We start from the raw sequence: 72,089 nt of genomic DNA, 5'->3' as shown, positions 1-72,089 counted from the left end.
GTTGTAGCATTAGTCAAACCAAATGGAACTACAACAAACTCATAATTCCCATACCTGGTCTAGAAAGTTGTCTTATATATGTCTACTTATTTAATGTGTACCCAATAATATCCATATATCAAATCAATCTTCGAGAACACTGATGCTCCCTTCAAATGATTGAACAAGCCATCAATCCTTGGCAACATATACCTGTTCTTAATGGTCACTTTGTTCAACTGCTTGTAATCAATGCATAGCTTGAGAGTGCCATCCTTCTTTGTCACAAACAATACTGGTGCACCCCAAGGTGATACACTTGGGTTAATGTATCTACTTTCAAGCATTTACTTCAATTGTAACTTCAACTCTACTAACTTTGGTGTGTTAATCATGTATGGTTCCTTTGATGTTGGTGTTTCCCCTAGTACCAACTCAATGGAAAATTGCACTTCCCTATGAGATGAAAACTCTGAATTCTCTACTAGAAACATATCTTGAAACTGCTGCAAGATTGGGCAACTGCTCAATACCTCTGCATCTTAAACCTCCTTACCTTTATAATTGGAAATGTGCACTACAAATAGCACACACCCTTTTTGCGACTACGCTTCACTTGCATAATTGTCACCATTCTAACTGATGTTGCCTTCTTCTTACCCTGCAAGATGCTATGTTCTCCATTGTCATCCAAGAACTTAATAGCCTTGTCATGAAAATCAAATTTGGTCCTTCGAAGATACAACCAATCCATACCCAAAATCATATTGTATGATCCCAACAGTAATACATTCAAATGTGTTGATGTAGGCATACCATTCAATTCAAAATCACAAGCTCTTACCCAATGATGAACTCTCTTCTTTGTACTCGTAGCCAACTGCACTAACCAAGATGTTTCATACACTTCTTTATTCAAAGCACACTTATCCACCAAGTTAGGGTTAACATAACTATAATTAGATCCAGGGTCAATCAAGATAGAAACAACTTGACCCCAAAGTTTATCTCCCATCTCAATGATAAATGCCTAGTGATCTGCATGCCTATTATCCAGTGTTGCATAGATACAAGGAATGCTCTTCCCAACATATCCAATAGTCTGTGCCTCCTATGCACTATAGATCTTAGACCTACCAACATGATTTTGGGACAGTCTCTCTTAAGATTTTCCTTACCACATGTCCAACAATCCAACCATCCTATACCATCACCTTTATTATGTTGTTGTGACCCATGTCGCTATCTAGCTATGTTAAACTTCTTGCATGGTGCAACATCCTCTTTCTCTTATACATTCTGAGGCCTTGTTCTCTTCGACTTCCATTTACATTTACCTTTATCTTTCCCTTTCCATCCTTGCTGAGATTCATTCTTACACTTTGACTGCTTGTAATAGTGTTTCAATTTCCCAATAACTTCCTTAAGTGACCGAGGCTCATCATACTCAATCCAATCTATAAAATCTAATGGCAATCCACTGACGAATCTATGAACTTTAGATTTTTCATCCTTAAGATATGGTACATACCTCAATCGCTCCAGCAACTAGGTCATATACTCCTCATCTTTCATTAATCCCATTTGAAGCTCATAGAATTCCTTGGATTTTCTATCATAGTACCTTTCTAACAAGTATTTCATCCTAAAATGTCTCTCGAATTCATGAAAACTCAAGTCTTTTGTTATGATCTCTCTGACCCATTTTACATCTTCCCACCAGATGTCTGATTTCCATTTGAGGCCAAAGATAGCTATTTTGGACTTCATATTCTCTGTGAATTGATGCAACTCAAATAATTTATTCATCCCATGTAGACATGCCTTTGCATCCTCCTACTTCTTTAAATACCAATCAAAGGTAGGTGACTTATATTTCTCAAACTCATATGGAAAATATCCCCTATCACTCCTCCTATAAGGGTGATAATAATGACGATCATAATTCCTATCAGAACAAGAACTAGAATAGTACATGCATCCATCACCTCTCCTATATAGAGTATCCAAGAGCTTTCCATCTCTAACTGTGTCATTCATATCTGACCTGTGACCACCATGAGACCTACTTCCACATGCCCCATTAGTCCTATCCTTGTCCCATGGCTGATCCGAAGTGGTCCCTGTCTCTGCAAATCTAACAAGCTCTGAAGGATTAATGTACTGAATTCTCCTTGTTTCTCATGTGCCTACATGATTATGTCATTGTCTACCTTGCAACTCCTTATTTCTGCCTTCAAAATTCTTAATGTGTCTACTAAGTCAGACGAATGCCCAACACCATGTTGCTCATCTGATCCATAGAGAGAGTCTCGTGAAATGTAGTCTACCATCTTTCTAGTCATCTTTGATCTCTTTCATGCAAGTATAACATGCCAGATAAGCTATAACATAATGTAATCAACATACCTCAGTATATTTTAGGGGGGGATATCTCATCTAAAAGATCAACTAGATTGGCATGATAAATGTATAATCATAATCATAACAATACATAAACATCATCTCATCCATTATCAATGCATGAACATATCGACCACATACCATGACCTCATGCATGACAAATACATCCATATCAATGTATGCATAACAATATGTAAGAACATTTAACCGCATAACCAATTCATCACCAATATATACTCATGACGACAACATCCAACAACAACACCATCCACTTTCACATGGTGACACAACTACCACCATGACCAAAACCATGCATACACAACAAGCATATGGACCACAAGCATAAAAGAAACATATGCACGACATGAATGCATGACCAACATACATCACCCATCTAGTATAAGAGGTGAACCATGATCTGGTACCACTCTATAACACCCTCCTCCCACATTTACCCAACTTAATCGGTATGCCAGGGTAAGCATGTGATGAGAGGCTACTATGATATGATTCAAGTCCCCATGTATAGTTAAGGAAGTGGAACCAACAAAACACAACCAATATGACCTTCTACACATGTTACAAAACATTCAGGAGCCAACCAATCCTCCTATATGACAAACCCTTGAGGTAAATTGACATTTTACAAACCTAGAGCCTCATTCACTCTCATGAAATGGGAATTCATGCAAATGGGACCCTCCAGTCGCTCCCACAATAAGGGAATGCCAGTGACTGGGGACATTTTCAGCTAGTTTGGAGCCAGCGACCCAAGATTCTGTGCCACTTTTTAAGGGCTAGGCCTCAAGCCACTTCTTAGAGCTTCATGAAACTCCTAGGAATGAAAAATAACAAAGAAACAATGGTAATAATGCAAAAATTCGATTAATGACTTGACTGGACCCCTACTAGCCATGACAAGAATTTCGTCAAACTTGTCACAAATATGCATTCTACAAGTCATAACAACATATCTGAGCATAGGCCTCTCATACTTATCTAGAATCACTAAGAAGCATTGATGCCTTATCACATTAGTTGCATTATCATCTCTTAGGTCATATATTCATTTTTCATTCATTTAGAAAACATGATGAGATCCATACATCATCACTGTCATAAAATATACTCATAACCAACATATAAACAACACAAATAACAAGGATACAACAACCATAAAATCCACACATAAATCAACACATTTACACATGAATTACCAAGGAATGGGACTTCCATGAACCACCCGACCATAGATTGGTTGAACCAATTCTTTCTTTCAGCCAATCATCCCCGTGTAATATTCCAAGCATGAATGTGGGACTCATAACCAAAAATCAACCAGGTCTTCCCGAGGCTAAACCACCTCACCCTCATCAATAGAACTAGGCTTTGCTATTATCCCCACTGGATCACTAGGCCCTAAACAAGCATGGATTCCACTGAATTTCTCCATCTACACCGTGAGGAATTTTCCTATCTCCTAATCTCTTTGATTTATCGTACATCTCGTCATACAATGGTCGATGATCCCTAGGCATAATCAAGACTCCACCCTCCAGGATTTACCATATATCCTGCCATTCACCATATAAGGATTCCTAGGCCTAATCGAGGGCACCCACCTCTAGGCTTTGCTGTGTATCCCTCCATTCACTAGTCAAGGATTCCTAGGCCCACCAAGGTAACACAAAATACGACTTCCGAGGTTACAAGGCCAAGGCTTTACCACAATCCACATTATGATTTGGCGATCACTAGGGCATGTGTTCTTTCTTTCAGAGACTACCTCACTTAGTTTCGAATCCTTCCGGAAATCCAACTCAATCAAAACATGAGAACCCCATCACACCATGGCTATATGGAAATGGAAAGGCAAAGCTAAAAACCAATGTCACACCTAGAAAAACCCATGCCAATGACAACAATATAACCAAGAACACACATGCATAACCATGCATGCCAAAATAGCAAGGAAATCATACATGGAAATCGATACCTACAAATAATCCAACTATAGCTGCTTGATCATACTCTTACTTGCTTGATCCTTGCTTCCTCTTGCCTTCTTTTTTTTCCTTGATCCAATGTTGAAGTGCTCCAAGAAAACTCTATTTCCAAGAGTGGGAGAGAGAGAATAGGGAGAGAGCTCCAAAAATGAAATGACAAAAGGTTACAAACTAATCCTCAAAATCCTTTTTATTAATGAGGCCTCTATTGCCTTCATTTTCCATTATTTTCCTTCATTTTCCTCCTCACATGAAACTTGTGACCTTTCACCTTCCTTTTTTCCTAATTTCCACTATTTTCATAAATAAAATGCCAATTAATGCCTCGTGTCTTTCCAAATCCTTTTCCATTGCCTTTGCCAATTTCCTTAGTCATAATAAACTAAATGAACACCCACACTAGGATGTTTTGCCCAACACTAAGCTTGGAATAATTGTCCCATAACCATGTTTATTATTTTTCCTTTATTAAATATATTACATGGAATTCTGACTAGGGTTGTTACTTATATTATATCAATAATATACTTATTTCACTTTAAATTCCAAATAAATAGTAGTTATAACTCTTAAAATTAGAAGTCGATTACAAGTTTAGGCTTTGAATCTATTGCAAGTTTAACAAGGTCCATTCATCCCAAGCACAAGCCTATTGTTCAGTGATAACCAAGGTTATAATTCTTAAGGCTTCAATGGATTGTGAATCCATTCTTTGTGACAATAAGTGCTCAACACCATTATTACAACATGCATGAATCCCTCATTCCCATGCTAACATTATGGGCATTAAACATGGCTCTAGAAATTGAAATAAAAGTGTCAACATGGATGCCAAAAGGTATGGAAATTAAAATATAACTAATACTTAACTATGGATTTAGATACACAACCTTCCATTAATCACATAATGGGTGAAATCTGGCACTATTACATCACCTGATGCAACATGCCACACACAACATTAACAATAGAATTTCACCAATCGATGAAAAACATATATCCATTATATTCTTAACATATCAAACAATTGAAATCACACACAATGACAGTAAATTGAGCTCAACCAATAACCAAACATACTAAGTAAATAATCTCACACTCAAGAAAGTATCAATAGTCACAAGGATTTGCAAATCCCTCTCAAACCATGAAAACATTCACATATGCATCTCATTAAAGTTAGACAAGAATAGCTCCCTTCCTCCATAAGAAATACCAATACATTTATTATTTTAACTTATAACAACATCATTCAACCTTCACAATGCAATAGAAATACAAGTAGATACACTTATTTGTATAGCTAATAACTAGAAATTGAGGGAGGGAGTTCAAATCACCGCACAACCGTAGGCCAACCACACTTCAATCCATCTTGTAGCTAACAACCCTCAAGTTATATTGAGAGTCTGAGGGGGTAATTTCTCAGAGGAGTATTCTCACCAATAACTAGTCAACAAATGGTAAGAAGAAGAGTCCACTTTCCACATGATTTATCAACTTCCCCCAATAGTAACACCATAGTGACTCTTTTTTCAATAGGAAATCAACCACATGGGTTCATTCAAGGCTCAATGAGTTACAACTCAGTTCTAGGAGAATGAACACACTATTTGGGTGATTTATAAATTGGCTTCTCTAAGCTAACACTGCAAGAGCCATGAGCCCACTATCCAGGTGGTTTATCCACTTACTGAGCAAGTACATAAGTGGTTTATTAGCCCCAAGTCTAGCACTTAGTATTTTATCAATTCTTTAAACTAGTACCTAAGTGTCTCAACTTGTCAAGTGGTTTATCAACCTCAGCTAACACCCTAGTGGTTTATTAGCCCCAAGGATAACATTGAGTGTTTCAACTCCACTAAACTCTCCCTTACCAACCGAATCATAGGTGCACACACTAGCCTTAACAAAACACAAAAAATGTTATCCCAAACATAAAACATAGGATGGAGAAAGGCTAATTCTCCCCGAAAAATCCAGGAACACTACTAGTTTCAAGTTTGATGTTCTCCTTTTTTGTGCATTCATTGTTCTTTATTTTTCTCAGTGAACTTAGTCAAGAATTGTTCTTGGAAAATATCCCAAATAGTGATAGATCTGGATGGTAATGAGAAATACCATAATCTTGCTGCTCCTTGCAAAGTGTAAGGAAAAAACCAGACAACAGCGTCTTCATGAGTAACCCCATTGAGATTTATAGATAACATAAAGTTGTTTATGTGTTATTCTACTCGCATGCTTGCTTCAGGATTAAACATAGGTAGCCATTTTTCAGGATGGGCCGGTATTTGACTCAAGGGTGCAGGAATTAAGACTGCCCCTGGGTTATTCCATGGAGTTTGGGCCATCGTTGAACTACTAACACAGGAAAACACAGAAGATGATCCCTGCGGTTGGGAAGATGAGGATATTACAGTTCCAGATGATTGAGAAGGAGATGTTGAAGTTCCAGTGGTCTGGTGGACAATAATTTGAAGTGGAGGGGTGGATGGTTGAATCATTCTTGATTAAGTTCACTACTATTACAGTTCCAAGAACAATTCTGAAATTAAACCAGCAAATATTGTAAAAAGTCAAGGCTTTTGCAAAATGCTGGCTGGATCATTTCTTATTTCCGAAATACCATATGTAGAAATACAAACGTATGAGGTAATCCTAAATGATATTGAATCATTATACATTGATATCATATTTTACCTAAAGAACGGATATGCTCCTTCAAACCTTGATTATACAAAGAAAAGAGCCCTAAGGTTGAAGGCTACGCAATATCAACTCATAAACGATGTACTTTTTAGGATGAATTATGATTCTTTCCTCCTTAGATGTCTTGAGAAATCTGAAGCTGAAAATGTGTTGCAGGAACTCCACGATGGACCAGCAGGTGGACATTATGCTGGAGATACTACCGTACATAAAATCTTGTGTGTTGGGCACTATTGGCCTACACTATTCAAAGACACGCATTTCTATGTAAGGAAATCTCAAGTTTGTCAAACTACTGCTGGGAGACAAAAGAAACCATCATTGCCTTTGCAACCAGTCAATATCGATCAACCTTTTGATCAATGGGGATTGGATATAATGGGTGAGATCGTTCCTCACTCTTCTAAAAAGCATAGGTATATCCTTATAGCTACATACTATTTTACTAAATGGGTAGAAGCAGTTCCTCTCAAGACAGCTAACGTTGAACACATCATTGATTTCATAGATAAGTTCATAATCACCAGGTTTGGTTTACCCTCTGCTTTAATGTTTTATAATTCATCGTATTTCTCTGGCAATACTATGAATGGATTTGCACTCAAAAGAGGTTTTAAGCTTAAATACTCTGCCAATTATTACCCACAAGGGTACGGGTTAGCAGAATCAACAAATAAAAACTTAATCAGAATCATCAAGCGAACCATTGATCAAACTCATAAGAATTAGCACAAATCCTTAATGTATGCTCTATGGGCAGACTGAATAACATAGAAAGCCTCCATTGGCACTTCTCCATTTAATTTAGTTTATGGGAAAGAAGTGGTCCTCCCAACTCATCTAGCAATTCCTTCTTTGGCCTTAGTTCAATTTATTGATGAAACACCAACTTCTTCCTTACAACTAAGGCAGCTGCAAATCCTTAAGCTAGAAGAGCAATGAGAACAGGCTAAAATAACTCATGCGCATCACCAAGCATTAGTAAAATATTCTTTTGATTCAAACATGATATCCAGAAAGGACTTTCAGATTGGAGATATAGTTTTAAAATGGGCTAAGGCTCATGAAGAAAAGGGCAAACATACGAAATTTCAACGAATGTGGCTTGGCCCTTTCCAAATTGCAGAAATCATAGGTCCATCTACTTTTATGTTACATGATTTAACAAGAAAAATATAATCTTTACCTGTTAATGAGCAGATCTTCAAAAAATACTTTCCATAGGAGATCATTCTTCTATTTTTGTAAATTAGCTTTTCCTTTATTTTGATAATAAAACCAGTTGTAAATGGTTACATTTGGAATTCACGAAAAAAACAAGTATTTCTTTTAGATTTTGTTTTTCACTTGTATAAATAGAACTGATTTAGAAAATTGGTTATTATTAATGAAAGATACAATCAAAGGCTATAAGCCTGAAAATGATACTAGTTTCGACCTTGTAAATTTTGATAAAAAGCGACCTTTAGTGGGAATTTGTTTTATATCAGTCAAATGAAAAGTATCAATAACAAAACAAAGATTCTCTGTAGAAAATCTCTTTCCAAAAACTCTACAATTTTTGTCCAAAGCTATTCTTAAGGAAACAATGACTTCCTCCCCACCTAGGGAATTACGAGCTTTAAGGAATAATCGAGCGATACACTTTAACTTAAAGAATAAGAGGTCCCATCATGAGCCGACTTATCATGATCATAGATATTATAACTTGCTGACTTTTCCAAAACTACATACCACAATAGGGTAATGACTCGAGATTGTTGCAATCAAAAGACAAGGGGTCTCATCAAGAGCCAGCTTGTTCAGCAAAGTTATAAATCAAGTGAGTGGCACTGTCATAATTTGGCTACCAAACCAAGGCATTATTCTTTAAGGATTAAAATAAAATAAAAAGCAATAAGTGTGGATATGGATTTCCCTTTGAAGATCGTATATTTCTCCAAGTAGGATACAGGATCATTGTTGGGTAACAGGTAACCCTGTTGAGGCTATAAACTCCTGCTGGCAGTAGAGGCTCTACCTATGACAAATGAGCATATTTAAAACTGATTTATAGAGAAGGCTTTGTTTTTATCTTTATAAACCAAGTAGTGACTAATGTAAATACAACGACTAGCTCTAGGAAGTAAATAACCAAAGTTAACATAGAAGAAACAAACTATCATTAACAGCTGAAAGCATGGTGTACTTTATCTTTCTATAATAAAGTTTGATTTTCTGGAAAAGCTTTCTGTTTTGGAAGTTTAGAAAATCAAAAGAAAAATAGAGATAACTGGTTCTTCCAAGTGAATCGCCAATTGTTGTGGCCAGCAACAACCCCCCTTCTTATTTAGTTTTATCACTAATACTAAATAAGTGGGGACCCCTATCCAAAAATTTAAAAAAATAAATTAGTGCTTGTATTCCCTTTTTAAATAAATCTTACTATCATAAACTTAGGAGAATACCCGAAAAATTAAAAAGGACTTAAGGTTTGTGATAAGTTTGAACAAAACCATTCTCTCAATAAAAAGCATCACATCGCAAAAAGGTAATAGATGCTTTCCTATAAACAGAATCCTAAGATTGTGAAATCACGATGCGAGATCACATACTGAAGAAATTCATTGCATTGCAGTTTTCATGTGCCTCAAGTATCACTTAAGGTGAAATACCTCAAACCATCGATATGCGATGGCGCGTCTCGCAAATCGCACTTCGCAGAAAACATATGGTAATAGATGATTGTCACACGCAAAGGATCAATGATATTGCGATCTGCGATATTGCAAAGCAAATCACAAAATTTCCTTATCGTAGATCTGCAGGGCTCGTCGTTCAAAAAATCTTTTCCACAAACCAATGCCCAATTATGTGCGTTAATGTTAATTTAATGAGTTAGTTGGTAATCATTAATGAAATATGGTTTTGATCTGATCGAAAGGCCATTTCACGTAGGGTGATATATTTTATATGATTTCGGCATTTAAAGCTTTCCTGTCACATTTTTCTTATCATTACTCTTTCCTCATTTGCAAATTGCAGGAGCGAAAAGTAGAGAAGTATACATAGCAGTGTTCAGAATATTATGGGAAAAAAGGGAAAAGCTCCGAGTTCTGAAGACAAGGAAATGACGCCCTTATACACAGACACCACCTCTAACAGAAATGCCAGTGTTACTACTTGGGAAGGCATGCACAGCCTACTCGAGGAAGAAAATCCCAGAGTAATGGAAGTTACAGCTACTACAGACTCACGTGGATCATCTGAGGTGTCGATTACTGAACTAGCATGCTCATTCTTGCACCAGATAGTGGCAAGGCCCAAGATTCTTTCATACACGGACATGGTCAAGTAGGTACTAGATAATGCTGAGATAACATACCGACAGTTTAAGATTCAAAGCCAAGAACTCACAGAGTCGTTCTTTCCACAAAATTTAAGGTTTATATCCTCTAACAAAAAGCGCACAAGAGGCCAAAAATAGCACTAGGGAAGCTCGGATCGAGAAATGGAGGCAGCTTCCTAGCGCTAATCGTGCATCACCAGGAAAAACCCCTTGAGAAGGAAAGCCTCTAATCACTCAGTCACCTGTAAGCCCAGAAAATTATAGGAAAAAAGTGCTAAATGCGAAAGGCAAAACCCGAGCTCTAAAAACCAGTGGTATTTATTAGGGATATCGTCAAGAGGTATGTAAATTTCTACCAAATGTAGAGCATCTACAGACAAGCTGGAGACAAAAGGCTCAAGAAAGACCAGAGTCCATCAAAAGGTTAACCAAGTTGAATTGGCATTCTTACTAGACGTACTTGGTAAAACCACACAGCCAATGCATGACTCTCAAATGTATCACTAACTCTGCCGAGAAGATGGCACCAGCACTTTCCGATTCCATTTTCGCAGGACAGCTAAAGTCGGAGGTCGGCTAACCAACTCTCCTCAAGCCAATGTTGGATGCTTGAAACTACAAGGAATAGATACATAGATAGTTAATTGCCAATTTTAGTTTTAGATTGAGTTTTAGTTTTAGTTTTGCTTTATTTTTGCCTGAAATGAGGATGGTCATTTAAATCGCTTCCTACATTTTTGTAACAAACTATTTTTAGATTTAGCTAGTAGTATTTGAACCCTTCTCATGCACTTAGAGAGAGGCCCTGAAATTTGTCAAAAACTTGTCCTCGGAACATGCACTTTTGCACCCTTTGAGGAGGTTTTGATGAGTGAATGGAACAAGATTTATTGATATCTGCATCTAATATCTACTACTAAAATTGCACTTTTGTACTCTTAGTAGATGTTGGATTAATAAGAGATAAATCATTATTGCTGAAGCTCATGAGTAGAACTAGTTATAAATGGTACTTTTATCTCTTAACGATTTCTGCTTATGTGTTAAGGTGATATTCATGTTCAGTTATTTACATATGGATGCTTGAATGCTTGAGTTATCATTTGGCACTTTTGTATGGTGATAGCTATTTATTTATGCTTAATATATGAGTGACTTATTATGCGATATGTTTTTCACAATTGTTTTGTCTAACTTTTTGTACGAAACAGTTTATCTTTATTGAATTCTTTTCTCATAGCAATTGAATGATCTTTATTACCAATTTCCATTAGAAATTATTTTAGATCGCATAACTGAAAGATTAAATCCCAAGTTAGTTTTAGAATTAGATATTTCTGTTCATTAGAATACGATTGTATGTTGTTAAATTAGATTTAGAATAAAAGCATTTTACTTATAAATTATTAAGAAGGAAATATCAATTCTCAACACACACACACATATAGATTGAGAAACTGGTCCCATATCCCTAGTCGGACCCACTATACCAAATGGAAAAGGAGCTGCTAACCAAGGTCTGGACTAGGTGGGTATCCCCCTTGTTGTAGACCCGATTTTCGGGTCTTCAACACCATGGTGAATCAATAATTTTTTGGAGTAATTTGGGCAATGTTTAGGATCAAGTGTATATCCAACAACGCACAAGCCAAACATACTAGAAACTATGATAGCTCAGCCAAGGATTAAGACCTACGAATACCATCGAAGATGCCTATCATTCCAGTCTTACTATGACGAGTCATAGTGTCCCCTTGTGGAATTTGAAACTGGGTGGTAGGGATAACATCCCAATGAGACCATTGCTCAATCATCCCACAAGGAGACTTAAATTAAAAGATTGTTAAGTAGAGTTGAGTAACAAACATAAAGTACAAAGACAAGTTGAAAGTCCACATATATCTTGCTCTCTACAATGATAACAAAGTTGTTTGAAGAGTGAATTGGGGCAAGGGAAATTATTTGAAGTTTTCATTAGATTTCATTATGGAGGTTACGCTATCAAACATGTAATAACTCAAGAACAAAGACACAGAATTTGGATAAAAATTCTCTTTATTATTCTCTTCTTTAATTACAGACTCGACTCCTCCCTGCGCACTTAGCTGCAGGGGTCCGTGCACTCAGTTGCAGACAACTAAACCTCTGTGCACTCAGTTGCAGAGCCTTCTCCTACTCTACGACCCAAGATACACTTCGACTCTTTATCTATGCTTCTACTTCTCTGTCTCATACTTCCCTCTCACTAAGTGACTTCTACACTTAGAGCCTCACTCTATTTATACAATCCCATGGTCCGTGGACCATGGGTAGGCCGACATTACATTACAAACTAGGGCAGACAACCCTATGACTCTAACATACTTTTGTGCCCATAATTCACGGGGCTTTACAACATCATTCGGTCAAAACATGGGATTTGAGCCCCAAAACATGCCTCAAACGGATTCCATACCCAATAGGCCCCCAACACAAACATCATGACTCGCCCTCGAGTCACTCTGTTGGTGCAACGATCTTGGCATGGACTTCCTCCAACTATCCTTGAACTGTGCTGAGTTTGGCAACACACTGAGCCGTTGCTTGCTGGAACTACGGTCCCTGGGTCCGTGTTCCATGGGTCTACGCTCCCTTCTACTATTTTTGCTTCCTCTGCCTCCAGCCCTTGTGAGGACATTTCTTGGTCCTCATCCATCTTCACTGTTTCTTCTTCTACTGCCTGTGTTGTTGCGACTGCTTCTGTAGCCTTTTTCTGCTCTGCGGCTTTCTATGTCACTTCTCACACTACCCTTTCCTTAGCTATTATTGTTTCCTACTACCTTTTCTCAGGCAATTGTGTGACGCGCAGCGTCGCATCGTCCTCCTTCTTCTACGTTGTTGCCTTCTCAAGTTCTACCAGGTCTGGGGCGTTCCATTTCAAATGCCATGTCTCCAAGGCAATGAAGATGGCATTGTCAGTGGCGATAAATAGGAGCTTCGTCCACTGCTTCGTTGTATCCTTGCACTCCCTGATGTATACGTTATGCATATCGGCTTTGAATTTTGCAAAACTATCTAGACTGTTGTACACCGTAGGCGATAGGCGTGGCCTCTAATTGATACACATCCAAATTCTCATCTTCATGAGCATCTAGAATATTTTGGTGTCGTGTATCCTCTTCACATCCTTTGTGGCCTAGAGTGAATCGTACTTCGTGGCCTTTCATAATTCTCTGTAAATGATGGGAATTGGCTATCCTCCAGTAGTTCCCCCACTACGAGCATTATGGATAACAAAATCCACGCATAGTGGAAGGTTTTTCCCTACTCCTGGGCTTCGCGATAGTTCTTCAAAAATTCCTCACAAAGGAATTCAGACTAGTTGAACTAGACCCCCTTAGGGTACTGCTTGGCCAGTGCGACCACTAGCGTCGGTATCTCATCGGCGTAACACTTCCTCATAACTTTGTCTGCCAGGATTTGGGTTGCTACGCGAACCCCTTTGTCCTTGATGTTGGAGATGGCGTAGCCCCTCTTCTTTTTCTCCATCTTGTATTTTGTCTTCATGGCTTCTGCAAGGGCCAAATCGCTGCCCTTTCCTTTAGCTATGGTTGCAGGGTCCTTTCCTTTGCAGGGGAGCTGAGAAATGTGGTGAATTAGATTTTCTATGATGGGGATAGGCTCCTCCATCTAGAGATACCCATCATACACCAGGAAGAGCAGCTGCTTGATGACGAAAATGGTGATGGGCGCTCGGTGGAAATGTGGTACCCATAGTAAGTACAACAACCCGGCCTTTTCCACACTGAGCAACAACTTCCACGGCTCTAACATTGTCACCACCCCCTCAGTGTTCTGCTTCAATAGGTTCCCAGCCTCTAGGTGGGGGAACTTCTTGTGGTTAGCAAGGTCCCAATATTCAAACTTCATGGTTAGAACGCGGCCCACATGCGTGCCTTCAAACACTATGCTATCTGGGAGGAGTGGGGTCTGGAGTGAGCTCTTAGTTTCCTCCAAGTCCTTCGGCACTTTTCTTCCCTTTCCGCGGAGGGACATATTCAGGCAATTTTGTTGCAGGGAGTATAGGTTGAATTTCCTCCTCCATATCTTCGTCTTCTTCTATTGTGATGGTCAAGGCCTATAGATCTTCCTTTACCTCATCTGTGTCGATCATGACAACTTTCCCTTTTATTCCATTGATAGCTTGCTGCGTAGTGGGTTCCTTGGGGACACACGTACGGGAGCCATTACTTGTTTATCTTTCTCAGGCCTCAGTTTTCGCGATGATTTGCGGATTTCTGTCACAACCCCGACGCCTTCTGGAACATCCTCCATCATTGGGGTTTGCGTGGCCTCACTGGTGGTTACCTCTTCAATTCCCAAACCATCCTTAGTTGTTGTCATCGTGTCTAGGCTGTATTCTGTCACTCACGAACTTAGGGGCTTAATTATCATTTGGCTCTCAATGCTCAATGCTATGCTCAAGTGCTCAATTCTCAAATGACCAAGTGTTGTTCACTGACTAGCCCTTTGTGTTTTATAGCGCCTTTTGAATTCTAATTCGACTATTCCCCCCAATTTCAGGCCATTAATGCTTTCTTGGCAGTAGATTTTCCTAAATATTACCCATAAATCATGTCTTAAATGCCCATCACTCGCTCCATTTGGCCTCAAGTAGAGAAACCCATCATGAATAGTGACTTCAATGGTCACTTTCCGGCCAACCCACGCAGTAACGCAACCCTCCGTGTGCGGTCACGGACCCTGTGACGCTTTTCTTCTGTGCACATCCCCAATATCGTGCAGCTCTTGGGCAGAATAGTTTATAGTCCCATGCTCCCTTTCAACTGCCTGGAGCGTTAAGACTGTTCTCCTGTGGCTAGTCAGGTGGTTGCACCAACCATGTCAGGTTCCATCCCATCCTCCACCATGGTTCATAGGGAATCCCCTCCTTCCATTGTTGTGGTCGGCATCATGCACTCTACTATTTGCAATGCGCTACCTTGGTCACTACGATTGGCGATATGCAGTCTAAGCCAAGGCAGTAGACTAACTAGTTCATGGTGATAGTTCTCCCACTTGTCAATATGATCGTACACACCTTGCCTTACCATCCTCAGTTTTTCGATGATAAATGCTTCCTTTATTTCATCTTCTAGCTTCTTAACCTCTGCATCCATCAAAGCGCTTTTCTCCCTTAGCCTTACCTAGTCTTTTTCAAGTTCACGAAGTCTAAGGTTTCCTTGTTAGATTTCTTCCTCAAGTATTATGTGTTTTGTTTCTCGCGGTTGTGTGATTCCTTCGTTCTAGGCTTCGCAAACTGTCGTATCTATGGGTGTTTCTATGCGCAGACTAGGCATCGCATGCTCCATAGGGATTACAACCCCTACTTCATACTTCAGCTTCGGAAGTGCTCGTGTGGTTAGGGTTTTGCACATGGTCCTATAAGCCCATAGAACTGTTGATACGCGTAGGTCCTAACCAATGCATCTCACATGATGGACCATGTTCAGCACTTCGCATGCCTTGTCATAGGCTTCTCTGTATATAATTTTTGGTGCGCTTGGTCTTATCCTACTCCATCATTCGCACCCACGACGTGCCCGCTCCTGCTTATTGGTCCTTTTTCTGATCATGAGGATAGTATGCATTTGTGCAGGCTGCGGACCATACACTTGTACCCATCTAGAGAGGTGGGCACGCAGGCTGTTTTTTCCATCATACCTGGCTTCCATCCGTAGCTGAGGCTTTCCAAACCGTATAAGAATCATTCTTTTGCAGTCGCGCCATTTCTCAAAACTTCTTTGATGCGTACCCCACCATCTTGCAGGCGTAACGTCCAATGCCAAGTTCAGAGCGTCAAAACGCTGTTGTTCTGGCACCTGTTTTTCAAGTTTGTTCAGGAAGTCATCCACCATTGTTAACCCGTCATACATGGGCAGATCCCTTACCTCTGTAGTCACGCAGCGCAGTGATCTTACCATCATGTTGCGATTGAGCGTGGTTACCTCGTGTAACCGGTTCTGCTATCATTTTATTTCTTCATCGAAATCTGATGTGAAAGAGCTTTCGCACTCCCATGAAATCCTGCCATCCACTGTAGGATTCACCCAATCCTATTCCTAAGTGGTTATCTTGTAGATACAATCTAGATCATCATCGTGTACTGGCTTCATGTAGTGCAATCCTTCCGCAAGGTCTAAAGGTACCACTACACGTAGTGACTTTTTCTCAAAAATCATGTTGCGCTTATTCAGATTTATCACTCCATTCATATCAGTGGCCCAATCCATTCCCAATAACGTAAGATTGGGATTGTTTTCATCAACAATCTTTATCACTTCGAAATTTGCAAGTGTGCTCACACCTTTGATATCTACCGTTATTCCCTGTAATCTTCCCATCGGTAGGATCTTCTACTAGTTCACCATTCACATTTGAATAAGGGACCATTGCAACACGGGCCTGCCCATGTGCTCCCAAGTATGCTTTGGCAGTACGTTCACGTTCGATCCTAAATCTAGTATCACTTGATCCATTTCATATTCCCTGATTTGTGTAGTCAATCTCATCTCCCTTCTTGTTCGTGTTGTGTGATTCCTGAGCTTCTGGACTACGCGCAGTTCTCCTTACCCAGCGCACCTAGTGATGAGTTCCCGTAGTCCCTTCACAGCCTTGCTGTAGCATAAAAACTTCATGCATGTCTCCAGAAAGGTAGTAAACATTGATGGGTCCATCTCCGATTCTAGTTTGTCTTTACTACCTAAAGTGGAGGCCTCTGTGAAGCTCTTCTTAGCTTCCATGAATGCCTCCTTCGTGTGCTCCAAATCGAACTCTGGTTCCTTTGTTGGAGCCTTGCGAACCCAGGCACTTTCTTCTGGCTACTTACCCTTGTCATCTGCTATTGTGATACTGCTTCAGAGCATGATGTTTACATTCGGGTTCTCCTCGCGCAGCTCAGACCTCATCATTTGCAGATTCTGAGTCAGGGGAGGCTAGAGTATTCATTTATCGCACAACATTCCTATCAATGTAAGGCAATCCTCTATCTCATGATCAAACTGGGCACAATATAAACATGATGCTCTCGTAGGATTTGTACAATCGCAGGCATAATTCTGTGGCCCTCCACAATTGTAACAAATCAGCTTTACATGACCCCTTTCTGGTCCCATTCCACCTCGACCTCGTTCCCACGCCTAAAATCTAATGTGCGCCATCCATGCATTTTGATCAAGGGCTCGCGTGTCAGTCTGAACTCTATAGGCAACAGTCCAATCCATCATCAGTTCATAACTTCTATAGGTGTGTTCATCATGGCCTATTGACCTGCAGAAATTACAGAACAACTGCTAGGACTTCTGCGTATATTCTGTAATAGGTGACAGTTATTTGTAGCGTGCTTCCCTCCAATCTGACAAATCGTGCACCATAATACAGGCACCACGCTTGGTCCAGCTTGTGCCTCTGGTCTCAATGGCATCGGCCCTCCTCCCACTAGGCAATGGCAATGGTGTTGCCTTCTTTATATTGTCATCCATGACTCCTTGTGCTTCCCATAGAGCCTTTACCACGAACCAAAATTGGTCTGGATCTTCCTTCCCTACTCCTTTGAACACCGGAAATTTTATCGCGCTCGCCATATTGAACTATGATGGTGGTGGAGGTGGTGTGGGTGGAGATGGGGGTGAAGATGGTGAGACTGGTGGTGGTGTAGGTGGAGGTGGTATGCAGGGAATTCGTTGCCTTATCAAACTAATCACACTTCTGGGTGAAAATTTCGTGAGCTCTTCCTCGCTTTCTCGCCGAGGTGAAATCAAGGGGCTATTCTCTATTTCTGCGCTACCTTCGTTTCTATAGATCCTCCCACTTCACGTAGCCCCAAACATCAATTTATTTGCATAACCCACTTTTCACACAGTAATATTTTAATCCAAGTGTTCAAAGATTTAATGTACTTACCTTGTGGTCCTTTGAGGAAGTGTCATTCCACCTCGTTGTAGCTAGTTGAAGTATCTACCACAAACTCGATGATAAACCCTTCTATAATTTGATTGAGCCAATGGTACACAACACGTGTGATCTTATATTTCAATGCTTCTAATTTGCGCACCAATTTTGGAGTCCACACAATAGGTTTGTCGAGCCTACACGTTCACTGACTGGCTGTTAGCCTAGCGATCCACTAATACAACTCAAAGGGGAAGGATGCAAAGAAAATCTTGTGGATTTCCATATATAAGTAGCACTCTAACCACTATTCCTTCGATACGCACAGATTCCTATTTTCCTGTGCTGCAAACTCGTGAATTTTTCTGTCCAACCACCCTTCAGTTTCTTTCTTTATCGGATTCCAATGACACGACATCAAACATCTCTTATGCAGATCCTGGTCCTGGCAACAAAACCATTTGTTGGCGTGTTGGGGCCTAACCCAGGTTCAGAGGTGATTTAGCCAAACAAATCCCGGTACTACTGGCCCTTTCAGCAACAGTCCACGGAGTGCAGACTGAGGTCTCACTTGAATTAGTATGGGAGGGTGCTAGAACCAGGTTTCCACACCCTAGATATGTCTAATGAGTTCAAGTGGTTTGCGGTTCGACCTTTCGTGCACATCACTACGCGCACTTACCTGTACCTCTCAGCCTGAGATGCTACCTTCGCGCAGCCCTACTCAAGGGTCGAACACTATTATTACTCAATCCTTACTAGTATTCCACAATTAGTTGATTGACTTAGCCTATTTGCATGTGTAAAGTACACTTAGCAATATAAATCATTCATACAAGTGCACGCAGTAAATAAACAACATATTTACAATTGATATCAAACATGTCATATCTCAGGAACAGAGACATAGAATTTGGATAAAACTTCTCTTTATTATTCTCTTCTTCGGTTACAAATTGGACTCCGCCCTACGCACTCAACTGCAAGGGGCCGAACACTCAACTGCGGACAACTAGGCCTTTGCGCACTCAGCTGTAGAGCCTTCTCCTACTCTAGGACCCAAGATACATTTCGACTCTTGCTTTATGCCTCTACTTCTCTATCTCATACTTCCCTCTCACTAACTGACTTCAACACTTAGAGCCTCGCTCTATTTATACAATCCCATGGTCCACGGACCATGGGTAGGCCGACATTACATTACAAACTAGGGCGGAAAACCCTATGACTCTAACATACTTCCATGCCCGCAATTCGCGGGGCTTTAAAACATCATTTTGTCAAAACATGGGCTTTGAGCCCCAAAACATGCCTCAGGGGGATTCCATGCCCAACACTTATTAACACATAATGGTTTAAGAGAAGAACCACAAAATAAAGGTATCTAATGAATCAACAACAACCAATTTAAAATCCATATTCAAAATGATAAGCATAACCTTTTCTGAAATGAAAGTAATGGAGATGAAATTACTTAGGCTGATTTAAGTTGAGGAAGCAATGTCAAAGCATTGAATTAACCCTGAAAAAGAATGGCTCTAGATGAAAATTCAATGTATATGCTTGAAAATCATTTTTCCAATCAAACTAACATGTTGTCGAGCTATGTAAATAAAACTAAAGAATAGAACAAATTAGTGACAACTATCAAAGTATACCATGTCATCTTACTTTTAAATGTAATAAAGACTTTTAACATTTTTTTTAACTATATGGAGATAGATATGATCTTTATATAAGATTTTTTATATTTAGTGATTTTTTTTCAAGATGATCTTCCCAAATCTTCTAGTTCTTTAGTGTATCATTGCACCTTTAGGGGCAATTGCTAGTTTAATAAAGGTGAAGGACAACCAGTCTCTTAGTGAATCATTGTGTAGACATCATTAAATTCCAAAGAATTTAGGAACTTCATCAAGTCACGATGAAATGAAGGCATAAAAGCTTTTTCCCAATATTTTAACTAAAAATTTCAAGTAGTTTTACATATCACTGAAATGAGGTCCCAAAAAACATCTTTTCTCCATTGACAAGACGTATATAGATATACACACTTCTACACATACGAAACTCAATTTAGAACATTCAGTACAATTTTTCAATATGGTTGGGAATGGAACATGAGTGTCTCCACACCTATGAATTTATTCGCTCTGTGGACAAATCTCTAAATTCATGGGTATAACCTTCAAAAATTCACGGAAATCAATGCAAAGGCGTATCTCTCTGTTCTTCTCGCGCACGGGTGCTACTATCATGGGGGCGGGCAATATGAATCATTCCTCTTCCTTTTGGGAAGATGGAGAGAATCACCAAATTGAGTCCTATCTTACAATCTCAATCGACCTAACTAACAACACTTTCCCATCTGTTCTTGCCAAATAATGGATTGTACTATTGATTTTCTTATTTTCAATATCAATTTTTGGTTATGTAAGGTTTTCATTTTTTGGTTGTCTAATATCAAACAATGTCATTTTAGTTGGGATATATACGAGAAACCTTTCCATTCATGTTCTAGACTCAGCCTATGTTTCACATACAATAATACAATTCATTTACGCTTCAAACATTGTAGAGATTTTATTCATATACATTACAATAAGGGCAAAAGATTGAAGGACAATTGATCCAAATGGGATCTAAAAAGGACAAAACTTAAAAGTCTTCATATTCAAGAAAAATAAGTTCCACTGCATAGAGCTCGAAAAAACAAATCCAACACAACTTGAATGGGCGAAAACCAAATTTGTATGCAGAAGTTATTCAAAGTCAAAGTTATGGTCAAAGCGGGTCAAAAGTCAAAGTTAGAGTGCTCAAATCATGGTTCCAACAAGCAGGGTTCGAACAATAAAGTTTCCAACTCGTAGTTCCAAGAATGGATCCATTAAGAGGCCACCACGCAACTCTATCAATGGGTGACACATGACTTATTTTTATTCGTCAAAATTATTGGTATGGATATGACTGTCCTTGGAGGGATTCGAGTCGAATACCTCTCAACACCAAATCCATCATTCATAGTCAAACCATTGTTTTATTCTTATTTTAACTCTTGGAACCTGATTTACTTATTCTGTAATGGTTGTTATATATTATAAAAAGGTGGGGGTGTGGTACAACCCACCATATCTGGAAGCTCCGCCAATGCTTTCTGCGCCCCACACTAAGTTTGGAGGCCCCCATATCATGACCGACGTAGGGATAAGTCTTTGGCAATGGACTATAAGCCATATATTATATATATTGTAATGTGGATGGGTGTGTAATCAGTGAGCGATGGGGAAGGTTGGACCTATAGACATTATTTTTAATTTTCTTGATTATATATTATTCATATCACAACAACCCGATGGGGAGTTTGGGATTTGACCCCCCGATCTCTCACATTTTATTATAAAATTTTGACCAACGCGCCAAGGAGGCAGAAGTTAGATTTTTATGTAGTAGAAAGAGTTTTTATGCAGAGACAGTGCCAGACCAACGAGATAACAAAAGTTTGGAGGCTCATTCCAAGAGATCTTGAAGGCCTTTTAATCTTCAAACTAGTTAGGAAATTGGCATAAGGGAAATTATCTTGTGACTTTTTAAATGTATAGGCAACACTGATACATGTGATAGGGATCAAATTATTTTTTAAATGTAAAATGAGAAATATAGTTGTAATTATAATAAAAGATGATTTTAGATTTTTTATAATATATTTGCTATATATAATACTAGTTTTCTTAGTATATAATGTCAATTAAATTTAGGAGGTGATTATGGAATGAAGTGTTCTACTTTATATTTAGTTTATATATTTTTTAATTTTTTATTATATTATATAGTGTAATAATATATTAAAATGAAATAATTTAGTAGAGTTATATAAATTAATATGGATTGAATTTAATTTTCGATCTACTTGAGAAGGATTAAATCTCTTGAGATACAAACCTAGATTTATTAAGGGCCTAGAGGGATCTAATATATTGAGATACAAAAATCTTTTAAAGTGAGTAGATTCGGAGTTAAGATGAATCTAGGATGATTTAATTATTAATTATAATTATACTATTAATTTTATATTTTGTTGTAATTTATTTTATTTCTTTATTTTATTTTTATATAATTTGACCTATTAAAATGCTTACAAGACATTATATTGTATTACAACATATCTACCATAGTGGCAGTGCCTCTAGATGCAATTAAATAGTTCATAATTGTTAATAGGCATTAATATATAAGAAATATCAAAATACTCACTTTTCATATAACACTTTTTTTTTCGGTTGATAAAAGGCTTGGTTGTACAACAAATGCTTTTGTCATATATATAGATAAATTTGACCAATTCTTGTTGCCGCTACATTATCACTAAAATATTTCTCGAACCCCATCCTCTATTATAATATCATGTACACATGTACAATATTTCCTTACAATTTATAGAGATCTGAAACACTCAAGAAAAATGTAGCTAGCAATTCTTCATGTTACAAACTACCATCTTCACCATGGCAAAATGCTAGGGAAGGGATAAAAAATGAATTGTAGAATACAAACAGAAAACAATGAACACATTGTACATAGGTGAAGTGACAACTCACTTAAATCCCTGAAACTGAAAAATTTTTATGTTCTTCTTGGGCAAGGCAATGGACCATCATTGTTGGCATTGTTATGCTAGCCACGAGCCTTGGGCCTACATCAGAATTCTACCAAAAGTGCAATATGATCATATGACCACTCACGAGAAGGAAGACCTGTGTCTTTACGCAAGCTCTCCTCATCCAAAAGCTCTAGCAGAGACTCCACCATAAGTGAATCCGTTGTATAGAAAATATAGTCAAGAGTTTCAAAAAAATATCTGGTACAGTTGGTGAATAAAGGTTCATTTGTTGCAAGGTCCATTCTTCTTTGTTGATGGTCTAAACCTTGTGCTACTCCCACCATTCTTGCGAAGGAAGAATAAGCACTAACCAGAGGTAGCTGGTGACAAAGCTTGCTTGCAGGACGTAATATACCAAGGGGATCTGTTGTTAAGTCCGGATGTGAGGGTTCAACTTTTCCCATTGCAAGAAGAGCATGAGGGGCACTTGCAGGAATTGAGTTGAAATCGCCACAAACTAACATAGGTATGTCTGCACTGGCAACTATTTTTTCTAGTCCTTTAAGAAGAGTATGAACCTGCCAGAGTTTGACATCCTTGAGATCTGGATTGGCATTTATGTGTGTATTAGCCACACAAAGAAGTTGACGTTTTCCCGGTGCAAGGGCATCGATCCCATGGTTAGTGTCCTTTGCCTCCAAAACTACAATCAATGCAACATTGTCCTTGAGCAACTGACTAAGAGCAGCCTTTTTCTGAGCTAATGGAACCACAACTTTTGTCAAAGACTGGGCAACTTTATTGAATTCAACCTCATATTTCTTAACAAGTGCAAAACGATCACGACGGAAAAATGTTGCACAACCATCAATTGCATAGGTTGTGCAAGTATAAACCTCTGTTTTTTTTTTCTTGTAAACAACTATGTACCCATGATTTTCTGAATTATTTATTCATAACATAGCCCATCCCTTAAAAAAAAAAATTCCCCAAAGGAGAGGTAACGAGGGATATTGTTGTCGGAACTTCTCTGCTTCCCACAAGGAATCTTCTTCTAGAATTTTTTCCACTTGATCAAGTATTCTCCAATATTTTTTGTTGAGAAATCTATAGGGCAATGATTATAGTGATTTCTCTTTACTTGATAACTGCTTGTGATGTCTTTTTACTTATTAGATTTGTTATTTATTATTATGTGTGTGTATCATCAAACAACTACCAAAAACAATAAGAACAAGAACACAAAATATAGGTTGCAAGCCATGACCAAAACCTCTCCACTTGAGAGGAAAACCCGCACATCCCTTCTCTTCCTTACAGATTCTTCAATTGACGAATTCCAAGAGCTTAATACTAAAACCATTAGCCTTCAAGACCAAGACCAACCTCTCTAGATAATGTGCTAACCTTGATCCAGTCAAACCCAATCAAATCTCTTCTAGTAGCACTTCTTCCACCTCTAGCAAGATAAATTCGGCCTTCACTACAAATCTAAAGTTTTTCCCCACAAGCAGTTGTTGTTGCCATATATGTGAGCCTTCCTTCACCTTCACTTTCCTTTCTCTGACTTTTGGATCTTTAGGATGACCCTTGGTGACCTTCACTTGACCTTCTTGCTTTCTTTTCTCCAAGATCGAATTTATAGATAAAAACCCTAGATCTGTGGTAGAAACCCTAGTCCTCCTTAGTATGTGTGAGAAAGAAATAGCCCAAACAAAAGTCTTCTTCGTGGCCTTCTTCTTCTTCATTCTCTTCCTTCTTTGCTAAAATGAGTGATGAATGAATGTCTCTCAAGGAGGACAAGTTTCCTCCTATATATAGGATCTTTAAGGTGGACATGGCTCTTCCTTTTAGGCCGACTTTCAAACTACCAAGCCGACTTGGTCTTGGAGGGTATTTAGACACTTTTAAAGACAAAAATATTTTTCTTTACAAGTTACAATGTTCCCAATGGGGTCTTTAATTTATGACAATGACTCTTTTGACTTCTTGGTTAGGAAAAACCCTAGAAGCACTTAACAAGTGCTTCACCTATAAAATAAAAGACCTTTAGCATGAAACCCATGCTCCAAATAATAATAATAATAATTTTCTTTCATTTTAAAATTTACAAGAATAAACAGTACATTACATATTTATGAAGACCTAGTTACACAGTTTTCAACAATCCCTCTTCATTAGGGAGGTATTCATAAATGGTACATGGACATTCTCAATATAAAGAGATCTCATAAGAAGACTCAGATTGGTAACCCATTTTTTTAGCATCATATCAAGCAACATTGTAACATAACAAGGCCTTGACTAACAACGCTATCTCTCCACAAGATTTATAGACACCAATGATTTATAGACACCATCATCATTGTCTTTCAAGGTACATACTCCACCCAATTGTTCACAAAGTATGACCTTATTTGGACTATTATTATCTTGGATAAATAGTCCTCAAAGAATATCAGTCCACGAATACTCTCATCTTGGATTCCCTACCTCATCCTCAAAGAGTATCAGATGCCATATGCTTACCCAATCCTCCATTCTGTCTTCCAAGTGAAGACAAGAATGATGTTCCTATCTCTCCCTCTCAATTAGGGAGGATACATCAACCAAACCAAGCTTGTCTCTCCAATATACAAACTTTTTATTAGGAAGATATTTTGTCAATATATCAGCTAATTGTTCATCGGTGGAGATATATTGTAGCTGCAACACAGCATATTGTACTGGCATCTAAATGTAATGATATTTGTTGTTGATATGATTTATCTTTCCATCAAACATTGGGTCTTCAGATAATCGTATACAACTGGTGTTATCATAATGTATCACTGTAGGGTCCTTCAAATAGGTCAATTAGCAGCTTCCTCAACTAGAACACTTCTCTGCTTACTTCACAGGCTACAATATACTCTACCTCAGCACTACTCAAAGAAATTGTATCTTTCTCTCGTCTTGTTGTATTTTTTTCAATCTCATGTCACACAAGTGCTTTAGAAGATATAGAAGCCTCCTAAAGACAACCTCTAGGTTGATAGGAGACCAGTGCCTAGGGCATCCTAGAGGAGTGCTTTTGAAGATTATCTAAAGGCTTTATTTTGCACTCCATATTTCACATAATTTGGAAAGGGATAATTCAGAGCTTGCTTCAATAGCCCTTCACCAAGGTAAACTCAAGCAAACAAACTAGTATATAATGGCTAATTTTAGAGAGAAATGTGTTGGTTCTGGTGGTCGACACACAACAATACACATATTAACATTGTTATTGTAGTATAGATGAACATGAGGAAGGAAAGGAGGGAAACTGATGCAAAGGGCTGGAAATAACACAGAATCCTAAGTAACAATATCTAGAAGAAATATGGAAAAGTGAGGAGGTGAAAATGAAAAAAAAGTGGAGCGTGAATTAAGGTCTTAATCTCTATGACTCATGAATACATTTGTCACCAATTAGCATGAGTAAATCTATGCTTAAATACAGGTATTGTACGCTATCAAATAACACTAGTAAATATGTGTTTACATAGTTACTTCTCACTACTTAGCAACATATATACAACCATGAGAGAGTGAAACCGATAGATTCATAACACAATTTCAAAAGAGGAATGGCATACATGAAATGTTATACAAAGGGGAAAACATACTGCACATTGCTCAGATTGGAATCAACAAAATTGCCTCATTAATCTTTAAAGATCGAGTCCAAATCTTCTGCCCATTACATTTAACAATTATGCCTGAGCACCTTATGAAAAAGAAAATTGAACCAAAGTGGAACCTCTCTCTCTGCAAACAGAGCTCGGAACTTGCAAATGTAGAATTTGGGCCTCTAGAAATGCAGAATTTGGGAACCTCTCTTAAGTGTTTCTTCCCTCTATTTATAAGGAGAGGGGGAGATTTTAACAATAGTTACAAAATATATCAACTGAGCTCCAGTTTTCTAATCGACTAACTATCTTGGCATGTGAAGGTTCCACTACACAAAATTATTACAAACATATTTGATTCCATTCTTGAAAATGCAAAAATTATAGAATAATAGACATAAAGAAAACTAAATGATGGTTGAGGAAAATATCTCCCTGTCATTCTTGTGATGGCCTCCGATCAGGCCAAATCTTTGCCATGATTTTCCTCTATAGTTGTTCAGCGGATTCACCTATCACTTTCACCTTAACTTCTTGAATTCCCCACTCTCTGGAGCTAGGATCAATCAACTATCGGTTGCTTGTCATAGTGCAGAAACAGAGATCGACCTGGAAGTCTTTCATTACCTAACTGTGTGGAGCTCCATGCTGAGAAATTTATTCTTTGGTAACCTGCACACTGCTTCTTGAGTCCCTTACATCCATTTACTCACTGAAGACATGCGTTGGATCACAAAGATGACTTGTATCACCGCAAGGCGAACCGAACACTCTTTCCTATGGATCGTGGTCCTTGCTTCCTTGACCCAACAATCTTTGACAGTCACCATTACTCCTGAGACCAACTCCTTTGTTCCCGCATTCAACCTTTCATCTACCAACCCATATGCCTTTAACTCTCACTTTTGCCTTATCTTCTTGAATTCCCCACTCACTTGAGATGGGAGAGATCAACTATCGGTTGCTTGTCATAGTGTAGAAACAAAGATTGACCTGGCAGTCTTTCATTGCCTGATTGCGTGGAGCTCCATGCTGAGAAATTAATTCTCAGGTGACCTGCACACTACTTCATGAATCCCATACCTTCATCTACTCATTGAAGACGTGCTTCGAAGCACATATATGGCTTGTATCACCTCAAGGGAGACCCAACACTCTTTCATATGGATCGTGGTCCTTGCTACCTTGACCCAACAATCTTTGCTAGTCGCCATTACTCCTGAGACCAACTCCTCTGTTCTCGCATTCAATCTTGCAGTTGTTGAACCATATGCCTTTAACTCTCTGTATTACACTATTGGAGCCCAATATGTCCTGTATTTGCAATAGTGTTATATCAGATATTTTACTCATCGGGACTTTTATTATTAAATACATTACGCAAACAAATTGTTGATGTCCTTAGCCCCTTTTGTTTAGCCTCTTTATATTTTCTTCCATGGGACTAGGTGCGGTGATCGGAGGCTTAGCCTTAAGGCGCTAGGGAATTTTTTTCCTACCCGAGAGTCATTTTTCCTTTGTTAAGAGCTTAGGACCTTTGGTTCTACACATTCTTCTTAACCATGTGCCAACCCTAATATCAGAGCCCCCTTGTCAGAAGTTGTTCAACTATCAAGTGTTACAAAGTTCTGACATCCTCAACCTCTAATACGTCGACCTCTGATATGACTTCATCACTCCACATGGAACCTCGTGAGTGGTGACAAGTGTCACCTAGATTTCCCCCTTAGGCCCCTCAAAATGCCAAAACTGCCTGCCACATGTCTTGTCATACCGCCATGTCATGCTGAAGACAAATGCCACTATAGCTTATTGGGACCAATCATATGCCATCACATGTTAACCTAGAGAAGAGAGAAAAGGGCCCATACGCCTTTGGTTTTGTGATGAAATCCTTTGTTAATATTTATTGGAGCTCCTCGGCTGTTTTTAACTTTATCGGCACATTATCCATATTGCAACTTTTTAAAGGTTTTCACCTTAAGAAGTTGCAATTCTCTGGTTCGCCGACCCATTAGGGGAATTTTGAGGTCTAAAATGGGCCTCCTAAGGAAATTACAAAATAATAGTGGAAATAAAAAAATAAGATTAGATTACATCATCAAATTTTGGAGGGGAAAAAGAAAAAAAGTACTTTTTTCAACTTATCTCCCTATGGGTTTACTCAAATTTTAAGCAGTAACACTCATTGGTTGAAGGATTTGATTCCTCATCCAAGGAGTACCCACTTTGCATAACTTCCATGGACCTTGCTATGAGAAAAATGAGAAATACATGAAAAATGTGACTGCAATCACACTTTTTCATGTATTTCTCATTTTCGTGTAGCAGGGTGCAGTAAAGGTATGCAACATGGGTACTCTTTGGATGAGGAATTAAATTCTGCATCCAACGAGTACTCCCACTTGAAATTTGAGTAAAAAAATTAGGGAGATAATTTGAAAATATGAGTTGGAAAAGTAGTATTGTTATTTTATCATTTTTTAATCATTTTACTTTTTTACTCCAAAAATGGTGAATCGTCCCCCATGATGGACATCATCATCTTGAATCCTATTGCTTCTTATAAATTTTATTTTGGGTGTAAATTTTTCTTAGGAGGCCCATTTTAGACCTCGAAATTCCCTTAATGTTCCAATGTGTCGATGATCTGATATCTCAGTACCTCCAATATGCGATCATTGATACCTCTAGACCTATGGTATGTGATCACCGATTTTCCTTACCTTCGATATGAAATCGCCAATATGCTTGATGCTCTAAATGTTTGATGTTGCGATTGCCGATATTTGATGTCTCTGGACCTCCGATATGCAATGTGTTGATACACTTGATGCTCTAATGTTGTGATGCACTAGTATGCTTAACCTCTGATATGCGATCACTGATATCTCTGGACCTCCACTATTGTGATCTCCAATATTCTGGACCTTCCTAAGGCTTCAATCCTCCAACTTTAGCAAACCATATCTTTTGATCAAGGAGTCCATTTTTGGACTTCCACATATTGTTGGAAATCTTGTTCAGAATATTTTCCAATGGAGAGGGTCCGATTTAGGATTTGAGTCATTTATGCTGCTTGGAAAAAGACTGCAAGCTTCTCTTCTCATTTACACTTTGGACAGCTGGAAACACATTTTGCAGTAAGTGACAACACGTCTCATTCATGAGATCATGGAGGATCCCAGACTGAAACATCCTCAAGTAGTGCTCCTTCCATCCTTTTCATTGCATCCCCAGTCGGAATCTGTATATCCCATCAAATGGACATCATTCCTCCTATCATATTTCAGGAAATAGAGGATGGTTCCTTGTAGATATCTCAGTATATGTTTTTTTTCTATCCCATGATCATGCTTCGGCTCCACTTGGAATTGACAAAAATATGCCTTTATGTCTTTATGTCTTTAAATTCAAATCCCAAGGGTTGTTCTATATAGACTTCCTCATCAATTGTGCCATTCAGAATTGCAGTCTTAACATCCATTTGATGGATGTTCCATCCCATCGATGCAACCAAAGAGACCAACGAATGTATAGTTGTATACCTTGTTGTCGAAGCAAATGTCTCTTCATAGTCAATGCCTTCTAGTTGAGAGAAACCCCTAGCCACAAATCTTGCCTTATACTTGTCAATACTTCCATCTATTGCATGTTTAATCTTATAGATCCATTTGGAAGTTACCACGGATTTGTCTTCGGGCTTAGGAATGATCTCCCAAACTCCATTCTCCATTATAGATTGATATTATTCATTCATGGCATCCTTCCATTCTTGATGATTGATAACTTCTTCAAAAGTGGATGGCTCTGCTTCTATTAGTTTTTTCATGTTGGATGCATACCTAAACTATCGTTTGGGCTTCTTTATTTCCTTGAATGTGCCTTGAGCTTCTTCTTGACCCTCTGCATCAAGTAGTGTAGACTTTAACCAGTTAGGTCTCTTTGTTGATTCAGGAATGACCACAGGTTGAATAGGTTCACTAGGACCTTCATATTCATGGTGAGATTCTTCTTCTTCCCTGTCAACTTCTTCTTCAAATACTAGAAGTTCTTAATCATCAGAGTCCATGGGAATTTCCTTAGATAATGCGATACTTTCGTCAAATATAACATCTCGACTTACTTATATATGATGTCCTTCTTTTATGTAGATCCTATAGGCCTTGGAAGAGTTATTGTAGCCAAAACATGTTCCTCTCATGCCTGAAGGGTCTAACTTCTTTCTTTGTCCTTCGGTATATGAATATATATAGGAAAACCAATGGTTCAGAGATGATCCACAGTTGGTTTCTTCCCAGAAAATACTTCTTCAGGAGTTATGTTATCTATTGACCTGTAGGGACTTTGATTTTTAATATATACAATTGTCTTTGTAGCTTCTCCCCACATAAATTCCGATATATATTGATCATGCAACATTTCTTTTACACTTTCTTCAATGGTCGGTTAGTTCATTATGTAACTCCATTTTATTCAGGATTATATGAAACTATTAACTCCTTGTTAATCCTAGACTCCTTACAGAAATCTATGATCTCCTTGGATCTATATTCTCCTCCATTATCGGACCTCAGTATCTTGATTCTCCTTTTTGTAAGGTTCTCTACTTTAGCTTTGAATTCTTGAAATTTGCTAAATACTTCATCCTTGGATTTCATTAAGTAAACCCAAGTTTTTCTTGAATGATCATCTATGAATGTTACATAATATAGATGACCTCCAAGTGATTTAGGAGTCATAGGGCTACAAACATCAGAATGAATAAGATCTAATATTTCTTTTGACCATAAAGCACTACTTCCAAATGGTCTCTTGGTGTTCTTACCCAATGCACATCCCTTACATACTCCTTCGTGATGTTATTTCAATTCGGGGATTCCATCTACTATAGAACTTAGAGTTGGAAGGATTTTGAAATGAAGATGACCAGATCTTCTATGCAAAAGTTCACGTGGGTTGATTTCAATGTGAACCAAACCTTGTGCAAGAGGAGATATCAACCTGCAAAGTTTTCCTTCATGAATACCAATTACTCTATCATTCTCTATGTTTGATTTCTTACTCCATACTACAAATTTTCCATCAATGAAGACTACTCTATCACCCTTATCTTCTAGAATTGAAATGGAAGTAAGTTCTTATGCAAACCTGGAACAAATACGATGTTGTTGAGATGAATGTTACTTCCAATTTTCAACTCTATATAGGTTTATCCAATTCCTCCTATAGGATAACTCTTACTATCTCTAAGTTTCATGAGTAAGGATATTTACCCTTTGATATTGTCTTTAGTTGTTTGTGATGACCAGTCATGTGGCTAGATGCACCACTATCGATTACCCAAATGCTATCATCTTGGAATGTGCTAGTGAGTGATGAGAAGAGACCTTCATCCTTTGTCTTGATTACTTTCTTCTTTGTAGTAAATATAAGATTCCATTCTTCATTGATGCCTTTATTGAAATGAATTGCTACCTTTGAACACTTATTGAGGAACTTCTTCAATGTAGTGGAGATCTTCATAATGCCCTTAGCCAACCTTAGCTCTGATACCATGTTGAAAAATCTACAGGGAAATGATTAGGGTGATTTCTCTTTACTTGATAACTACGTGTGATGTATTTTTATTTATTAGATTTGTTACTTATTATTATGTGTGTGTATCATCAAACAAGTACCAAAAACAAGAAGAATAGGAACATAGAATATAGGTTGCAAGCTAGGGCCAAAACCTCTCCACTTGAGAGGAAAACCCGCAAATCTCTTCTCTTCCTTATCGATTCTTCAATTAACGAATTCCAAGACCTTAAGACTAAAACAAATACCCTCCAAGACCAATACCAACCTCTCTAGATGATGTGATAACATTGATCCAGTTAAACCCATTCAAATCTCTTCCAATAGCACTTCTTCATCCTCGAACTACAAAATTTCAATCTCCGTTGCAAACCTGAATTTTTTTGCCCCCCAGCAGTTGTTGATGCCACACGTGCAAGTCTCGGTTTTCCTTCTAAGCCTTCCTTTATCCTTCGCTTTCTTTTCTCTGACTTCTGGAGCTTGAGGGTGACCCTTGGTGACCTTTTCTTGATCGTCTTTCCTTCTTTTCTCCATTATCGAACTTGTGGATAGAAACCCTAGTCCTCCTTAGTACGTGTGATAGAGAAATAACCCAAACAAAATTCTTCTTCCTCCTCTTCCTTCTTTGCTAGAATGAGTGATGAATGAATGTCTCTCAAGGAGGAAGAGTTTCCTCTTATATATAGGCTCTTTAAGGTGGATGTGGCTCTTCCTTTTAGGTCAACTTCCCAGTTGCCATGCCAACTTAGTCTTGGAGGGTATTTAGACACTTTTAAAGACATTTTTTTTTATTTACAAGTTACAATGTGCCCAATGGGGTCTTCAATTTATGACAATGACTCTCTTGACTTACCGACCTAGGACAAACCCTACAAGCACTCAATGGGTGATTTACCTATAAAATAAAAGACCTTAAGCATGAAAACCATGCTCCAAATAATAATAATAATAATAATAATAATAATAATAATAATTTTCTTTCATTGATGTACCTTCGTAGCAATGGCTTTTCCGTGCAGGGATTCAATTGTAGAGTTGAGGCTTCTGTGATCCATAACAAGTTTATGATAGATTTTTCGGCGAAAATCACATGAGTCTAAGGCTCTGAATTCTTCTCGTCTCTTGCCTAAGCTCTGGAAAAGGTATGTAGATGATACTAATGTCATTTGGTCTCATGGCCAAAAAGAATTAGATCTTTTCTTTGAGCATCTCAATAATCAATCCTCTGCCATCAAGTTCACTAAGGAGCAGGAGGTTGATGGGTGCCTCCCATTCCTTGATATTCTTATTTCAAGGAATGGTGATGGTTCCATCACCCACCAGGTTTTTCGGAAGAAAACTCATACTGAACAGTATCTCCATGCCAGTTCTCACCATTTCCCAGCTCAAAAGATGGGTGTTCTCAATACCCTTGCTACTCGGGCCCTAAGGATCTCGGATAATAAGAGTTTTGAGAAAGAAAAATCCCATCTCCTTGATGTCTTTGTTGAGAATGGCTATAGTAGATACTTGGGTCAGAAAGCTTTCCGAAAAGCCACCATGAATTCTCTGACAAAAAGGGAACCGAAGGAACGGATTCCAGGTGTTCATCTTCCTTACGTTCAAGGGACCACTGATAAGGTTGCAAGGATTCTCAGGATGCACAGTGTCCCTGTGACCTTTAGGCCCCTTAACACCATTCGTTCGTCCCTCAGATCAGCTAAGGATCCGATTGACCCCAAAGATATGAAAGGGGTTTATATGATCCCCTGCTCCTGTGGGACCCCTTATATTGGTGAAACCGGTCGCTCCATTAATCAGAGGATTTGTGAGCACGCTGCTGACCTTAAGCATAGGAGAGCTAAATCTTCCGCTTTGGCTGAGCATGTAGAAAAAACCAATCATCATGTTTGCATTGAGGAAGCTAGTGTTATCGCTAAAGTTTCGCATTTCCATCATCGGAAATTTAGGGAAGCTATTGAGATTGAAAAGAGACCCAACAACCTCAATAGAGATGATGGCTGGAAAATCAGCAGGTGCTGGGTCCCAGCGCTTTCTTCTTAGTCGTTTTTTCTGTCTCTTTTATTTTTATCAGTACTTTTATTTACTATTATTACTATTAAATAGACAAATAGGATACTACTAATCAATTACTGTGGTTATTATACTTACAATAAACTAGTAATCGTTTATTTTATTATTTATTTTAATAACTTTGTTCTATTATTATTAAGGATAACTTACTATTATTTATTATATTTTATTTATTTATTTATAAATTATTACTACTATTATTATGTATTCTATTTTTATGGTTATTATTTTATTATCTTATTATTATGTTTATTATTTTAACAACAGGAGGAAATTATAATTAGTTTAGTATAAGATAAAAGTCCATTATTGCTTTAACTAATTTTACGTATTTTATTTCCCCTTTTTGGTTTTTATTTTATTTCCTCTTCTTATTTATTTATCGGATTATTTAATTCTAACTAATTAACCCAGTGCGTAAACTTCTTTAATTTTACCTTACTATATTTTTTCATTTATAAAAATTAAATAAATAATATTTATTAATTTATTTTTTCATTTTTCATTTATTGATTTATTTATTCCTTTATTTAACAAATAAATAGATAATTTATTATTATTTTTAATCCTTCATTTATATTTAAATAATTTATTATTAGTTCTTCACTTGTTTACACCTAATGTAACTAAAATTTACATGTATTTACTAATGATAACTTTTATTTTTCATTTACATAAATTTAAATAAATAATTTATTTTTATTAATTTATATTTTTTCATTTATTTATTTATTTAATAAAGAAATAAATAGTTTATTATTATTCTTCCTTTATATATTTATTAATAAATAAATAATTTATTATTATTCTTCTTTTATATATATTTATGTATTTATCTTACACTTAATATAACTAAATTTATATTTTTTATATATATAAATTTATATATTTTTTATTTATTATATTCATTTATATATTTATTTATTTATTTTTACCTAATATAACTAAATTTTGACCTTACTCCTTATATAAATAAATAACTTATTTTTATTAATTTATATTTTTTCTTTTATTTATTTATTTAATAAAGAAATAATTAGTTTATTATTATTCTTCATCTATATTTTATTAATAAATAAATAATATTATTATTTTACAATTCTTCTTTTATATTTTATATATCTATGTATTTATCTTACACCTAATATAACTGAATTTATATTTTTATATATATATTTTTATTTATTTATTTTTTACCTAATATAACTAAATTTGACCTTACTCCTTAGTCAACCTTTTGCCCAGGTAACCGTTGGTGTCTCTGCTCTAGCTATTTAAACAGGCTTAGCTGGATCTGTTCTTCAACTTGTCCTGACGATGAACCACAGTGGTTGGTTCGAAACGCGTCGACAAATGGTTTCTCATGTGATTTTCGCCGAAAAATCTATCATAAATTTTCTTTCATTTTACAATTTACAAGAATCAAAAGTGCATTGCATATTTATGAAGACCGAACCTAGTTACACATTTTCAACAGTTTTGGAGCATAATACCTCCTCTCAGGTAGCAAGAATTCCTTTGGGTTCCAAAACGATCCCTACTTCTTCATCAACTTCAAGTATCTTGGTCTGAGCTAATTGGTTTTGTCCTAACATTTTTTTGAGACATGGAATACATTGTGGATTCGATAATTATCTAGTAGTTTCAATCCATAAGAAACAACATTGATCTTCCCCGATTATTTGGAAAGGGATATAAAATTTCAAAGCCAAGTTGTTATATCCTTGTTGTTTCAAAGCTAACAGCTTGTAGGGTTGTAGTCTTCCAAATACCCAATCTCCTTCCTCAAATTTTCTTTTTTTTTGGTGCTTGTCAGTTTGTTGTTTCATTCGATTGCTATCATTTGTTAAGTTTTCCTTTAATATTCTAATAATCTTTTGATTTTCTTCCAAATGATTCTTCAATGCTTGAACCTTGGAGTCATTTAATGCAAAATCCTTCCATTTTGGAGGTTCATAACCATATAGAGCCTGGAATGGTGTCATTTTGGCTAAGGTGTGATAGGTGGTATTGTACCACCATTCTGCTAGGTGCAACCATTGAGACCATTTGTTTTTTTAATCAGTTACAAAGCATCGAAGATATGTTTCCAAACACTTATTTACTATTTCTATTTGGCCATCTGTTTGCAAATGGTAGGATGAACTCATGTTAAGGGTTATCCTAGCCTAATTGCAAAAATCTTTCCAGAATTTTCCCTTAAATCTTACGTCTCTATCACTAATGATGACCTTTGGTAGACCATGTATTTTGTAGATGTTTTCACAAAATACTTCTGCAATTTGCTTGGTTGAGTTTTTTTATTGACTACCATGAAATGTGCATATTTAGTGAGCCTATTCACTACAACAAATATCTTATCCTTACCGTTAGACATAGGTAAATCGTCGATGAAATCCAATGAGATTTCCTCCCATTTCTGATTTGGGATATGTAAGGGGTGTAGATAACCAAGAGTTGGGACATTTTCGCTTTTTTCTTTGATAAATATCGCATTCGACAATGTATTTATGAATTTCCTTACACTTTCCCTTCCAATAGAACGATTTACATGTGTTGTAGTATGTCTTGAAGAACTTGGCATGCCTAGATGTAGGGGAATTGTGTAATTCTTTTAGAGCCTTTCTTTTAAATTTGGATGATGAACTTAAATAAATTCTAACTTTATACTCTAGTATGCCATTTTTTCATTCAAATTTGGGGTGTTGATTGATGTTTTCGATTATTGAACAAGAATTTGGATCATTGGAATATCCAATCCAAATATCATCCCGAACCAATCTAGAACTACTACCAATGCAGAGCATGTTGTAGTGTCTTCATATTTTTGTGAGAGACCATAGACAACTACGTTATTTTCCCCTTTTTGTGTAAAATTTCCATGTCAAATGCAGAGAGTTTCTATATCCACGTTTTTTTTTCTATTGATAAGGTCATTCATTGTAACAAGAATTGTAGACTGTTGTGATTTGTGTGAATCAAGAACTTGCTTCCTAATAAGTATTGATGCCACTTGCTTAATGCATGAATGAAGGAAAACATCTCCTTGTGGTGGGTATACTTCAATATTTCCCTTTTAATGAGCTTTTGAATTTCGTCAGTTATGGGGTGATTGTCTTGCATTAGTACTTCTCCAATTCCAAATCCTGAAGTGTCACATTATACCACAAAGGGTTTGGAGAAATTTGAGGTTGATAGCACTGGGGTAGATGAAATTATCTCTTTTAATTCTTCAAAGCATTCATCTACCTTAATGTCGCACTATAAGGATTTTTCATTAATAGATTTGTTAGCAGATCAGTCACATGTGCGTATTTTTTTATGAACCTTTCATAATATCCTATTAATCCAATAAATCCCCGTATCTTTGAAATGTTTTTTGCCCTTGGCCGTTCCCTGATTTCCTTAATATCACTAGGGTCTACTCTAACTCCCTCCTTGGATATGATGTGTCTGAGGTAATCAACTTCCTTTTTACCAAAGGTACACTTTGATAGCTTGGCATAAAATTAATTTTATTATAGTAAGGAAAGTACCTCTTCTAGATGCTTGAGGTACTTGGAGGGAGCACTGGAGATCCAAGTACCTCTTCCAAGTCACATGAATAAGAAACACATTAAGAAATGACAATATGGATAAATGCACCAGGACTTGATAATGAAGTTCACCCACAATTTGTGAGCTATGTCTCTAGGCTTTACTCAACTGCATAGCCACTTCATTAACTATTATTTAATACAACTCTTCTTTGTCAATACAAAAGGAATAAACTCTCACTCATGTGGAAATGTCTCTCCTTTAAAGAGATGTTCTCTTTAGACAATAAAAAATGAATGGATTATCAAAAACAAGTGGCATAAACTGTTCTCCCTTTCTTAAAGTTGAAGGGGCTAAACTCTCACAAAAAGTGGAAAAGGTCCTCTTTGAATCTGCTGGTCAGACCCAAGCATATTTGCAAATGCATGTTCTCCCTTATACAAATCTTCAAAGGGGGAAATTAACAATAAATGATATTTTCATTAATTTATGTGCCAAAACACTGAATTGGATGCTCAAAACTTAGCAAACACAACACTAGTAAGTTCGTCTTGTCATTTTGCAACTTTTGACTATAAACATGACCACTTTCTAAAAAGTACATCTTTGTCTAGAACTTTGTGCCAAGCATTAATGAAACATTTGGGATTATGCCATGAGCCCTCATATTCACTGCTCAAAACATAGAAAACACAACACCAACATGTCCATCTCGTCATTTTGCAACTTTTGACTTTGAACACGATGAACTTATGAAAAGTGCATCTCTGTCTCGAAATTCATGTCAATCCATAATGAATTAAGAAAAGTCTTTCAGTATAAATCACATAAGATATTTTTTGGCCAAAAATTCTCTTATGTGATTTCTACAAAAAGACTTTTTGTAATTCATGTCAATCAATAATGGCACATGTGGACTTTAAACCATGATCCCTTAGATCTGTTGATCGCATACAAATTTTTCCTGCATCGTTGGTATCATCTCATAAAATAATGAAGAATGACTATAAACATCATCAAGTTTTGTCACCATCACCTCTAGCCTCCTTTAGGCTCCACTACCTCGAAAATTATGTCATGTAAACTAAATATTCCCTACATTAATTGCAAATATTGTCTTCAAATTCATGCCCTAGTATGGGCGCACTGGTTCTATCTCCTCTCACGATTCGCCCTTAGTCGAATGAGCATGGGTTTATATAACCTTAAAATTAGGTGGGTATTTCCATAAGTTTGTTGGAATTACCCCAAATGGCATATTAATAATGGTGCATAGTTTTAAAACCTATGGTTATAACAATCATATGTTGTTAGGGTCCAACCCTAACCCCTTTATTTATGCAATAAACCCAATAGGGTCGAGTCATAGTCATAGTTAGTTAAAGATTCAATAAATCATGTATTAATAATTGTAAGTGTTTGACCCGCATTTTAGAAAGGGACACAGTTAGCTGCAAAGGGGCCATAATTAATAAATAAAGTGGTTAACCCATGTTATGCAAAGGACCACTAGTCGTTAGGTTGTTGAAGGCCATTTAGTTATAAATAGTCGTAGTTAGAAGGGAAAGATCATCGAGTCTTATTTTGTAATCGAGCTTTGCTCTGCTGGAGGTTGCCCCCTCAAAGAGGCAAGTGAACATTTCTTTTATCTCTGAATAATAAAATACTTGTTGTTTTTCTCATTTTATTTTGTGTTCTGGGTTGTATTTCTTTGCATATTGGGTATTCTAAAATTTCTCACAAGTCAAGAGTATAACAAGTGGTATCAGAGCACTTTCCAAGGTTGGTGGTACCTTCATTTTTGGCAAAAAAAAAAAAAATAGGCAAGAGACGTGTTCCAATGTCTTTAAACCACGGGATCTGTGATTAAGTGCATAAACCTGCGGATTTGGGGAGGCATGCATGCAAGAAATACAAGAGGTGGTCACGCTTGTTGGACACCCTTATAACTCATGTGCGTACCCCTTCAAGTAGTAGTGCATTAGATAGAACCGTGCACGGACCGCACTTCCACGTACCCTCGAGTATATCGGAAGCCCCCTAGGCTCACCTAAAACCTCGCCTTAGATAAGCTGTCGGTCTTCTTGCTTCGACAATATAGTGAGAACAACACTCAGGGAGATTACTCATGCATATGATAGGGTAGTCAGGTAGTACGACTAAGGGTACGATTGATCCTCCTTAGTTAGTGCCCTGAAAGACTGGGCCGAATACTGTTATTGGACCCTTATGTATATTTTGATCTATAGCACTGACACTCCTTTGTGACCATAGTTCCCTCGGCCCTCTGAAGATTTCCCATTTTCTTATTTTCCATATCAGCTCCACCAGTTGGGGTTCTCCCACTGCAATATGATTCAGATCTGGCAGTTGGAGTTTTGTCACTGCACACCAATCATATCCACCAGTTGGTGTTCTACCACTGTAGTAAAATTCCGACCTAGCAGTTGGGGTCTTGTCGTCACCGCACCAATTAGATCCACTAGTAGGGTTCTACCGCCGCAGTACAACTCACATTCACGAGTTGGGGTTTCACAGGCAGATCTGACCCTCTGCACAGTGAGCTTGCTGCTGCTATAGTCCCGGGATTAATACAAGAGACTTAGCCCATAAGATTCTGGATGACGAGCTGATCGTAGTCATACCATTCACTTGTCAACTTCAATTTTCTAGTGGTCCCAAATTTTTTCAAAGTGATGTCAAGTGACCAAGATCTGTGTACGGTAGAAACCAGAGCTCAAGTCATGGCCAATGATAATATCGAGTGTCTTGAAAAAAGGTTGGATACTTTCTAGGAAGAACTGCAGAAATTTCACAATTCATTGAACACATCACTAATAGCATGACAGGGTTACATCAAGAGGCACATAGTATTGATGAACACCTTGAAGGAGAATCTAGCTATCATATTCACCTCCATGGAAATCACCAACATTCCCACCCTCAGCCACCCAAGCTAGACATGTATAAATTTGATGGCTCTAATCTGGCAGTATGGGTAGCACAAATGGAACAATATTTCATTCTAAATGATATCCACGATGGTCCAACTAAACTATGTATGGGAGCCCTTTACTTGGACCAAGAGAGATGACAATGGTGGCAATGGCATGTGAAATTTTATCCCAGAAACATAACTTGACAGGTGTTCTCAAAATCCCTTTGTGACTGCTTTGACAGAGAATCTAATTTTTTGGGTCGTCTTACTAAGCTTCGACAGATAGGCACAGTAAAAGACTACATTGTAGCCTATGAGACATTAACCATCTAAGAAAAAGGTCTAGGAGATGAATTCTACTTGGAGTATTTCATCAGTGGTCTCAAAGAAGCCATCCAAGCACATGTCTGGATGCACCACCCACCTACATGGATAGACGCTTGCACAAAGGTTATCGAAGTGGAATTTTCTTTAGTTGCCCAGTCTACTCATCCAAATTTCCTAGCCAAGGGGCGTTCCACCCAGGCTCATGGCCCTACCCAAACACTTAAGGTTCAAAAGATGTCTCGAGCAGAAATGGATGAAAGAAGAAAACAACGATTGTGCTACTACTATGATGACAAATACTCCCTGGGACATAAATGCAAGGAATCAAAATTCTTTCAAATTGATGTTATGGATCATAGCTCATCGGAGGAAGCCCCACCCCTTGGGGGCCAGAGGATGAAGTTGAGGAAACCCAGCAGGACAAGGATCTCACAGCTATGACAGATGAACAAGTTATCTCGCTACATGCTTTGGCAGGCATTTTTGCACCCCAAACTCGCAAAATCAAAGGCTTTCTTAAACATCAGTATTGATTGACAGTGGCAGCACTCATAACTTTATCCATAAGCAAGTCGCTAAAGTTGTTCATTGTTTTGTAAGGGAAATCTCTAATTTCCAGGTCCTTATTGTTGATGGGGGGACAATGAAATGTGAAGGCCGCTGTGAAAATATTAAACTTCAGATGGGAGACTACCACCTAAAGTCCCACATGTTTGCAATTAACGTGGGTGGTTGTGACATTGTCTTGGTTGTTAAATGGCTTCATACATTTAGCCCAATCACAATGGATTTCTAGGAGTTATATATGATCTTTAAGAAGAATGACCACATTCATACACTCCATGGACTCTAGGAAGGTTTTCCTTCTATCATAAGCTCACATCGAATGGAAAAGTTGTTTAAAAAGGGCCATCATGGAGTCATCGCCCAGTTTAATGCCATCCAAGCCATATAATATACTACTCTTCATATTCATCCTGAGATGCAACAGGTCTTAAACTGCCACCACCAGGTATTTGAAAAACCTAAATAGCTTCCACCCTCTAGAGGGGAACATGATCATAGCATCACTTTGGTCCTAGGGGCCCAACTGCCGAATGTGCACCCATATTGATATCCTTTCACCCAAAAGAATGAAATTGAAAATTTCATCAAGGAACTCCTTGAATCAGGTGTTATTCGTCATAGCATCAATCCTTATTCATCACCAGTGGTTATGGTGCTAAATAAATATGGAGAATGGTGCATGTACCTGGATTTTCGGGCCCTCAACAAGCTCACTATCAAAGACAAATTCCCTATTCTGGTTGCTGATGATATACTTGATGAACTACATGGTGCTCAATTCTTTACCAAGCTAGATCTTCAATCTGGCTATCACCAAATACACATGAAAGAAGTAGACATTCCCAAGACTGCTTTTCCAACTCATGAAGGCCATGATGAATTCTTGGTCATGTCGTTTGGTCTCTGTAATACTCCATCTACTTTTCAAAGACTCGTGAATCACCTGCTAAAACTATATATCTGAAAATTTGTCCTCCTTTTCTTTGATGACATTCTCATCTACAACCTCACCTGGGAAAAACATCTTCATCATGTAGACTTGATCTTGCGATTTCTCCAGAATCACAAATTATTTGTCAAATTGTCCAAGTGCTCTTTTGGTGTGGAAGAAGTCAAATATTTGGGACAAATTGTGGGTCGTGAAGGTGTCAGGGTTGATCCCAAAAAGATACAGGCAATGCAATATTGGCCCCAACCAAAAACCTTGAAGAGTTTGAGGCAATTCTTGGGTTTCACCGGCTACTATTGCAAATTTGTCTGCAATTATGGTCGCATTGCTAGACCCCTCACTAACCTTCTCAAGAAAAATCCATTCCTCTAGACTGATGCAACACAACAGACATTTGTGGCTCTCAAATAGGCCATGTGTTGCACTCCAGTATTGGCACTACCCGAATTCACCAAATGATTTTTTATTGAATGTGATGCTTCAGATACTGGTATTGGTTTTGTCTTAATGCAAGAAGGTCGAACCTTGGCTTTCACCAGCCAACAACTAAGTGGGAAACATCTAGGACAATCTACCTATGAGAAAGAGATTATGGCCATCTTACATGCAGTAGATACCTGGTGACCATACTTATTGGGGCAGCGTTTCCAAATCTACACAGACCATCAAAGCCACAAATATTTTTTGGAGCAACATCTATCCTCGCCACAACAAAATAAACGGTTGGCCAAAATGTTGGGATATGACTATAAGATAATTTACAAGAAAGGGAATGAAAATGTAGTAGCGGATGCTTTATCATGCCAATTTGAGGATGAAAGCACCTTGCTATCACTCTCTCTTCCCATACCAAATTGGATTGAAGAAGCTCGCAAGAAATGGTTTTCACACCCCTCTCTCTCCCAACTCATTAATGACTTGAGAGAAGATCCTAACTCCTTAGTTGGCTACACTTGGAAGGATGAGATTCTTCGCTACAAGTATCAAGTAGTTATTGTTAGCACCTAAATCTGCCTTAGGCTAAAGGAACGCAAAATTCAGGGTAACCACAAACCACGCTTAGTCTGGTAGCTAGCCCTACCAGAACAGGAGAGGGCTCTCTCCGAGTCACGCTCAGCGAATAAGTAAATGGAATGGTCTGAGATGACTAACAGTGAAATATTGATCTTAGGCTAGTAAGTAAATATGGATACAAGAAGCAATTTTTTATGAATGACTGAGTTTCTAAGATGGTATGGGACCAACGGACAGCAATGAGCAAAGAATTTAATATAAAGGCACATATTACTTCGTGAGGCAAGACAGGCGGAAAGTCTAGCAATTTAGTTTGAAATAACGCGGAATGGAGGAATTGCTTAGGAGGGTGAAAAGGGCATATGTACATGAATCCTTTTCAACAGAAGAAGAACACTAAAACATGAAATTTTCCCACAGACAGAGCAATAAAAATGAATTCTACCTTATCTAACTTAGAAAATTTCACTAGAAATGAATATGAAATGAACTGTGAAACATTACGAAATACATATGAAACATAAGAGACACATTTGCTACACTCACAACCACATGAATCTCATGAAACAAAGCCGCTACCTTTCATTAATCCTCTGTCAAAATATACAATGAAGAACTGAGTTTCTCTCCCACAATCTCCCAGAAATTACAATCCAACCCACCCTTTTCAAATGGTTTGCATACAATAAATAGACTATGCCATGAGGAAATAGAACGACCAAGAGTTAGGGAGTTTTTCGAATCATTACAAAGTGGAAGTGGAAAGCCAACCATTAGTTACAGGTGCATCGTTACAAAAATGACAAATGGCTTGGGTGACTGCCCGCCTTCCTTTGCCACTTGGATAGGAGCCCACCTTTAGTGAAAATGATTTTTAAACATTGCCTTAGTTGCCGAGAAAAATATAGTGTAAATTAGTGGGCCCATTTGGAGAAAGTCGTGAATTGAAATTTTGCGAAGCGGGCGCGATTTTGGCCTTTTTCTCGATATGCGCCGCGCCCAAATCTATACGCACCGCGCCACTTTGGAGGCGATTTTGAGGTACCTTCTGGAGTCCAAATTGTGCCCAAGTGTGCTTGTTGGAAAGCCTGGCCTATCTACTTTCCAAGCCAAGTGGAATTTCTAAATTTGGTGCTCATTTGCTCCTCCAAATATTCATTCTCCCAAGACTGCTTCCTGTGTGTCAAAATAGGGGCAGAGAGGTCTTTTTTTGAGTGTTTTTGACCTCCTAGAGACTCAAATCATGCCCAAATTTCTTGTCCAAGCACCAGTAGTCCTGATTTTGCATGCTGAATCCAAAAATGAAAGCCATTTGTGATTTGTAGCTCCCAATCCTAAACCAAGGAGAAAAAACCTGTGTTGTGACCAAAAATTTGTCATGTGACCAAAATTGCCCCAAATTTCTTGAAATTTGGGCTGGAGATCCTCTATGAGGTGTTATTCTGGGCCATAGAGGCTTCAGCCAAGATTCGAAGACGATCATGCTCCCTTTGCCTCTTTTTTCTTTTTGTCACCTTCCTCAATTTCGCCTTTAGGCTCCTGATTCTCGCTTTGGAGCTCATGTTTCGGGCCATGTAATGGTGAGTCATGCACCTCAGCATTGCTTTTTCCCTCTTAGCCTTCTCCAACATCTGCTCCAAGTGAACATTCACTTTCTCTAAAACATACTCTCGGTCCTCATCTCTTTGCTCCATAGGTCTACCTTGTGCTGCCATGATGTGTTGCCGGTTTTCCTTAATCAGTTGCAACTCTATCTTAGCTTGTCGATCCTCAAGTTGTTTGTTCCTCTGCTCCAAATATTTCATATTCCATTTGGGTCTTTCCAAATCAAGGGACAAGGCTTGAATCTCTGCTTGCTGCTCCTGGATGATCACTTTAAGTTGTGCACTTGTCGGTTCTGTATCTGTATCATCATCATGAAGGAGAATGAATTCGGTCTCTCGTTCACCTGATGGCTCACCTGAAGGCCCCTCATCATGCATTGGCTCCTTACCTCTTTCCTGTACCTGTAGTGTTGATGTCAGAAGCGAGGCCCCTTCCACCCCGAGTGGAGATAACACTCACTTTGCTGCTACAAACAAATGCCTACTGCCTCTCTGATATGTGATGAAAACCGACACACTAGCAGTCTCATGGTGCTCATAACGATGAGAAGGTTCACCCTCATTCTTAACCTCTGATAATACCTGATAAGTACTGAAGAGGTCACGGGAGATGAAGTCATCCCAAGTAATGCCCTGCAATCCCAACTGATGATCCACCAAAATCTTAATAAGAGCAAAGTGATAAACACTGTTAAGTTGCTGCTGAGGGGTCTTGTGCTACATGAAGGTGTTCATCTTCTCTATGTTCCTGCAAATAAAATATGGGATGTTCATCATCTGTAGCCTAGTAAAGTGCATGAGCAACCTGATGTGATAGGCATATAGACGAGAGAACCTCCCCTCACAGCTGAAGTACTTCATGATCAACTTCATGAGTGGAGCATATTCATCTTTCAAATATCTGAATGGAAAGACTCTTGTGAGATGCCTCAAGCAACTGGCCTTAATGTAAGGCTCATAATGCTGTCGATCAACTTTTTGTTTCTTGTGCCATGGTTCTCCAACATTCGGTATACCGGTTGCTAATGAGACAGTTTCGGGTGTCAGTGTGAAGGTGACCCCGGCCAAGATAGAGTGATCTCCATGTAGGTGAAGCACAAAAAGACGGGCCAACTCATGATGAACTCGAACATTAGCCACTCTTTGACAAAATTCAAAACATGATAGATGCTGGAAGCATGACATGGCAAGAGGGTAGGCCTGCAATTCAGTGAGGGTGGTTGGCTCATCCCTAACATGTTTTCCACTTTTATGATGTCTCTGGGGAGCCTGTTCTTCCGAGGATGAATCACTTTGTGTCTCCATCTCATACTCTGATGAATGCTCAGATACCATGATTGTTGTGTGTACTCTACTTGGGCTGCCCTTTGATGATGGTGTGAAACTAGGTGTTGTTGTGATATCTGCCACCAAGGGGAACAATGAAAAAAAGGGAGTATTAGGAGGGGAATAATATGATGGGAATAGGGGTTATGGGGAGAAGTTTTGTTTAGGGATATGTAGGGGGGTTTGGGTATTTGATAAGGTAAGGTTTTTGGGGTTTTGATAAGGTAGGGTTTTGGGGTTTTAATAAGGTAGGGTTTTGGGGTGTTATGTTGACAAATAAGAGGAGGGGATAGGGAATAGAGTTTGGTAATATTTTAGGGTAGGGGTAATAGGGAAAAATGGAGAGGAGCGAAAACATGAGAGGTGAAAGAGGAGCCTTGGTATCAACACCACAATTTTGCAACCCTAGCGACAATGGCTTTGGTGTTTTCTTGTGGTTGATTTTATGAGTTTTGTTGCATTCAGACATAGCCATAAACCACCATATCATTTATAAACTTTGATGAACAAGTCATGTCATAGAGCCTTCCTGTCAATTTGAGGGGCTTCACAAGAAATTTGAGGAAATTTGGCACGGTTTTTGCCCTTTGTGGGTGTGCACCACGCCCATTGAAAAAATACACTGAGGGATGGCTCTGTGTGCACCGCGCCCTCTGTGTGCGTCGCGCCCCTATGTATATGTGTCGCGCTCCTGGAAACTGCCTCCAACGCTCTCCAACACGCACTTTGCCTCTCAAACACTTTGCAATATCTCCCTATGCACTTGATTTGCACAATGGCTTTGATTTTGGTGGAAACTTGTATATAAAGACTTGGAAGTCATGGGTTAAATTTTTGCTTCTTCAAAAACCCATTTTTCTAATGTTATGTTTTGACACTTTTTCACTGAATTAAAGCAACACTGATTTTCACTTTCCCTTTGAAATTTTAGCTCAAATGATGAAATTTTCAACACTCTTTGCAGGGATTGCACGACAGGACATTTGGCCACAGAAACCATGCCCGCATCTGAAGAAATCAACTAATGAATTTCTTGAAAATTTTATCACCAATGACACTGTTTGACTTTTTCTTCAAAATAGAGTTTTGAAGAATAGTCGAAATTTGTCCACATGACGATGAAACTCTATGAATCATGACTTTGTAAGGGCCCCACTCTAGCCTGCATGGCTTTATTGGACATGGTTGAAGACCAAATTGATTAATCCCTAGACCTAATTATCGAAAATGACTTTTGTCCATTAAAGGACCAGACCTTGACTGTCATGGGCTTTAGTGATTATTGACAAAAGACCTAAGCCAGCAGGAGCCAGACATGAGGGGAAATGACTAGCATGACCTTTTCCATCGGATTATGGCATGCTCCTAGCGGAATGCAGCTGGGTGAATGGAGCGGGACTCCTAAAAATGAAATGCATAAAGAGTTTTGATCTCTGGCGAAGGACTGACCAGACTGACTCTAACATTGGCTCCAATGGGGGATGGTAGCTCCTTGGAGGTGCCAAGAACAGTAGATCTCTGGAAGAGCTAGACAGTGTCTTCATCCATTGGGCTATGGAGTCATTTTTTCGACAAACAACATAGGACTCTGACTCATTTATGAAACTAAAATGACCAAAAACTTGACTCAAACTTGACATTGAAATGACTTGAAGACTAACTTGACAAACTATAACCAAACTGAAATAAAAATGGTATTTACAATGACAGTGGAAGCAGCGTTAATAACTCATAAATGGTACCGCTTGAGCAGCCGACCATTGATCGGCCCTCCTGGACAATCTTCCCCATTCATTTCCTTCAGAAGAAAGGCATTCTGACCCCGATATGCTGCAATCTTGAAAGGACCTTTCCAAAGATTCTCGAACTTACCGTGCTTACGTTTTTCCTCATTCCTTGCATCCCACTTCAGCACCACATCATCCAACTGAAATTTATCCGCCTTTGCTTTTCTATCATAAATTTTCTTGATCTTCTCCTACAATTTGGATGTGTTCTTGAAAACTTATTCTCTGGTTTGTTACAAGTGGACCATTTGATTCAACCTTCTCTGCATGGGATCTTCTTCATTTCCGGCCTCCTGAAGAAGTTTGACTATCGGGGCAACGCGAGAGGTAGGAAATATTGTATCAACTCCATAAACAAGCTCAAACGGGACGTACCAATGGATTTCTTTTGGCTGACCCGATCTGCCCAAAGTGCATTGACCAACCTCTTATGCCAGCTCTTCTTATTTATTTCCAGTAGCTTCTTGATGATTTTGACCAATGATTTGTTCGAAGACTCCGCCAATCCATTGCCTTTCAGATGATAGGTAGTTGAGTGACCCATAGTGATGTGATATTTATGACAAAACTCTACCATCCTTTTTAATTTGAAAGCTGTTGCGTTATCAGTGATTAACTTATTCGGGCAACCAAAGCGAGACAAGATGTTATTTTCAAGGAATGAAATGATTACCGCATCAGTAGCTTGTCTAGTGGGAAATGCCTTGATCCATTTCGTGAAATAATCTGTCGCTGTGAGGATCCATCTATGCTGACCGAAAGAAGCGAGATGAATTTCAACAATGAAATCCAATCCCCATTGCTGGAAAGGAGCACTCACCTCAATAGGCTTAAGTGGCAGAGGCTGTAACTTTTGCTTTCCTTCGAAAATCTGACACTTATGACAGCGCTTGACCATCTTATATACATCAGCGAACAATGTCGACCAATAGTACCCTGCTCTCAGAATTTTATTTGCTATTGACTTCCAAAAAAGGTGACCACCACATTCTCCTTGGTGGCAGTCCTCCATGACCTTCTTTGCTTCTTCTTCCACCAAACAATTCAAAAGAACGCCACCGGGATCTTTCCAATACAGTGCGGAATTAAGAATGTAAAACTTAGCAGCTTTCAACTTGAGTGTTCTCGTTTTATTTCTAGTCATGTGGGCAGTGGTGACAAATTTTTAAGCACATATATGATATCTGAATACCACGGAGAGAGAGCAAACATTTCAGATACCTGAATTGATGATGCTTCCTCATTCTCATCGGACATAGTAGCGATCAAATTTATGTCCAAGGCATGCAAGTTTGATTCGGCCATTAACTTTGCCAATCCCTGTCCCTTAACCAGCTTTGTGGGCTTTATTTCCACATCATATTCCAGCAAGGCTGCAATCCATTTTCCTCTTCTTCCTTCCGGATCGGTCTGCACTAAAACATCTTTGACAGCAGCATTAGGAACATAGGCCAAAATATGAGAATGTAGAATATATACCCGGAAATCTTTCAATGCCTTCACAAGTGCAAGGGCTTGCTTCTCAATGATGTTGTATTTTAAGGCTGCATCTCTTATAGCTCTTCTGAAGAATGCAATGGGTCTTTCATGATCATCTCTTTTCTGCAATAACACAGTTGCCATAGTGTGCTCCGAAGAAAATGAAAACAATATGAAATCCTGAGTGTAGTCCGGGCTGACTAGAATGGGAGCTGAAGAAAGAGCCAATTTGACTAAATTGAAAGATTTTATAGCCTCCTCCGTCCACTTCACTTGGTTGTCCTTCTTCAGCATGTTTGTCATCTCTCTTAGGTGCTCAGCAAGATTAGGTACAAAGCGGCGTAGAAAATTCATTTTACCATTGAAAGATTGTATCTCTTTCTTATTTCGGGGCAGATCAATTTGCTGAATTGCTTGCACACGTGCTGGGTCAATACGAATTCCATCTTTTGAGATAATGTGCCAAAGTAGTTTTCCTTCCTCCATGGTGAACAAGCTCTTTTTCGGATTCAGTGACAAGCCATATTTTCTGCACTTTTGAAAGACAGTTTTTAGATGGTACATGTGCTCTTCATCAGATTTGGAAAACACCGTCAAATCGTCCAAGTACACAACCAAAAAGACATCCTTCTCATTTGCAAAAGCCAAGTCCATTGCACGTGGAGTGGTGAACGTTGTCTTGTCTCGGTCATTATCATGGACAGAAACTTGGTTATATCCGGAATAACCATCAAGTAGTTACATACGAGATGCTCCCACTACTCGTTGAAGTATATGGTCCATTTTGGGCAGTGGATAATTATCTTTCAACGAAAATTTATTGAGATTTCTAAAATCAATGCATAAGCGAATCTCACCTGTCTTCTTTCGTACGGGCACCAAATTAGAGATCCAATCTGAAAATCTGATGGGAACAATGATCCCTAATTTGTACAACCTGTTTATCTCCTTTTCAATAGATGGCAGCAACTTTGGATTTAGCCTTCTCAACTTCTGTCTGAATGGTTTTTGATTGGGCTTGATGGGTATAGTGTGCTGAATTATATTGGTATCATATGTCTTTAAGTCAGAACAGTCCCAAGCAAACACATCTGCAAATGAAGACAACAAACTGATATATTTGTCCTTGATCTTTGGTGGCAATGCTTTAGACAGTTTTACCAATTTAGGATTAGTAGTTGTTCTGACATTGACCTCTTCCACACCCTTCTCTGTTGGCTGCAATGTTGGTTTGCGGGCTACATCATCTTGATCAAAGAGTTCTTCTAAAGGTATCAAGCCTTTAGGAATAACGTTATTCTTTAGCTGCAATACGTCCATTTGATTGATCTGCACTTCATCTATACCATTACCTTTACCATTGTCATTTTCTACATCAATTGAGGTTTCTTTGAACTTACCTTTGTTTTCCAGAAAATCATCAATCTCCTCATCATCTTGGAAAACTTGCCAATATCTCCGATTGTCTGGGACAGTTGGACGATGCTTGACATGGATTTGAATTTATTGCTAGAGTTCATTGGGATCTTTAAACTACTTTCTGCCTTAGCAAGAGCATCAACAATACTATTTTGTATACCAGGCACACATGTCAAGGTGTATTCTGAAAATAATTTTAGGATGTCTAGGACTGCATTACGGTAAGCCCGCATCTGAGGATGCTTTGCTTGATATTCGCCTCTGACCTGCTTAATCACCAATTCGGAGTCGCCATATACTGAAATTCTCTTAGCATTCAGCTTCCTTAGAATCTTTAGGCCAGCAACCAGAGCTTCATACTCAGCTTCATTGTTTGAGCAATCAAAATCCAACTTGTAAGAGCATACCCGTACATTACTAGGCACTTTGTTCGGGGCGGAGAAAGGACTGCGTACCCAAATTCCAATTACAACGCCATCATTTCCCACTACTCCAACGAAATCCATGGTCCACAAACCTTCTTCCTCCTCTTGCAAGTGCTGGAAATCTGTTTGTTGTGCCTTGTCTGCTTTCTGTGCATTACTTTCAGCTGATTTCCCAAAAGTGTTTTGCTGTTCTTGTCCTTCTTTCTTTAAAATTTCTCTAAAATTTTATGTTATTTCCGGAATATCATCTGCTTCAACTAACTGACTATCTATATCATTGAAACTATCAGAATACAAAACAAAAGACTCTAAATCTGTATGTACATAATTAATTGGATGATTTATTGGTTTCTCCTTGCTTGTGATCATGTATTTCATTTTTTGTTCCCGATACAATCTCCTCATTTGGCCAAACACCGGAATTGTTGCATAGGATAAATCTAGCTGTAGTGTCCCTTTCAATTTCGCTACCCAAGACCTGGAAAGAAGCATGTCCAACCTGGGAGGAATATTTGCTACAACAACATCCATCAAAACATTCTTCATTGGGAGCTGATCCAGACTCACAACCAAGTCTTTGATGAGTCCTATACATCTTACTCTGCTGGAATACGAATAGAGATCATGGTATTGCCGGGTGATGTCCAGACCAAGCTTATCCATGATAGCCTTGGGCATGAGATTGTGGGAAGCTCCGGAATCGAACATGGCATTATGTAACACAAAATCATGCAACCTTAAACTGATATAAAAGGGTGGCACATCACTATCAGGAGACTCACCATTCGATGTTGGCCCAAAAATCATTTCAGGTCGACCGTCCTCAACATTCACCATGTCAGACATTGGGTCGAAATTCAACATTTTAGATACTTGCCCTCTATAACTATTGTTCCTCATTATTTCAGTCAAGGGGATGGATACCTTTAATTTAGAAATCTCATTCTCTAAATTAAAAGCGGGAATCTTTTCTACCTCTTTGACTGGGATTTCTTTCTTTTCCTTTTCTTTTGATGCAACTTGCTAATGTGATTGTTCTGATGATGGTGATTTGTTGCTCTCCGGACCAACCGCCTCCTTTCCTTTCCTTTGTGTAACTGATGAATCATTCTTTGATGCCTCAACATCCTTCCTTTTCTGAATTGGGTTGACCGGCACATCTCAGTTTCTAAGTGAATATCGCTACTGTTGGGCGGACAGAGCATTCATATAGCCTCTTTGGTACTCATCTGATTCTTCCTCCAAGACAGTGTCGTTTGCTAGAATGAAATCTACATCCTTGTGTACATCCGAACTTTCTGCATACTCCTCATCCTCAATGAGATAAATAGGCAAATCATCAGGAGTAAAGAGGTGGTTTTCTTCACCTATTATATTCCCGTCCTCATCTAACTTTGGTCCATGCACAAAATTTTGCTACAAAGGTGTTTGTACTGGCTGTTGTGCTGTCTGCTCTTGGGCTCGCTGATCTCTCTGTCTTATTCTATATTGTGGTTGTTTCTGACCACGAAAGTTAGGATTTCTAACTTGTGGCTCTGGTTTGTCTAGTTTCACCCTTTCAAGCATCTGCTCTACCTTCTTTAGTAATTGATCCATCAAGGAAGACTCTTCCTTGACTGTGACCTTCTTTTCTGCTTTCGCTCTAGCTCTTTTGGGCAGCATATTTTCTTCAACGCTGACTGCTATCTTCTGCATGTCTTCCATTGTGGTCGGTTCTCTCTCTCTTAATTGATAAACCATGTCAACATCAAAACCATCCGAGAATTTCACCATGGCTAGTCCCACAAGTGGCCTTAGATGATCTGGAATTTCGTTATAAACTAAATTGAATTTAACGCAATAATCTTGGACCGACTCACCAACGTTTCGTTTGATTTGCTCATATTCAGCCAGAATTTGAAGAGGATACTTTTTCACTTCCCATCAGTTTAAAAATTGTCTTTGTAGGTCGGCCAAGGTAGCGATACGTGCTGTTGGAAAACCTCTGAACCATTTCCTCACTTCACCTGCAAATGCTTGTACAAAGAGTCTCATTGCCACATTCTCCGCATCGATCTCATGAAGTTCATATAAATCTGCCATTCTGTCCACATGTTGCTGAGCAGTAATGTTGTTAGGAGTTCCATCAAAAAAGGGGATTTTGCTTTGATAATCTGCAGGCATATCATCTAGAACTTGAGGCAGAACCAGGGGTGCAAAATGGGCAGCCATCACTCTTGGTGGATTTGGCCTTGGAGGTGTTGGAGGAGTGTGCACAGTTTGTAAGGGGCTAGCAATTAGAGTTTGAAGATGAGCTATAATGTAATTATCAATTGACTGATTGGCCCTTTCCATCTCCAAGTCTACAAGAAATTATGGATTGGGGACAGTATAGTCAACAGCCCTTTTAGATTTGGTCTCGAACAATGATATTTCAAACCGCTCATCAAACTCAAGCTCTTCAAGAAACTCAAAAATGTCAGGACATGAATGGGATTTGAACATGGAAGTTATAGTGCTCTCTTGATGAAGGAGTCTTGGAATCAAGTTTGGGTTTTTGTAAATATGAGGAGGATCCAGATCTAGATTGCTTTGGTATATTGTCTCGAAGCCAACGTGCTATTTTTGAAAAAATCAGAAGGACATGAACAACTTACTCAACCTATCAAATCCTAAACTTATCATCCGGAAGCTTAGAATTATCAAGAAGTAAGGGAATTAATTTCAGTCCCCATTGGATTCGCCACTATGTTAGCACCTAAATCTGCCTTAGGCTGAAGGAAGGCAAAATTCAGGGTAACCACAAACCACGCTCAGTCTAGTAGCTAGCCCTACTATAATAGGAGAGGGCTCTCTCCGAGTCATGCTCAGCGAATAAGTAAATCGAATGGTCTGAGATGACTAACAGTGAAATATTGATCTTAGGATAGTAAGTAAATATGGATACAAGAAGCAATTTTTTATGAATGACTGAGTTTCTGGGATGGTATGGGACCAACGGACAGCAATGAGCAGAGAATTTAATATAAAGGCACATATTACTTCGTGAGGCAAGACAGGCAGAAAGTCTAGCAATTTAGTTTGAAATAACGCGGAATGGAGGAATTGCTTAGGAGGGTAAAAAGGGCATAAGTACATGAATCCTTTTCAACAGAAGAAGAACACTGAAACATGAAATTTTCCCACAAGCAGAGCAATAAAAATGAATTCTACCTTATCTAACTTAGAAAATTTCACTGGAAATGAATATGAAATGAGCTGTGAAACATTACGAAATACATATGAAACATAAGAGACACATTTTCTACACTCACAACCACATGAATCTCATGAAACAGAGCCACTGCCTTTCATTAATCCTCTGTCAAAATATAAAATGAAGAACTGAGTTTCTCTTCCACAGTCTCCCAGAAATTACAAGCCAACCCACCCTTTGCAAATGGTTTGCATACAATAAATAGACTATGCCATGAGGAAATAGAACAACCAAGAGTTGGGGAGTTTTTCGAATCATTACAAAGTGGGAGTGGAAAGCCAACCATTAGTTACAGGTGTAGCGTTACAAAAATGACAAATGGCTTCGGTGACTGCTCGCCTTCCTTTGCCACTTGGATAGGAGCCCACCTTTAGTGAAAATGCTTTTTAAAAATTGCCTTAGTTTCCAAGAAAAATATAGTGTAAATGAGCAGACCCATTTGGAGAAAGTCGCGAATCGAAATTTCACGAAGCGAGCGCGATTTTGGCCTTTTTCTCTATATCCGCCGCGCCCAAATCTATACATGTCGCGCCAATTTGGAGGCGATTTTGAGGTATCTTCCGGAGTCCAAATTGTGCCCAAGTGTGCTTGTTGGAAATCCTGGCCTATCTACTTTCCAACCCAAGTGGAATTTCTGAATTTGGTGCTCATTTGCCCCTCCAAATATTCATTCTCCCAAGACTGCTTCCTGTGTGTCAAAATAGGGGCAGTGAGGTCATTTTTTGAGTGTTTTTGACCTCCTGGAGACTCAAATCATGCCCAAATTTCTTGTCCAAGCACCAATAGTCGTGATTTTTCATGCTGAATCCAAAAATGCAAGCCATTTGTGATTTGGAGCTCCCAATCTTAAGCGTCGCACAAGTGGCGCGGCGCACAGGGAGAAAAAACCTGTGTTGTGACCAAAAATTTGTCATGTGACCAAAATTGCCCCAAATTTCTTGAAATTTGGGCTAGAGATCCTCTATGAGGTGCTATGCTAGGCCACAGAGGCTTTAGCCAAGATTCGAAGATGATCATACTCCCTTGCCTCTTTTGTCTTTTTGTCACCTTCCTCAATTTCGCCTTTAGGCTCCTGATTCTCGCTTTGGAGCTCATGTTTTGGGCCATGTAATGGTGATTCATGCACCTTAGCATTGCTTTTTCCCTCTTAGCCTTCTCCAACAGTTGCTCCAAGTGAACGTTCACTTTCTCTAAAACATACTCCCAGTCCTCATCTCTTTGCTCCATAGGTCTACCTTGTGCTGCCATGATGTGTTGTCGGTTTTCCTTGATTAGTTGCAACTCTATCTCAGCTTTCCGATCCTCAAGTTGTTTGTTCCTCTACTCCAAATATTTCATATTCCATTTGGGTCTTTCCAAATCAAGGGACAAGGCTTGAATCTCTGCTTGCTGCTCCTGGATGATCTCTTTAAGCTATGCACTTGTCGGTTTTGTATCTGTATCATCATCATGAAGGAGAACAGATTCGGTCTCTCGTTCACCTGATGGATCACCTGAAGGCCCCTCATCATGCATTGTCTCCTTACCTATGTCCTGTACCTATAGTGCTGATGTTGGAAGCGAGGCCCCTTCCACCCTGGGTGGAGATAACACTCGCTTTGCTGCTGCAAACAAATGCCTACTGCCTCTCTGATATGTGATGAAAACCGGCACACTAGCAGTCTCATGGCGCTCATAATGATGAGAAGGTTCACCCTCATGCTTAACCTCTGATAATACCTGAGAAGTGTTGAAGAGGTCACGGGAGATGAAGTCATCCCAAGTAATGCCCTGCAATCCCAACTGATGATCCACCAAAATCTTAATAAGAGCAAAATGATAAACACTGTTAAGTTGCTGCTGAGGGGTCTTGTGCTGCATGGAGGTGTTCATCCTCTCTATGTTCCTGCAAATGAAATATGGGATGTTCATCATCCGCACCCTGGTAAGGTGCATGAGCAACCTGATGTGATAGGCATATAGACGAGAGAACCTCCCCTCACAGCTGAAGTACTTCATGATCAACTTCATGAGTGGAGAATATTCATCTTTCAAATATCTAAATGAAAAGACTCTTGTGAGTTGCCTCAAGAAACTGGCCTTAATGTAAGGCTCATAATGTTGCCGATCAACTTTCTGTTTCTTGTGCCATGGTTCTCAACCATTCAGTATACCGTTTGCTAATGAGACAGTTTCAGGTGTTAGTGTGAAGGTGACCCCAGCCAAGATAGAGTGATCTCCATGTAGGTGAAGCATAAAAAGACGGGCCAACTCATGATGAACTCAAACATTAGCCACTCTTTGACAAAATTCAAAACATGATAGATGCTGGAAGCATGACATGGAAAGAGGGCAGGCCTGCAATTCAGTGAGGGTGGTTGGCTCATCCCTAACATGTTTTCCACTTTTATGATGTCTCCGGGGAACCTGTTCTTCCGAGGATGAATCACTTTGTGTCTCCATCTCATACTCTGATGAATTCTCAAATGCCATGACTACTGTGTGTACTGTACTTGGGCTACCCTTTGATGATGGTGTGAAACTAGGTGTTGTTGTGATATCTGCCACCAAGGGGAACAATGAAAAAAAGGGAGTATTAGGAGGGGAATAATATGATGGGAATAGGGGTTATGGGGAGAAGTTTTGTTTAGGGATATGTAGGGGGGTTTGGGGATTTGATAAGGTAAGGTTTTTGGGGTGTTGATAAGGTAGGGTTTTGGGGTTTTAATAAGGTAGGGTTTTGGGGTGTTATGTTGACAAATAAGAGGAGGGGATAGGGAATGGAGTTTGGTAATATTTTAGGGTAGGGGTAATAGGGAAAAATGGAGAGGAGGGAAAAGATGAGAGGTGAAAGAGGAGCCTTGGCATCAACACCACAAATTTTCAACCCTAGAAACAACGGCTTTGGTGTTTTCTTGTGGTTGATTTTATGAGTTTTGTTGCATTCAAACATAGCCATAAACCACCATATCATTTATAAACTTTGATGAACAAGTCATGTCATAGAGCCTACCTATCAATTTGAGGGGCTTCACAAGAAATTTGAGGAAATTTGGCACGGTTTTGGCCCTTTGTGGGTGTGTGCCGCGCGCAAAACCTAGTGCACCGCGCCCTGGGTGTGCGTCGTGCCCGTTGAAAAAATACACTGAGGGATGGCTCTGTGTGCGTCGTGCCCCTGTGTATATGTGTCGCGCACCTGGAAACTGCCTCCAACGCTCTCCAACGCGCACTTTGCCTCTCAAACACTTTGCAATATCTCCCTATGCACTTGATTTGCACAATGGCTTTGATTTTGGTGGAAACTTGTATATAAAGACTTGGAAGTCATGGGTTAAATTTTTGCTTCTTCAAAAACCCATTTTTCTAATGTTATGTTTTGACACTTTTTCATTGACTTAAAGCAACACTGATTTTCACTTTCCCTTTGAAATTTTAGCTCAAATGATGAAATTTTCAGCACTCTTTGCAGGGATTGCATGACAGGAAATTTGGCCACGGAAACCATGCCTGCATCTAAAGAAATCAACTGACAACTTTCTTGAAAATTTTATCACCAATGACACTGTTTGACTTTTTCTTCAAAACGGAGTTTTGAGGAATAGTCGAAATTTGTCCACATGACGATGAAACTCTCTGAATCATGACTTTGTAAGGGCCCCACTATAGCCTGCATGGCTTTATTGGACATGGTTGAAGACCAAATTGATTAATCCCTAGACCTAATTATCGAAAATGACTTTTGTCCATTAAAGGACCAGACCTTGACTGTCATGGACTTTAGTGATTATTGACAAAAGACCTAAGCCAGCAGGAGCCAGACATGAGGGGAAATGACTAGCATGACCTTTTCCGTCATATTATGGCATGCTCCTAGCGGAATGCAGCTAGGTGAATGGAGCAGGACTCCTAAAAATGAAATGCATAAAGAGTTTTGATCTCTGACAGAGGACTGACCAAACCGACTCTAACAGTTATATCGCCGACATCCTCCCTCAAAACTCGCATTTTGGCAAACCTACACTCATCTACCACTACAAGGCATGCAGACTTTCAGAAGACTTATGCTCACACATGTCATTCTTTCTTTTGTATGAGCATGAAAACTAACATTCTTACTTTTGTAGTTGAATGTGATGTGTGCCAACACCACAAAGGAGAAACAATTAAGTTACCAGGAACCTTCCAACCATTGCCAATCCTTGCCTCCATCTGGACAAATGTTTATATGGATTTCATTACTGGTCTCCCGAAGTTGGGCAACAAATCTGTCATCATGGTGGTTGTGGACAGACTTTATAAATATGCTCATTTTTTCGCTCTACCCCACCCATTTACCCCCACTTTGGTGGCTCAAACTTTCATGGACCATATCTTCAAACTGCATGGCATGCCAACGTCCATTGTATCTAATCATGACCCGACTTTCACCAACAACTTTTGGCAAGAACTTTTCAAGCTACAAGGCACCAAACTCCAACTAAGTATTGCCTATCATCCCCAAACTCATGGTAAAACTAAAACAGTCAATAAATGTTTGGAGACATACCTACAATGCTTCACTTCAGAAAAGCAATATCAATGGGTATAGTGGCTACCTTTAGCTGAATGGTGGCATAATACTAACTGTCATGAAGCCACCAGGATGACTCCATATGAATCAGTGTATGGAAAAATATCACCTTCAACTATTTCTTATATCCCTAGATGCTCTAAGGTGCAAGCAGTTGATCAACTCCTATAGAACCATGCCACCATGATATCTCATCTCGAAGATAATCTCCATCGATCTTAGAATCGAATGAAGCAACATTCAGACCAACATCGTTCAGAGCACACCTTTCAAGAAGAGGATTAGGCATTTCTGTGGCTGCAACCATATAAGAAAACATCGCTTGAAGAAAATGGCTACCCATATTAGCTCCAAAATTCTACAGACCTTATCAAATACTTCAACGCATTGGAGCATTAGCCTACAAGATGGCCTTTCCACCAACTTCAAAAATCCATCCAGTCTTCCATGTATCATGCCTCAAGAAAGTGGTGGGGTACAATTGCAGAATTCAAACCAGTGTACTTGAATTGGATGAGGAAGGTTCACTCTGGCTCCAACCTGAACAAGTCCTCGATACCCGTGAAAGAGATTTGCACAGCCACACGATCAAGGAATTCCTTGTCAAGTGGAAAGACACCTCTACAGAAGATGCGACCTGGGAACTAGCCACTATTCTTCAACATTTTATGTAGCTTCAACCTTGAGGACAAGGTTGCTTTTGGTGGGGGAGGGCATGTTAGGGTCCAACCCTACCCATTTATTTGTGTAATAAACCCAATAGGGTCAAGTCATAGTCATAGTTAGTTAAAGATTTAATAAAGCTCGTATTAATAATTGTAAGTGGTTGACCCGAATTTAAGAAAGGGACCACAGTTAGTTGCAAATGGGCCATAATTAATAAATAAAGTGGTTAACCTTTGTTATGCAAAGGACCACTAGTCATTAGGTTGTTAAAGGTCATTTAACTATAAATAGTCATAGTCAGAAAGGAAAGATCATCGAGTCTTATTTTGTAATCGAGCTCTGCTCTGCTTGAGTTTGTCCCCTCGAAGAGGCAAGTGAACATTGCTTTTATCTCTGAATAATAAAGTACTTGTTTTTTTTCTCATTTTATTATGTGTTATGGGTTGTATTTCTTCACATATTGGTATTCTAGAATTTCTCGTAGGTCAAGAGTATAACATATATAACCCTGGAGTGTTGTTATATTACATATAACTATGTCAAATGACCTCTACCAAATGTATTAAACCAGCATACTTTGTCTTTTAGTCTAGCTAACCACGTGTGACGTCACAAACCATATAATATACCATCTTTGACCACGTGCTTTTGTCGTTATGTTGTATTGGAAGGGGAGACACGTTTGTTTTGGTTCGAAGGTACCAGGGTCAAACCCACGCCCCCACCCCCCCAAATATGGGTTTGATAGCATACATAGCCTTCAAATAAAACTTTGAGTGCCATATTTAACAATTATTAATGGTTGGTGCAATGTTTAGACATTGGCGTGATACCCTCAAGGTTGGGGGTTCGACACTCAACCGTTACACCAAAATTTTCTTAATTGGTAGACCTATGTGGACAAACATAAGGTGCCACATGGTGCCCTGCTATTAGGCCACATGTCGCTCATGGATTGTTCATGTCAAGGCACATCACTATTGAATGTGAAAACCTACATGGCCAACCACATGGTGCCATGTGGTGCCTAGTGATTTGCCATGTGTCACTCATGGATTGGTCCATGTAAAGCCATGTCATTGTTGATTGTGTTGGTGTGTTTCCATGTGGAAAGGTATGGAGCCTGCCACATCATCACCTATAGGCTTGTTACATCAATTGTTTGGTCTACCATGTGACACTTCTTGGTGTTTTCATGTGGCACTAGCAGTGGCCTTTCTTTTATTGTTTGGCTTGAACTTCAAATTGTGGTATCTTCCTCATATGAGCTTTGTTTGACACAATTAAAACTTTGAACATTTTGATTTTTGAATTTTTCCTAAAGCCTCTTGGACCACTAGAACAATGTGTCATTCGACTGAGTACATCATCCTGTGGGTCACCCACCTTCATTGTGCCAAAGAAGGATGAGACTTGGAAGATGTGTATTGATTACATGGTATTGAACAAAATCACGCTCAAGAACATGTACCCCATACCTAGGATAGATGATCTGTTGGATCAGTTGCAAAAAATGAAATAGTTCACCAAGTTGGACTTAAAGTATGGATATCACTAGGTTTGAGTTAAAGAAGAAGATACCTAGAAAATTGCCTTCAAAACTAGGCAAGGTTTGTATGAGTGGTTAGTCATGCCATTCGGCCTATACAATACACCAAAAAGATTTACAAGTTTAATGAATGATACACTATGCCCTTTCATAAATTAATTTGCTATTTTCTATTTGGATAATGTATTGATATACAGTGCTACATGGGAGGAGCACACCTCACATTTGACGAAGGTGTTGGAGACACTAAAAAAGTACTAGTTGCTAGAAAATTTATAGAAGTATGAGTTTTCACATCACTCTTTGGTGTATCTGGGGTATGTGATCATGAAATGGTTGGTTCCTACTAATGTTTATGAGATTAGGAGTTTTGTTGGGGCAACATAATACCTAAGTAAATTCATAGCCTCATTTTGAGTGGTAGCAATGCCACTCCACATCATAAAAACAAGTGGCAAGAGTTTCCAGTGGGAAAAGGGTTAATCGAGACCCTTTGGGAAGCTAAGGAAGAATATCATTTGAGCACCAGTGTTGTCATTACCAAACTTGCAACAACTATTGAAGTGAAGATATATGTGAGTGGGTATGCTATGGGAGTGGTCTTGATGTGGGGAGGAAGCTTTGTATGCTACCATTCTGAATTATTTCATGAATTAGTTCTTAACTACCCTACATACAACAAGGATCTGTATGCCTTGGTACAAGCTATGAAGAAGTGGAAGCACTATCTGATGGGAAATGAGACAGTAATCCACATAAATCAGCAACCACCACAATACGTTCAAGCCTAGAGTAAGCTATAGAAGACCAAGAATTACAAGTGGATGGGATTTCTACAACAATTTCATTTAGTGATAAAGTATAAGAAGGGAAAAACAAGCAAGTTGGCCTACATGCTTTCAAGACCACCCATATCAAAGATCAGATATTTGGGAACTCTAATGCACATGGAGCCATTCACCCATGATGCATACAAGGAGGCATATTCAAAGGATGAGGACTTCAAGGAGGTGTTTCACCAATTGATCTGGACTTATGCAGGAGCAAAACGTAAACATGGATATGTAGTATAAGTAATCCTCATTTCATTAATAACTAAGAATTGAAAGATTCTTACATACAAAATGGAAATAAACTAGCCCAGGCGATGGTATCTTATCTCTGAGAAGAGATGCGACAAGTACATGCCTATAAATTGTGTTACAATGACGCTCAAGGGACTTTTTTATTATTGAACAACAAAGGGATACCCTAAAAAACCAAAACCTTAACCCTAGGAGATGGAACAACAAGCATTTATGGGCCCCGTTGAGGTTAGTTAAACAACCAACTTCCTAGGGTCATAACTTGACCATATGATCTTTGTTTGGTGCATATGATACCCTGTTAGAAATGTATCTCTGAGTACTAAAAAATTTACAGCACAAGCCTATTGTGGATCTCAAAAAAATTTCGTTCAGGGGTTTAAAACAACTCCAGAAGTTTAGGACCTGAAAAACTACTAAAAACAGTAAATTGTGTTATAATCAAGGAAATTGATGAAACCAGCTAGAGGTACAGGTGGAATAGGCAAGTGGACTCCAATATCCACCTATATTAATACTCCCCCCTATTAAGAAATGGTCCCCATTGCATGCATAACCTCCATGAGGTGAGAAATTTTTTGTTGAGCCTAGTCCCTTATGAGCCACTTGCCCTGCTGAATGAGTTGCCCTAGTTTGACATCTCGACACAGATGGATCCTCTGCTGGAAAGTGTTCTTGATGTGTGTGTACATGATATTATCAGTTGTGTCATGTTCAATACAACTTGGGTTAAGCTCTGTTGGTGTTAGCTACGCAACAATGTCTGATGTGTCCAACAATGGGGGAAAGTATGGTCGCAGCCGGTCCAGATTGAATACTGGGTGCAGAAAAATGAATGGTGGAATGCTAAGCTCAAAATAATTGTATCCTTTAACTTTAGTGATGGTGTAAGGCCCATATAGGAGCAGGTGAAGCTTGCGGTGGGCCCCAACAACACGCTCCTTCTACAAATGTAACCAAAATTTGTTGCCCACCTAGAACTTGTGTGGCACTCGATGTTGATCATGACGTTGTTTGTACTTCAAATTTTCTCGATCCAATATGTCATGTACCTACTGGCATATGTGCTAAATGCGTTAAATGAATTTGGTAGCTCTGTCAGCTTCATAATGGAGATGAGCAGAATTTACCTGAGTAGCTACAAGTGGTATGATAACATCAATGGGACATAGTGGATGGAATCTCAACCCCACCTGAAAGGGGTTGTGGCCAGTTGAGCCATGGAGACCTCTGTTGTAGATATGTTATACATAGGGGAGGATTTCATCCCATGTGTGTAGAATTTTTTATTTGTACATGCACAATATCTGCACAATCATCCTTTTGACGACCTCTGTTTGGCCATCCATTTGGGGGTGGAAGGTTGTAGACTTAGTGAGCTTGGTATCCAACAATGACCATAGGCTTGACTAGAATGTACGTAGGAACCTTTTGTCCAAATCTGAGATAATGGACTGTGGGATCCCAAAGTGTACCCATACTCATTCAAATAAATGTTTGGTAGTGGCTTCTGTTGTGATACATGTTTCTTGTAGGCCACCAAAATGGCCGTCTTCGAGAATCTGTCGATAACCATGAAAACATAGTCATTGCCATGCTTGCTAGAAGGAAGGCTCGACATGTAGTCCATCGAGATGGATTCCCAGGGCTGGTTAGGAGTAGGTAGAGGAGTATATATACCTTCTTGATTGTAGGTTTGTAAATGACGTAGGAAGTGCATGATCTGATGTACTTCCCAACATATTGTCGAAGGTTTGGCCAATAAAAATACTTTTGCAGCACTGCCATTATTTTTTCTACCCCAAAATGTTGAGAGACCTGGTTGTAGTGCACCTCCAAAATCATCTTGGCGTGCTCTCTTGAGGGAAAATAGAGGTGCCCTAGGTGGCATAATAGTGTGTCCTAGAGGTGAAAGTCTGGAATTTGCTTTCCTTCCAGAAGCATCTGATATGTTGTGCCGAATTTTGGATCACTCTTGTAAAGATGCGGCCATCTGAAGCCTCGTGTCCACAAGAGTTGAGCATAATGCTCAATGCCATAACCGTCGGTTAGTTGAGGTAGTCTGCAACATTATTGGTGGTGCCATTCTTATACTTAATGTTCAAATTGAGCTGTTGCATATATGTGGACCATTTCTAATGGCAATCATTTTGCAACTTTCCTTGTGTCTATATGAATTGCAGGGGTCAGTGGTCTATGTGGATGATCATTTCCTTCCCCATAATGTAATGCTTCCATTGTCAGCAAATCTGCACAATGGAATACATCTCTTTGTCATAGTTGGGATACTTTTAGACTGTATCTGAAAGTGTCTCCCTATGATATGCCACAGGATGCCCCTGTTGGTTAAGAATTGCACCAATAGAATAGTCAAAGGTATATGTCTCAATTTCAAATGGTTGTTACAGGTATGGTAATGTGAGCACTGGTGCGGAGTAGGGGTGATGATTCAACTTGGAAAACACCTTCTGTTGGGATTCAGGCCAAAATATCTTTTCTTTTGCTCTGCCCTTTGTGACTTGACTCAAAGGCCAAGTGTTAGGAGAGAATCCTTACACGAACCTATGATAGAAATTGGCAAGACCCCTAAAGCTATGGAGCTCTGTTAGAGTGGTTGGTGTTGGAAAATCTCGAATAACTTGTATCCTGGATGGGTCCACATGTAAACTACTCTCATCAATTATGTACCCCAGATATTGAACCTGGGTCATACCAAAAGTGCATTTCTCCAAATTGGCACACAATTTGTGTTGTTGTAGGGCTTGAAGGACCTGCCGAATATGGTGTATATGTTATTCCCAACTTTGGCTAAAGATCAGGATGTCATACAAATACACTAGCATGAAAAAGTTGGTGAAGGGCTGCAATATGTCGTCCGTTAGCCTCATGAAGGTTGTAGGGGAATTTGTCAACCCAAGAGGCATGAGCAATCTTTTGAAAAGGCCCTCCTTGGATTTGAAGTGAATATTCCACGCATGAGAGGGTCCAAATTAGTACTTGGTGATAACTTGACTTCAAGTCAATCTTGCTGAAATATTTTCCCCCCATGAGCTAGTCCAGAAGCTCATTAATCCATAGGATTGGATACCTATTCTGGACAATGATCTTATTCAACACACGCTAGTCAATACAGAGCCTCCAAGGTCTGTCCTGCTTCTGTACCAACACGATCAGGCTCCCACGAGGTGATGAACTTGGATTGATGTGCCTTTTTTGCAACATCTCCAGAATCTGCCTCTTGATTTGATCATTCTCTAGAACAAAGCATTGGTACATTATTCCATTGGTCAGCAATGTGTCTCGGGTTATATCGATGAAATGCTTGACCTGGAAGTGTAGGGATACCCCTGTGGGTGAGGTAAAAATGTCCCCTGACTCCTCCATGACCTTGTCCATCTATTTCTCTTGTGTGGAGGAGCCCTGTCTGGAGGCTATGTATGTGGCCACAATCTTCCTCTTGCTCTGAGTACGAATGATAAGGAAGACAAATATCCCGGTCAGGGAAATGATTTTACTGCATTATTTAGCTGAGATCAAAGAAAAGGTGGTAGGCGATGTTACCTCTAGCATCATGTACAATTTATGACCTAAAGTAATAATAATAGAATGAGGTATGGATTCATATACAAAATGATGCTTCAATGGGTATAGATGACCTAATAAAACGTCATAGACTTCTAGAGGGGAAACATCGCAGAATATCTAATTTTCAAAGGGCTTGATTCTATAAGGAAGGCGACACTGTTGGCTGACACAGAGATCTCACCCTTGCTGGAGCCACCCAATGGTATACAGTTGTCAGTGTGGTGTTGTTGGCAACTTCAATCTCTTAACAACCTTAACTGAGATGAATTTCATCTGGCTCCCATTGTCAACGATGAAATGCACCGAAGAACCCTTTACCCACATCTGCGAGTGGAAGAGGTTCTCCCCCTCCTCTGGACCCTCAAGTATCGACGTTTGGAGCTAGATGGTCATAGTGGGTTCAAAATCAATGATCTTATTTCCCTTGTCGAGTTTTGACTTAGAATCAAAGCATGCATCTGTCTTTGAGTCTTTTATCTCAACCATTAGCACTTGCTTTGCACAACATTCATTCGTGTTGTGAATGTGAGCTTTATGGAACTCACACCACTTTTAGGTGTCCTTCTTCGCCTTCCCCTTACTCTTGGATTACAAATTTGAGGGGTTGTACTGGGGGGTCACGGTCTAACTCTGTGCTTTGCTCTATGGCTTAAGGGTGCCTTTTCTCTACTTTGGGTTCACAGATCTAAAGTCTCACTTCTTCTGCTTTAATCTTTGCTCAATATTTGTAGCATATGGGTATGTTGCACCAAGTGAGGAGATGTCTAGGAACTCCATTTCCTCCTAAATTTATTTGTGAAAGCAACCACAATACTTGAGCATTAGTTGTTTCTCTGAATCTTTGATACCTAGATTTTTGTGAAGGGTATGGAAAATATTCATTAGCTCATGCACATCTTGATCCCTTTGCTGCCACAACGTAGTCCATTTTATGTACTTGTCATCATAGCTCCCAATAGGGTAATATTTTTCCTTAACAACATCTAAGAAAGAGTTCCAAGAGGTTATGAATGAAAATAGAGAGAGTTCCTCGGCTTGTCTCTCACAACAAGTTTCCCACTAGTCCTTGACATGGGGGGTGACTTTAAGTAGTGAAAAAGTAATCTTCTCCATATCAAAGAAAATATGGACCAAAAAATAACCTTCCAGCAGATTTAACCATTTATCTACAACATTTGCATCTATTTAACCTTTGAATATAGGGATATCAAAGTTAAATTGTACCTTGAATGTGGCGGCACCTCCAAAGTGGTTGTTGGATGAAGATGCATCACTGGTTGGCATTCGCCGAAGGATCTAGGAAAATTTGTCCATCATTTTGTTCGTCTATAGCTCAAGGGATTCTTTGAGAAACAATTTTATTAGATCTTCAACCCCCTTTTCTTTCTTCTCTTCCGCCATGGGAGGTCATCAGTGTCAGTAGGGCCGGTCTTGTAAGGGATCAACTAGTTTAAGTCCCAACTCCTTACCCGACTCCGTTGGGGACATGCACAGAAAAACAGAGAAATAAAAGACTTTTCTAATACCAATGATCCAGACTTATGCAAGAAAGAAACATAATATAGATATAAAAAAAAACACAAAGACACAATCAAAATAAATCCAGATTTCATTAATATCAAAGAATTCAAAGATGCTTACATACATAATGGAAATAAACTAACTCGGGTGATGGTAGCTTATCTTTAAGAAGATATGGGATGGCTATATGCCTCTGAACTGTGTTATAATGAGGCTCAAGGGAATTTTTTATTATTTAACAACAAAGGGAGACCCTAAACAACAAAAACCATAACCCTAGGAGATGGAACGACAAGCATTTGTGGGCCCTGTTGGGTTTAGTTGGACAACCAGCTTCCCAAGGTCGTAACTTGGTCATATGATCTATGTTTCACGTGTACAATAGCTTGCTAAAAAAGTCTCTTTGAGTACTACAATATTTGTGGCAGAAGCTTGCTACAAACCTCAAAAAAACGTTGTTTAGGGGGTCAAAACAACTCTGGAATTTTAGGACCCAAAAAAGTGCTAAAAACAGTAATTTGTGCTATAATCAAGGAAACTAATGAAACCAACTGGAGGTCTAGGTGAAATAAGCAGGTGGCCACCAATATCCACCTGGATCACCAATTGCAGAACCAAAGTGATGTGCATGATGGTGACAACACTGTTGACTGCCATCTCCAAGACAAGTTACACTATAGGCTAGAAAAGTTGTGTGTCCCTAAAGGTGAGAATTTGCAACAAATCATAGAGGTTCACACCTCCAAGGTTGCAAAGCACTTTGGTGTAGGGAAGATAGTGGCCAACTTATAAAGGTATGTGTATTGACCCAAGATGCATGACCATGTCATTAGGTTCATAAGAGGATGCATGCTTTGTTGTAGCCGCGCAAGCCTAGTAACATGAAACAAGGCCTATAACATCCCTTACTTGTACCCATTTATCCTTGGGGAAGCATTTCCATGGAATTTGCGAGAGGTTTACCAACAATTAGGAAGGGACATAACTACCTATCTATGGTAGTTGAGAGGTTTAACAAGATGTGTGTTTTAATTCCCAATAGAAAGACTATCAACGAGAAAGAAGCAGCAAACTTGTTCTTTGGACAGGTTTGGGTGCACTTTGGGATGTCATAAAGCATTGTTTTAGATAGGGGCACTAGATTTCTCATTGCATTTTGGACTACACTGTGGGAGAAGATGGACATGAAGTTGAAGAAGTCTATGTCATTCCATTCTCAGACAGATGGGCAAACATAAATAGTTAACATGACTTTGGTGCAAATTTTGAGGGGTTATAATCAAAATCATCTGAGGACCTAGGATGAAAATATGGTATATATACAATACTCTTATAATAGAGTAATCCACACTTCTATTGATAAGTCCCCATTTGAAACTTGTTTTGGATATATATTGCCTTCACCTTTGGAGATTGCATATGGGAAGCAAGGAGGAATGCAGGACAATTTTACAGGGGATGCCTTGAGGGCTGAAAAAATTGTTGAGAAGCCAGACAGGATCATTGACATAAAATAGAGAAGTCATTCAAGGTGGGACACAAAGTATGGTCACAGTTGAACAAAGAGAGGCTACAGTGTCCTAGTAAAAAAATGAAGCTTATGCGGTATGTTCCCTTTGAGCTACTAGAAAGAGTGGTTGATAATGTCTATCGACTCAATCAACCACCATACATTTGCATTTACTCAGCTGTGAATGTAAAGAATATTAAACTCTTTGAGCTTCTGTGCTAGATTAGGAAGAGGATAGGTCCTACCTTCTATGGAGGATTTGAAACCATATTCCCAAGCAGAATTAACAGAGGATACAATTTTGGAAAAGAGGTCTAAAACTACAAGACATGGGAAACATGACCTCTGGTAGATTGGATTGAAAGGACAACTTCCAGGCAAAGCTAAATGATACACTTGAGAGATGGTGGAGGGAAAATTTCCTCAGCTCATTTAGTAGAATCTTTTGGGGACCAAAAGCTTTCCAAAATTGGGAGGTGTGATCCAGAAGGATCATTATATTCTTTCTCATCCATCTCGATGATTTCAAAGTGGAAAAAATGGAGAAAATTTCTCATAGGACCATTTTTAACAACGAGACCAAATTTGACAAATTAGTGTCTGAAAAAACCTTCCAGGAGCATTTTGAGGCATCAACAGATGTTTTTTGGGGGTAAAACTATGTTGCTCTAATGCAACACTTTTTTTCATATTCTACATACAAATACCTTTCGTATGATGGAAGAATAGCATCAATTAGAGTTCATATGCAACAATTATGCCACTTAAAATTTAACTTTCCTACTTTCACCACCATCATTTGAGAGGATGTTGCACCGGCCCCCATTATTCATGGAAAATGGGCTAGTTGCATGATTATGATGAAGGAAGCTACAAAAAAGTCCATATTGCAACTATGGTTAACAATTGAGGTAGTCAAAACTAACCACTAGTAGGCTATCGGGATGTGTTATAACCAGACCACTAGAGGAAAATGGGTTACATTCTTTTGAGTGCATTTGTTCCATAGATGAGAAAAAATAGCTAAAGGAGATAGGAGATAGAGCACATAGAGAGGATTTGTGCACTATATTAGCCCACAGGCCATAAACCATGCTTCTTTGTACTCACAGTCATTTTTTGTTTAAAGAAAGAGAGCAAAGTGACCTTACCTTCCAGTGGGGTTTTCTCTCGAAAGAGTTTCCTAGGTCATATTTTTGTGCCACATCATGATTTGTGAGTTTTTAGTTCACTATTCTCTATTTTCAGCATAATTTTAATTTTGTATGCATACAATATTAACAATAATCTATAGATTCATAAATCTAAAGAGAAATAAAAATCTAATAGTGTAGATTTATAATTTTTAAATAGAATTTTATCATATATGTTGTGATGAACTATTTAGTGGAATATCCACAATAGTTTACAAACCAATCCTCCACCAACTCCTCTTCTTAGAGCCCAATGCCAACCCATCGTCAATGCACTCGAAGCACCAAGGGTCACTCCTCCTTCAAGCCTTAGCAACAATGTAACACAATGGAAAGCATTAACACAATGGAAAGTACTGACCCCTTTGAATCTTGGAAAGGCGTGTTTTAAGGGTGTGGAGACCAAAGGACAGGGTAGTGTCACCCATTCACAACCAACTATGCAACAATTGTTCATGGAGATCACCCCTCCAACTCTGCACCACGAGCCAATTGGGCCTCCTTAGCCAACTAAGAACCAAGAGCCAACAACGCATAGTGAGTCGAATGAGCATCCATCATCAACCAAGCAACCTATCTCGAACGATAATAACTATCGTCCCACACCTATGGTTTGGAAAGACCCCTCAGAGCTCAAACATGATGTGGCGAAATCTAGTAAGTAGTCATTTGCATTGCTTAGGCCTCTTATACGCTTTAGGTCACTCTAGGGATCCTGCACTCATGTTACTTTTATGCTTTAAGTCTTTTTGTTTTGACAAACTTATCAGAAGGACTTTTGATTTCGCTTGTAAGGGTAGATGGTCCTGCCTGCTTTATTTTTGTTATTGCCAGTCCCTTTGACTTTTGGTTTCTTTGACTATGTCTTTTGTGTTGCTACAATTTTGCAAAAGCCAATCTCTTTTATGCTTGGCCACGTCACCAAAACATATAATCTTTATACATTCTTGGTATTAAACAACTCCCAACCTAAAATATATAATTTTAAAATTTTGATATATTTTTAATTAAAAATTTTGATAAAATTAAAATTAATATAGATTTCAACCTCTTTAAAAACAAATTCCTCTTTTATTAAAACCCTAAATATATAAAACTACACATATATTTATTGATTTAATTTATTAAACCTTAAATTCCCGATATATTGGTTTATTTCATTTATTAAAACCCAAGGAAAAAAATATTGATATGTATAAATAGGATATTAATGTACTAAGGACATTATATATGTATGCTTGATTATACATATTAGAATTATCAGACTTGATGTAACATGACTGTTCGTAATGAAAATTTTCGTGATGTAACATGATTTTTCGTAATGCACATGAAAAAAATAACAGAGGTTGCAAAAAAGTAGAATTGAATTTGTGCCCAATCAAAATTATTTTATTTTAACCAATGCAAGTTTAAAAATAGAATATGATATTGCAATAGTTGGCATATAATATTTTAAGCAATGCAAGTTCCAAATCCCAATAGATTCCTTCCTAAATTCAATCTAAATGGAGGATTGTAATTTAAAGACCAGAGACAAACTTGAACCTAGAAAATGCATATTTAA

General features: G+C 38.7%; 1 pseudogene; it reads right to left on the bottom strand.

The window, feature by feature from the left end:
- Positions 1-23,049: 23,049 nt before the first annotated feature.
- On the bottom strand, positions 23,050-59,756 carry LOC149189930 (carbon catabolite repressor protein 4 homolog 1 pseudogene; annotated as a pseudogene).
- Between the last annotated feature and the right edge of the window lie 12,333 nt (positions 59,757-72,089).

The sequence above is a fragment of the Pinus tabuliformis genome, chromosome 3_1, assembly GCF_031772625.1.
Source record: "Pinus tabuliformis cultivar Carrire ecotype Pingquan chromosome 3_1, CPIR1, whole genome shotgun sequence".
In the NCBI taxonomy this organism is placed as follows: domain Eukaryota; kingdom Viridiplantae; phylum Streptophyta; class Pinopsida; order Pinales; family Pinaceae; genus Pinus; species Pinus tabuliformis.
The sequence above is the reverse complement of the archived record's forward strand: the minus strand, read 5'-3'. Positions and strand labels throughout refer to the sequence as shown.